At 36.1% G+C, this 61,638-nt stretch overlaps 2 protein-coding genes across 2 annotated transcripts; one reads left to right on the top strand and one right to left on the bottom strand.

Moving 5' to 3' along the window:
• Positions 1-16,792: 16,792 nt before the first annotated feature.
• On the bottom strand, positions 16,793-18,403 carry LOC128558022 (uncharacterized). Its single transcript, XM_053546770.1, has one exon. It carries the CDS (start codon positions 18,401-18,403, stop codon positions 16,793-16,795), a length of 1,611 nt encoding a protein of 536 aa, XP_053402745.1.
• A 5,931-nt stretch (positions 18,404-24,334) lies between these two features.
• LOC128558021 (putative tyrosinase-like protein tyr-3) lies at positions 24,335-45,734 on the top strand. The gene is made up of 6 exons (XM_053546769.1): positions 24,335-24,412; positions 28,458-28,656; positions 29,645-29,673; positions 36,796-36,896; positions 42,582-42,843; positions 45,093-45,734. Exons 1-6 carry the CDS (start codon positions 24,335-24,337, stop codon positions 45,732-45,734), a joined length of 1,311 nt encoding a protein of 436 aa, XP_053402744.1.
• Positions 45,735-61,638: the final 15,904 nt, after the last annotated feature.

The raw sequence follows: 61,638 nt of genomic DNA, 5'->3' as shown, positions 1-61,638 counted from the left end.
AGATGATTTGCCTCTAAATTTAATGACAACGTCCCATACTTCTTTTGATGTTGCTTTGTGATTTATTTGCGTTATGTACTTTTCAAGACTGGTGCGTTTTGCTTTTTTGATAATCTCTACAGCCTTATTGCGGAGTGACCTGTATTTTTGAAGATTTTCATCATTCTTATTTCTACTATAATTTTTCCTAGCATTCCCCCTTTGTTTAACTGCATTTGCGCATTCCTCAGTCCACCAGGGTATAACCTTTTTCCTGTTGTTGTTGCCTTTGACCATTGGTATACTCTTTTTACTAATACTATAGATATCATTTATAAATTGTGTGTGATTTTCATCCACTGTCTTGCCCTCCGTGTTATAATGAAAATGCCTGATTGCGAAGTCATGATATTGGTCCCAGTCTGCTTTACCTATCTTATATTTGCGGGTGGTATGAATCGCCTCTGTTTTTATTGAAAATTCTAATCCCAGCAATATTGGAAAATGGTCACTGCCAAAAGTATTATTGATAACTCCAAAGAATGCATATTGTGCCAAAGTATGAGAAACTATTGCCAAATCTATTGCTGAGTCTTTTTGATTTGGTAATCACTTAGCCTTGTTATTTTCCATCATTTAATACAACTAGATTTTTCTGTGATAATAGATTTAACATAGTCTCAGAGGCCGAGTCACACCTTGGATCGCCCGGGGGATTCCAGAGTGGGTTTTTAATGTTGAAATCTCCCAGAATTACTGAGTGGTTTCGTATGTTAGAGAACATTTTTTGATAGTGTTCTTCGGTGTTATGTTTTTCATATGCTACATAACAATTATGTTTTTGCTGTGACCATATATAGTTATGCCGTTAGTTTCATATTCATTGTGAATTATTGATCTTTCGACTGTGAATTTGATGCCCTGTTTCACATATATTATTGTACCGCCTCCTTCTTGATCTGTGCGTTTTTAATATGTGGCAATTTCATAGTCATAAAGCTTTGGTGGTGTTATTTTTTACCATATCTAAACGCTTCCTGAATACACACGGCATGTATTGTATCTGTGGATGACTTAAGGAAGCTATTTAATTCGGTGACCTTTGTATTTTTGTCCCCTGCAAACCCCCGGGCGTTCCAAACATAATATTAAAATTACGATTACCTGCCGTCTTGGAAACTACACCGGACATTATTAATTAGTTAGTTAAACGGGGATTATTGTTTAACATTTTATTTTTACTTAACTGTGATATCTTACTTTTACGTATTTTATATACTTTAAATTGTTATAACTTGTGTAATGTCAGCACGAAATGGTGTGAAAAAATAGGGGCTAATATCTGCATAAAGATACATGCCAATCTGGCAAAAACAACACGACCCTGTAAAGTGAGATAATTTGTAATGGTGTCAAAAAAAATTGGGGCCAACATCTGCAAAAAGATACATGCCAATTTGGCAAAAACAACATGACCCTGAAAAGTGCGAAAATGTTGTGTAATGTCAATTTTGACAGTAGATTTCTCATTTTGCATTAGCCTGTCTCCATTCTGTAGCATTCACTTGAATTAGAAACATTAATTATTATGGCTACTGAAAAGATTACCCTTGAGGTAAATGATGAGCAAAATCAGCAATCATGATATTTCTACAAATGAACAACTGGCAATTAAATATTTCCAGTGAAGATATTTCAATGTCATCAAATGGTAATATTTTTGATTGACTCATCTTTGTAGGACATTTTTCTAAAGTGATATATACTTATTATTTAATGTATTATTGAGAGAACAAAAACAAGCTAAATGTATTCCTTTTATTCCAAACACTGTGACTGCCACTTTGCCCCGTCATGAAGAAAATGCTTACGAATGCAGCCACTGTTTTTGTTCCCCATGCATTGTTTCGGAGGATAGACGTCAGCTGTGGTGGCCAGGGCACAACGTTGCTCCAGCTGTTCAAAATGCATCAGAAAGAAAACGGCTTTATCAGAGGTTTTGGGCTATGATGACTAACAACGGTGCATGGCTTGACCCGCGTTATATTACCAAAAAGACATTAGCCAGAAAATCGAACACAACATGGCACCGACGAGAACTGATGCCGGAATGTGTGTTGAAGCAGTGTAGACGATGGCTCCCAAACCCTGCAAATATTACTTACATGGGACATAAATGGAAGTGAAATTGTGTAGTATGACTGTGAAAAATTACCTCATACAAATAATCATGTCATTGTGATTGACTAGGTTTAAATACCTGTAATGCTGTTTTGATATTTATACTTTCTAAGTTAATAAAGTAAGATTATAGAAATTGGAAGGTAAAATGCACGATAAAATTTGAGTAAGTGTCTAAAAAAAAATTCTTATATCTTCAGTTATGCATGATTTTTTTTCTTTTTAGTATAAGTGTGTCAATTTGACAAAGGTATAAAAAGTGTGTAACATTTGTTAATATATATTTCATAATATATTTGTTAATAAAGTACACTTTGATTTTTCTTGTCACTTTTATAACACTTACTGACACAGTTACTTGGTTGAATGACTTTCCAATACATAATGACCCCAGCCTGTATATTGTATGACCCCTGTTTATTGGTATCATACTGTGAGAGTAATTAGCCTCCCACTGTTTCACTGAAGACAGAAATCCCTTGGCCCACTGCCAAAATCTAGGCCTTTAAGCGGAAGTCCATTACACGTATGTTAAATGAACTCCATGATCCCAAAAGACCAGAAAATATAACAACACTGAATCCAAGTACTGGGAGACTTTTTACAGCCGCCACACGGCACTTAAAGATTCCTGTCGTGATAGTTAATAAAATCTGTCAAAAGATCCTTTGGAAGCAAAGAGTGCAACCAAGAAGAATAATAGCAGATTCGGTTTGACTGAGTCTGTTCGTGAGAGGTAATGAAATGCGCAACACATCTCACGTCCCTAGCACCGGCTTAAGCGGAACTGTATTACAAATGTATTGAATGGATTCTATGATCCCAAAGGAGCAGAAAATATAACAACACTAAATCCAAGACATGAAAGTTTTTTTTTTATTTTAACACATACGGCTATTATCGAGGGATTAATCAGAGATGTTTATAGCATAATACAATCATCATCTGGATGGACCTTATCAAGTTTTATGTATATTGACAGAGGATGTGCCATAAAATAAACACTCCATAGTCCTCCTATAGGCGAATGATATGTTATGCAAAGATTGTTGGTATTCTTAAAGATTGCGCACTTAAAATAACCCATACTTCATAGAATATTTTGTAATACGTTTGTTTAATTGTAGTTGTTTGTAGTATAGAATCATAATGAGCGACGTAACTTTCCCATGCAATATCAGTGGTCGAACATACAGCTTGCAAAAGTGTTTTAGGGCCCATGAAAGAAAGCTAACGTGATCAGCACCTTATAGGTGCTATGGCAGAATGTTCAAGGATAAAACTATATTCATCCATTTCAGATACAATAAAACTTTTCTTTATAAATACACTATTACACTTTACTACACAAATAAAGTACGAGATTCACCATTCCGAATATTATGTGGCTTTATCCATTTGCCATGTAGCGCTGGTAAAGCATCAGGTTTGGGTTCCAGAAGTCATTGGTTCGCTTACCGGCAATGTCATATCAAAGACTTTACATAATCGTACCAATAGCGCCTTTGCTTGGCACTCAGTATTAATAGGAAAATGACTCCTCTTCTTTCAAAACCGTTATTACCACGACAAACCAGATGAGAAGAATAATTTATAGAAGTTGTAGAAGCAATGGACCTAGAATAAATGTGTGTAAACTTGTCATGCTTGTTGTCATTGAATAGGTATAGCTCTGGTTATTATACGTGCTTGATACCATAGTGTACAGCTTCGAATGAAAAACTACTCCTTCCCTCATGTTTGCAAAAGTTATTGTCACCCGCTTTCAATCCTATTCAAGCTTTATAACAGTGCTAATATCTGTCTCACTTTCCATTGGTATTTAATATAAATACACATGTAATGCATGCTTCGAAGCTGTATCGTCGCCAAACATGTATATTACAATAATAATGTTTTATGAGAAATAAAAGCCATTCAAAGATGTTTGCTTTTTAAATTATTTCTGTGCGTTGGTGAGGCGCAAAATATTTAAAACAGCTTTTGTAGGTAAACAAAGATCGTAAAATTGTCACATTTCTGAGCTGAAAGATTTTCTCGACCATCTGGTCAGTAAAATCCATCCTTCATGAATGATCTCATACCGAAGAAATTAGAATACCCAAATTAGATTTGCACCGAGAATTTAGTGACTTGTCATCAGATAAACAGATGCACAATTACATTCTATGCCCAAACGTTGTAAATTGTTGTGAATTAAGGACACATAACACGTAAACTGTTCATAGATGGATTGTCCGCACACAAAAAAAAACAGTTCTTGCCGGTTTATGCTTTGCGTAGTTATTTAGACAAATACAGATGTACATGTTTTGCCGTGTGTATGCATACACCGGCTCCATTTCTATTGGACAAATAATCAAGATTGACCATATTAGCGGTCATACGCCGAAACAGTGTGAATGAAACAAAACCAAGAAATGAAACATTCCGAACAATTTTAAATATTTCAAATTTACCTAGTAGTTATATTTCTACCTTGCCATTGAATCTTTGTCCATTTTATTTGATTCCATATGGATACCAAAAGTAAGATCTACTTAAGTTTTGCCTTTGTTGCAATGTTTTTTGGCATTTGTCCGATTTTTTGACTGGTTTGTACGCTAACGTTGATAATTTGCGTCCAGTTCATTTTGTCATCAGTTTTCGTGGCTGTAAACAAAAATTCCTTTCTAAATTTCTGTTTTGAATTCAAAATTTTTTAGAACAGTTCCGTGTATTGTAGAGACATGAGATATGGAATATACAGCTTCGAAACATACATAACATTTGTTTTATATAAAATCAATGAAAAGTAAGATTGATAGTATTATATTATACCGCTTGAATTATAAGTGTGAAAGGGGGAGAAATTGATTTTATTATTATTATTATACCACATTTATATAGCACTTTTTTCATGCACATGTACACGTTCAAAAGTGCTTTACAGAATAAATTGCAAACAATACAAACAAATACGCATTCAACACAAAAAATGCATTCCACATTATCAAAAATGAAGGTAAAACATATAGATAAAACAACGGTTTATACACTTCTATCATATCCCTAATATAGACAGGTGACTGACTGTGTAAAGCCTTAAAGGTGTGGGTCAGAACCTTGTACTGCACCCTGTATTTCATTGGCAACCAATGGAGCTCCTTCAGAACCGGTGTTATATGATTGCGACGGGGCGTTTTAGTGATGACGCGAGCTGCCGTGTCCTGGACATGTTGCAACTTGTTTAGTGTGCTGTTTGGAATACCACTTAAAAAGGCATTACAGTAGTCTAACCGTGAAGTAACCGGGCTATTGATACGGGTCTTTGTGGCATCACTGGTAATATACCGTCTGACGTGACCTATTCTGCGTAGTTGTGCATATCCAGCCCGGCACAGAGAATTGACTTGTTGTTCAATATCCATCTGTTGTCAAATATTGCACCAATATTCCTAACACATTTTGTGGATTTAATCACAGAGTCACCGACCTTCACCGAGATGTACTTGGAGTTATGCTTTGATGTGAATAAATCACCTCCGTTTTATCAGCATTGAGCTTCAGCATGTTGCAATGCATCCACGAGACAATTTCAGCCAGACAGCTCTCAATGCGGCGCAAAGCATCACTTCTAGCCACAGCATGTATCGGCTTAAAGAACAGGTACAATTGAGAGTCATCGGCGTAGAAATGATGAAGAAGTCCATGACGTCTGCATATGGCACCCACGGGTTTAGTGTACATGATATAGTTCTTTGGACCAAGAACTGATCTCTGGGGCACTCTGTATTTCATCAACATAGGTATCGACAACTAACCATCAACGCACACAGTTTGATAGCGGTCACAAAGACATGATGAAATCCATGCATTAAACAAGTGCTTTGTCTGTGACTCCAAAATGATGTTCGAGTCGGTATAACAAGTGTTTAGTGATCAGTCGTGTCGAAAGCTGCAGACAGATCGAGTAGCACGAGGACTGTTACAGAATTTTGGTCGAGAGATGTGAGGATGTCATTTTGTTACCTTTATCAAAGCCGACTCAGTTGAATGAACTTTCTGTAAGCAGACTGCATTCCCTCATGTAGCTTATTTTCACTCAGTGCCGCTCAAGACGCGCATCTTCTACCCTTTCTAAGATTTTTGAAATGAAAGGGAGGTTAGACACAGGCCTGTAGTTTTTGAGGTTTGGTTCAAGACCTGGTTTCTTAAGCAGGGGTATTATCCTAGCACTTTTAAACTCTTTTGGTACATAACCTAATTCCATTGATTATTTATGATGTTTGTTATCAACGGCAAGAGCTCATCAAGACATTCATTTAAAAGCCATGTTGGTAAAGGGTCAAGTTCACAGGATTTGTTTGGATATTTTTGAATTATTTGTTTTACCTTATCTGCCGTTGCAGGAGCCAAATCAATAAGACAGTTTGCTACTTCCTGGTGTTCTGAACAATGCAAATCTTCTGAATCAACAAGGGCTGAACAAAGCTGTAAACTATGGTACCAAACATGTATGATGAACGGCATCTATACCTTTTCGATGACAACAGGCATGGTTAGTTTACACCAATTAATTTTAGAATGTTGGTGAAACAAGTTGTAAGACTTAAATGATTATTCTCCACATTTCGAATCTGGTGATATCCATCTTCACAAGGATTTGAGAGACAATTGGACATTTTTCCTACAAATACTGAGTAAAAAGCACAGCTTTGGTATGATGCTGTCAGTAAGCGAACCCATGACCTCTGGCACCCACATCTGACGCTCTACCACTGATTTGCAATTTGCAAATACTCGAGGTTAAATTCCTGTTGGAAAGGCGAAATTCTGATTTGTAACAAACTTGTACGGGAAAGCGGTGGGTGGTTGTTTTTAACGTGGTAGGAGATACGGCAGACAAACCTTTTCTTAAATGGGCTTAGTTTCTAATTTTTTTTAATAATTGCTGTTTTCCAAAAGATCTGCTTGTGATCGGACACAGGGCTTCAATAACAAATGGCTAAGATGATCTTCAGAGGTCAGTACTCAATCGTATTTACAAAAGTCATTTTAATCTATCTGTCAGTGTAAATAATGAATCATTTTATAACTGTTCCCAGAAATAAATCCTTTATAAGACGCACCACATTTTTACGCATCAGTAACAAAACTAATTTGTTTCAATGTTAATTCTCGAATCGTTTATACACAGTTCTTCCTTTTAGCTAAGATATATTGAATTATTTTTATGACCTTCTGTTTACTTCTTACCTTAGATTTTATGTCATCCGCATATAAGTTCAAGAAAAAGTTACCTCTGATATCATAGAAATAAGTGAAAAACGTTTTATATCTAATGAGTGAAAGGGTGCTAAATGTTTATTTAGAAATATGTCTTTATAGGCTGAACTCAGCAAAACGTATGACGTGTTTTAGTCGTTTTTTGTTCTGAAGAGGACATATTGGATAAATCTAGTCATACGGTTACCGTTGTAGTTGCCATACAGTAATAGAATTTAGAAATGTTTCTTTTCTATCAAGAAAAGGAGAACGCAGAGAAAAGATCTTCACCGGTTTCCTGAACGGTCCAACGATACTTGAATGGTCAATACTCATTCTAATTATTGTACTGATATATGTAAGCAAACTAGAAATGACAATAGGAACAAGTAACAATGTAACTATAATTCTAACTAAAACAGAAATACAAATATGAATAAATTGAAACTTTATACAAAGCCTGGTTGTCAGCCATTACATGAAACTGTCACAAAGTGTATAAAATCGTGTCCCTCCACCAAAATTTATAATGATTTGAATATTTCTTTGTTTAATATACATAAATTTGCATCAGTATTTGTCTGCATCTACGAATTAAATCATGCCTAACATCAGTGAATTTAAGGACAAGCAGTTCAGTTTGGATGCGAATTCGCTTCTTTGGTGAGTTTTTAACTAATAAACGTGTAGCCACTGTCTGATAAAAAGTAACAGAATCACCAGACATTAGCTTGTTTTTACTTCATTATATATTTGTTTTGTAATCTAAATTATTTATTTGCAACTGGTAAAAGTCTGTGAACTAATCGTACATTTTTGACTTCCCGACATAAAAATCCGAAGAAAAAACATATTTCAATTTGTCAGTAAACTTAGAAACAGAGATTGAAAATAATCAAATTATGAAAATATTTCGAGTCACTCTGATTGAAACAACCTCTTAGAAACAGCAAATGCCACTGTCTGATAAAAAGTAACAGAATCACCAGACATTAGCTTGTTTTTACTTCATTATATATTTGTTTTGTAATCTAAATTATTTATTTGCAACTGGTAAAAGTCTGTGAACTAATCGTACATTTTTGACTTCCCGACATAAAAATCCGAAGAAAAAACATATTTCAATTTGTCAGTAAACTTAGAAACAGAGATTGAAAATAATCAAATTATGAAAATATTTCGAGTCACTCTGATTGAAACAACCTCTTAGAAACAGCAACAGTGGCATTTGTGAAAAAAATATATTATTTTCTGTTTACTGCGCGGTGAAAACAATCGCACATAATTGGAGATTATACGTGATACTGAACAAACAGGTAACATAAATTTTCACTATAAAAGGCCGAAGACTATACATTATCTGTAAGTGCCAGATGGCCGTAGACTGTAGAGGTGTCTGCAAGATGAAGACGGCCCTAGACTTTAAGAACCGAACGGCTGTGGAGGTATCAGTGTAGGAGCCAGATGGCCATAGACTGTAGTATATGTAAGAGCCAGGCGGCCGTAGATTGTAGTGGTATCTGTAAATGTCTGAGGGCCCTAGACTGTCAGAGTCAGACGGCTGCAGAGGTATCTGTATGGGCCAGATGGCCATAGATTGGAGATAATTCTGTAAGATTCAGACGGCCGTAGACTATACAGGTACATAAGCGAAAATTTGACCCATTGTGAAAATCACCACAAATGCCGATAAATTTGGCAAGGTAAATCGGCTGTCGGCACTGTTCGGCAGTTCTTGGTGTACTCCGCTATTACTGGCCGGTGTCAAACAGGCAATCCCTTCTCCGCCAGTGTACCGTTATATTTAAGGTCCATAATGCTTAATTTTTTTTATCTTAAAATCAGATGAAACCGCTTTCCAAATAGATGTCAGCATGCTTACATGAGTAGAAAAGCACTACTTTCAATACTGCATATGAACTGTTATAGTTAGAGCCATAAAGAGAGGTAATAAGAATAATAGATTCAATAAAACATTCTAGTATACAAATATATACAAAAATGTCAAAGAAAGTAATAATCAGAAATAGGATTTAACAAGAAATTAATGTATCTTATGTTCATAGCGGAAAATATGGCAGCCACATTTTAAACAATGTCATTATGTGCCTTTAATAGTTTTGATCATATGGATTAAACATATGTAATAAAGTCTAATTTACACTGCTTGCAACGATAAATGAGAACGATTATTAACAAAAATAAATTGGTCAGCCAATCGGAACCTACATATCATTTGGTGAGTTAATTAGAATACCTTTATAATGGTATTCTCAACAATTACATTACTACGAAAACGGAATAATCACTTTCTACCTTAGGATCAGATAGAAGTCGGGTTTTGTAATACTTTGTTTGATTAGCATAACAATGAAATAAAGGTTTTAAATACTTGTGTGTAATCAAATGACTGCGGTTGTAAATTTGTTATAAAATTGTTAGCCATGACACTGTCACCAATTTCTAACTAGCTTATAATCTTATGTCAGCTCGAAGATCGAAATTCAACTTCATTACTTGCCGAATTTCGATTCCACGCTAACCCTAAAGATCGAAATTCAAATTTTCAAAAAGTCTAATTTCAGACTATAGCCAGCTCAATGATCGAAATTTATAATGTTCCAGAAAACCGAATTCCCACCTGGTATTGAATTAACAGCCTCTTTCAGAGACAGATACATTTCGCCAGCTCGAAAATCGAACTTCATATTTTGAAAAGCTACATTTCACTATACACATGTAATACTAATACTGGGACCTGCTCAAGATCCTAATTTAAAGTTTAAAAAATCGTGCCAGATCGGATATATAGAAATTCAAGTTTTTAAGAATCTAAATATATTACTCCTGTTATTATACATTTTGTAATTCAAGTCTGCTCGAATTTTCAAAACAATCGAATTTAAAGCTAGAATTGAATGTGAAACAAACCTTTGAAACAGCTTGCATTGAAATTGATTTCGAGCCCGCCCGACGTTTCTAAAATCTAGCATTGCATGTCGAACCAGCTAGGACATCAAAATTAAAATTTTCAGCTTTAATATTGAGCAGGTATTGAGTTTAGAGCCAGTCTGAAAATCGGAATTTCGGTGTTTTCTTTTGCTTTTAATTTCGATCCCCGAGTTTGTTCGAAATTCAATATCAGCGAAATTCAACGTCATTTTGAATTTCGATCTTCTAACTTGCCCAAATATTTCGCTTCAAAATTTAACGTTTTGAAAGTTTTCATTTCTTCCATTTTACAGGCTCGATTAGTTTTCCAATTTCGACAGATTCGAAGTTCAATGCTTGCTCGAATTTAACGCTGAAAATTTCAGTTCCCAGCTTCGAGCTAGATCTAAATTCGATGCGAAATCCTCAAGCTGTTTAAAATTGGTTATTAACTATATGGTCCGTGGGCCAAGGCCAAAAAATTTGAAAGTCGTAACCCAGAAATTAGGCAAAGGTTGAGCTATACCATGATGTTATACTATCATTCAGGAAACTTTTAAGGGTGGATGTCGGTCTGAGCGACATGTCAGTAAAATTTAATGACGATTTTAAAAACGTTGGTGTCTAATAAATACGATTTAGCATTGCATAGGGATATCGCCGATTTGGATGGTAAAAGAGACATTTATGCGACATTTCTTATAACAAATCTTATCTTTTAATGTCTGAAATAATCAATAATTTACTTTTGTTGTCAAAGAATGCCACGATATGTATTATATACTGAATAAAATGTAAAAAGTAGGGGTTGATGTACCCCACCCACCACATTAGTACATATATTTATGCGGAAATCTTTAGAACTTTTAATCCTTTATAAAGGAACAGAATCCTAATGTTTACAGTAATGAAAACGAAATGAATGAATAATTAACTAAAATTTCAGACACCTTTATACTTTAATATCAGTTGGCTAAACCTATGGTTTATGTTTTATTTCTGGGCGAATTGCATACTAACAGACCTATTCTTTGCTAGTGCAGTAAAAATGATGAAAGTATTGCAAAAACTAAAACGACCGCAAACGTTTTATGGAAGTTCCCTATGGAGAACATCAAAATGGAAGCAGATCCAGCAATATAAGTCTTTATTCAAGATGACAGCTATTTCAAATTAATCCAAAATTATTATACATATGAGTTAATGCAACAAAAGTTTTTATATTTTGATGACTTTAGTTCTCTTCTAGCTTAGGTCTTCTTAGTAGTCATTTTGTACGTAGTTATTAAATCACCCAAAATTTATGTTTGTTAAACTACCAACAAATTAGGTTATTTAGTTACGCAGACTATACAAATTTAGACGGCCACCACTTTCCAAATTTCCAAATAACTGCTTTAAATTTGATCACACATGCACATATGAAAGAGGGCTGGCGTAGCTCTTTAAAAGTCAAAACTATAACACGAATCACTTGATATTGATTGAAACATGTTACAGAGGATTTTACCGCTCACAAAATGACCACCTGAAATCGGCTACATGTACAAATATTGATGAGCTACTACTGTTTAGATATTCAGTATTATAAAACAAACCAAATAAGTTTCCAAGGATTGAAGTTTGGTTATCCAGATCAATCTAATAAAGATACTGTCCTGTCATTTTCAAACTGGTCGCCAAAAGTAAGTTTGCAAACATACATATGGATAAGATTTAAGTAATCATTGCTGTAATAGAAGTTAAAATAATTTCAATTGAAAACTACGTTACCAATATGAACTACTTCTATTGTTTTAATCAAGATGGCGCCATTTTCAAAATGCGTACCGTAAAAGACATAACAGTAATATGATTTAAATACTGCTTTTATTTCTTTTAAATCTAAACATGTTACTCTCCAATTTTCATTCAAAGGATTTTGAATGTAGTTAAAATGTAATATTAATTTGTATCAGAATGGCTGCCTGATAGATGTTACATATACAGTGTATCCTAGTGGAATAATGAGAAATGGAGAATGGAACATATCATGAAATTGTCACTTTCTTCTGAGGTAGTGAAAAAGATCATTGTACAAACACTTATGTCTTTTTAAACATTTTAAAGGATTTATAATGTTCAATTGAAAACTGCGTTACCAATATGAACTACTTCTATTGTTTTAATCAAGATGGCGCCATTTTCAAAATGCGTACCATAAAAGACATAATAGTAATATGGTTTAAATACTGCTTTTATTTCTTTTAAAACTAAACATGTTACTCTCAATTTTCATTCAAAGGATTTTGAATGTAGCTAAAATGTAATATTAATTTGTATCAGAATGGCTGCCTGATAGATGTTACATATACAGTGTATCCTAGAAATGAGCATATACAGTTCTAAACCTATCAAAGCAATTTAAGATGCATATATATTGATGTACCTTTAGGTTGTGCCTGAAAGTTTTATCTGTTTTGTTTGAAATAGAAATAGTCAGATATATCATACATCATTCAACAAAATCCTTTCAATGCGTATTCCTCTGAAATAGTGCCAAACTGTTATGAATATATCTGTAGTCATGCATTTGCTTGACATAATGGACAGGTAGTACAGAGCTTCGCAGCTATAAACTGAGCAAGTCCTGGAATCAAAAAGTCGTGTATCGTATCTGTTTTTTTTATTTGGTTGTATGAGCAATAATTATTGGTATTGTTGTAATTAATATTTAAAGTAACGTATGTTTCAATCCCTTTTAGGATGTAGCTTAATGATTTTACTACGGAATAAAGCACTTAACTAAAAAGAGTTTTTACAGATATGTCATGAAGATATCAAATTACCACTGGCGTTTTCCAAGCAAATAGTACAGACTCTGTAAGTATGTACATATGCATTTATACGTGTATGATGAACTTATTCTGATACTGATACCCCGAAAAGTGACTTCCACGCAACCTCTCATATCAAAATTTAGAGTATATTTCTGTCATATGGTGTACATAGGTATTATAATGTGTCCTCTTGTGTAGTTCTGAAACATACGTTACCGAAATTAGATTAAGGTAGTTACTAGATTTAATGGTTGAAACACAGTTACATACCAAGGTAATCTAAATGTAACAGTTGAAATACACCAATTTTTGAATGAACTAGTTTCTTTGTATTTGTTAATAGTTTTGAAAATAGAATATTGAATTTTAGTAAGAACGCAGAACTGACAATAATGATACCACAATCAGGATATGAACAAGGAGTCTTATCTATGTTTCCGTTAAGGGAATGTAATATGAATTCGTAGTTCAGTAATTCCGTCCCACATTTTAAGTGATATTTGAAAATCATCATGGTCAGAAACAGAACTATTTTAAAAAGCATGTTTTACAAAAAGTGTCATTTGTTTCACTACATGTACCCATGTTGTACTGTATATGTATGATGCTCCATAAGTTCAAAATGTGCCGTGTTTATTTACTTCAGGAATTATATCAGCAACTTTGAACACATAATGCATATAAACCGATAATTTCAGTGATGAATACCATCTTAACTGCCGTGAATATCAAAACAACGCATTAAAATATAAAATCCTCTGTCTTGAAACCGCCTAAGTCCATCGAAACCCCAAAACTATAATAGCTTTAATGTTACTTAATGTAGCTTTAATATTACTTAATGTTCTGTGTAATCTTGGTAACGTATGTTTCATAATATATTATTCATTTCATCTTTGTAATGCTGTAAAAACTGACTGAGTTGGTGCTTTGCGATGCCAGTAAGCATGATTTATGTGTTAGCCTAGAATAATTATATACGAAATATAAAATTGAATAGGTGACCTTTAAAACCTAGGTAAGAGAGGTGGTCTTGTGGATAAGGTGCCGGCCGCTCAATCCAGTGGTTCTGGTTTCGAGCCTCACTAGGATCACGACCATGACATCTCATATGGCACCAGTATTGGTTTCTCAAGGAAGCGGACTCAAAGAGTGGTTTCAAAAGGCTTGAAGCTTTCATTATAATCGAGCTATAACAAATAAGTATAAACTAAAACCTAGGTAACGTACATTTGATTCTTAGATACCCTCACGTTCTGTATTTATTTTGAATGAAAGACAAAAATATTCAGACAGCGTACAAACTGTAACCAAGTCTATTGTTAATTATCAATATGCTATCTTTTGAAGCAGAATCCATAAAATGCCATTAAATCTATGCTATCTTTACAGTGATGCTAAAAGAGGCACCGTTGTTTTACTCTAGTTTGTCGACATCCTATAATTGAGAATAGTTACAGGGTTAAGTCCAACAAAATTATAATGGTCATGTGTGCATAGTTTATTTTAATTAAAAGCATACAAATGCAATTGCTGGAGTATTTTCAATGTTGCTAATTCTTCAAGGTGGAAAATTTGAGTGGCGGCTGTTACGTGTGTTACATTTTAAAGTATCTTTATCAAATAAAGGTTAAAATTACACATGTAAGCTTACTTTGACATCTAAAATAGAAGAAAATTATTGGTACCCAAAACCTTTCTGAATGAAACACAAATAGGCTTGATTTATTGAGAAACAGCATGTGATTTATATGTATTACATTTGCATGCACGTTGTCTATAACCTAAAGTGTTTGCAATATTTCATATTTTCTCATGAAAATATATAAAATTGTGAATCTTAACACAATTATTTGATGATGTCTTATTAAAAAATATAGTAATTTTCATAATTTTATGAGTTATTTAAAATGGCAAAAATGTAGCTCGGGTGGGTGGGGTATTTTGACCCCTAAATTTTGGTAGAAATCGTCAAAATTTGGAAAACTTTGTTACAGTGAAGCTTTAATTGATTTAGAACAGTTACATAAGCAAAACTCTAATATCTGAAAGTCAGTATTGAAACAATCCGTTAAGAATTCGTGTGTAGCCAACAATACTTTCAAAGAGAGAGAATTCCGCATTTTTCATACACAAGGTTTACTAAAATGTGTATAATTTTTATTTGACATACGGTAGAAAGCGACATCCGGTCTTAAACAATCCCGGAATGAATGTATTAATGGCTGAAGTGGATGAACCTTTGCCTAATTTCTGGGTTACGAAATCGAAAAACTAGAGGACTTTCAGAAACTGGCCCACAGACCAATAAATAAAATCAGATTATTGAGCGTCCACTAATTTCTAAATCCGTACCTTTGTGAAGTTTAGCGGGTGAGAAGAAATCAGCCTTACCGTTAGGGAAGAATTTTCGGAAAAATACGAGAATGTTCGAGTCTTGCCGATAATGAAAAAATACCTATACTCATCTGCAAAACGCTAAAAAAGACCAATTTCTTTTTTTCACATAGAAAACTGTAAGAGCAAAACGGCTGCAGACTGTACAGGTATATGTAAGAGAAGGATGGCCATAGACTGTACAAGTATCTGTAAGACCCAGATGGCCCTACACTAGAGGTGTCTGTAAAAGCCAGACGGCCGTGGACAGTAGAGGTTTTGTAAGAGTTAGATGGCCATAAACTAGATTTCAAAGGTGTCTGTTAGAGCCATAGGGCCATAGACTGTAGAGATATCTATAAGAGCTAATTGGTCGTAGACTGTAGAGGTATCTGTAAGAACCAGACGACCGTAGACTGTAGAGGTATCTGTAAGAGCCAGAGGACTGTGAACTGAAGAGATATCTGAAAGAGCTGAACGCCTTTAGAGTGTTAAGGTATCTGTAAGAGCAAGACGACCTTAGACTGTAAAGGTATTTGTTAGAACTAGACGGTTGTAGACTGTAGAGGTATCTGTAAAAGCCAGACGGTAGTAGACTGTAGAGGTATCTGTAAGAGCAAGACGACCTTAGACTGTAAAGGTATTTGTTAGAACTAGACGGTTGTAGACTGTAGAGGTATCTGTAAAAGCCAGACGGTTGTAGACTGTAGAGATATCTGTAAGAGCAAGACGACCTTAGACTGTAAAGGTATTTGTTAGAGCCAGACGGCTGTAGACTGTAGAGGTATATGTAAGAGCCAGACGACCGTAGACTGTAGAGGTATATGTTAGAGCCAGACGAAGGTAGACTGTAGAGGTATCTGTAAGAGCCAGACGGTTGTAGACTGTAGAGGTATCTGTTAGAGCCAAACGACCGTAGACTGTAAAGGTATCTGTAAGAGCCAGACGACCGTAGACTGTAAAGGTAATTGTAAGAGCCAGACGACCGTAGACTGTAGAGGTATCTGTAAGAGCCAGACGGTTGTAGACTGTAGAGGTATATGTAAAAGCCAGACGGTTGTAGACTGTAGAGGTATCTGTAAAAGCCAGACGGTTGTAGACTGTAGAGGTATCTGTAAGAGCCAGACGACCGTAGACTGTAAAGGTATTTGTAAGAGCCAGACGACCGTAGACTGTAGAGGTATCTGTAAGAGCCAGACGGTTGTAGACTGTAGAGGTATCTGTAAAAGTCAGACGGTTGTAGACTGTAGAGGTATCTGTTAGAGCCAGAAGACCGTAGACTGTAAAGGTATCGTAAGAGCCAGACGACCGTAGACTGTAAAGGTATTTGTAAGAGCCAGACGACCGTAGACTGTAGAGGTATCTGTAAGAGCCAGACGATCGTAGACTGTAGAAGTATCTGTAAGAGCCAGACGGTTGTAGACTGTAGAGGTATATGTATGAGCCAGACGACCGTAGACTGTAGAGGTATCTGTAAGAGCCAGACGACCGTAGACTGTAAAGGTATTTGTTAGAGCCAGACGGTTGTAGACTGTAGAGGTATCTGTAAAAGCCAGACAGTTGTAGACTGTAGAGATATCTGTTACAGGTAGACGACCGTAGACTGTAGAGCTATCTGTTAGAGCCAGACGACCGTAGACTGTAAAGGTATTTGTTTGAGCCAGACGGTTGTAGACTGTAGAGGTATATGTAAGAGCCAGACGACCGTAGACTGTAGAGGTATCTGTAAGGGCCAGACGACCGTAGACTGTAAAGGTATTTGTTAGAGCCAGACGGTTGTAGACTGTAGAGGTATCTGTAAAAGCCAGACGGTTGTAGACTGTAGAGGTATATGTAAGAGCCAGACGACCGTAGACTGTAAAGGTATCTGTAAGAGCCAGACGGTTGTAGACTGTAGAGGTATCTGTAAAAGCCAGACGGTTGTAGACTGTACAGGTATTTGTTAGAGCCAGACGGTTGTAGACTGTACAGGTGTATGTTAGAGCCGGAAGACCGTAGACTGTAGAGGTATCTGTAAGAGCCAGACGACCGTAGACTGTAGAGGTATCTGTAAGAGCCAGACGACCGTAGACTGTAGAGGTATCTGTAAAAGCCGGACGGTTGTAGACTGTAGAGGTATCTGTAAGGGCCAGACGACCGTATACTGTAGAGGTATATGTAAGAGCCAGACGACCGTAGACTGCAGAGGTATCTGTAAAAGCCAGACGGTTGTAGACTGTAGAGGTATCTGTAAGAGCCAGACGACCGTAGACTGTAGAGGTATCTGTAAAAGCCAGACGGTTGTAGACTGTAGAGGTATCTGTGAGAGCCAGACGACCGTAGACTGTAGAGGTATCTGTAAGAGCCAGACGACCATAGACTCTAAAGGTATTTGTTACAGCCAGACGATTGTAGACTGAAGAGGTATATGTAAGAGCCAGACGACCGTAGACTGTAGAGGTATATGTAAGAGCCAGACGACCGTAGACTGTAGAGGTATCTGTAAAAGCCAGACGGTTGTAGACTGTAGAGGTATCTGTAAGAGCCAGACGACCGTAGACTGTAGAGGTATCTGTAAAAGCCAGACGGTTGTAGACTGTAGAGGTATCTGTAAGAGCCAGACGACCGTAGACTGTAGAGGTATCTGTAAGACCCAGACGACCGTAGACTGTAAAGTTATTTGTTAGAGCCAGACGGTTGTAGACTGTAGAGGTATCTGTAAGAGCCAGACGGTTGTAGACTGTACAGGTATTTGTTAGAGCCGAACGACCGTAGACTGTAGAGTTCTGTAAGAGCCAGACGACCGTAGACTGTAAAGGTATTGTTAGAGCCAGACGGTTGTAGACTGTAGAGGTTTCTGTAAAGCCAGACGTTGTACTGTAGAGGTACATGTAAGTAGAGCCGACGGTTGTAGACTGTGAGTTCTGTTCAGCCAGACGACCGTTGAGACTGTAGAGGTACTGTAAGAGCCAGACGACCGTAGACTGTAGAGGTATCTGTAAGCCAGGACGGCCTGTAGACTGTAGAGGTATCTGTAAGGGCCAGACGACCGTATACTGTAGAGGTATTGTAAGAGCCGGACGTCGTAGACTGCAGAGGTATCTGTAAGGCCAGACGTTGTAACTGTAGAGGTATATGTAAGAGCCAGACGACCGTAGACTGAGAGGTATCTGTAAAAGCCAGACGGTTGTAGACTGTAGAGGTATCTGTAAGAGCCAGACGACCGTAGACTGTAGAGGTATCTGTAAAGCCAGCGACGCGTAGACTGTAAGGTATTGTAAGAGCCAGACGACGGTTGAGACTGAAGAGGTATATGTAAGAGCCAGACGACCGTAGACTGTAAAGGTATATGTAAGAGCCAGACGGACCTGTAGACTGTAGAGGTATCATGTAAAAGCCAGACGGACCTTGTAGACTGTAGAGGTATCATGTAAGAGCCAGACGACCGTAGACTGTAGAGGTATCTGTAAAAGCCAGACGGTTGTAGACTGTAGAGGTATCTGTAAGAGCCAGACGACCGTAGACTGTAGAGGTATCTGTAAAACCAGACGAGTGTAGACTGTAAGGTATTGTAGAGCCAGACGCGTTGTAGACTGTAGAGGTATCTGTAAGAACCAGACGACCGTAGACTGTAAAGGTATTTGTTAGAGCCAGACGGTTGTAGACTGTAGAGGTATCTGTAAGAGCCAGACGACCGTAGACTGTAGAGGTATCTGTAAAAGCCAGACGGTTGTAGACTGTAGAGGTATCTGTAAGAGCCAGACGACCGTAGACTGTAGAGGTATCTGTAAGAGCCAACGACCGTAGACTGTAAGGTATTTGTAGAGCTAGACGAGGTAGACTGTAGAGGTATCTGTAAGAGCAGACGACCGTAGACTGTAGAGGTATCTGTATAAGAGCTAGACGGTTGTAGACTGTAGAGGTATCTGTAAGAGCCAGACGATCGCGTAGACTGTAGAGGTATCTGTAAAAGCCAGACTGTTGTAGACTGTAGAGGTATCTGTAAGAGCCAGACTACCGTAGACTGTAGAGGTATCTGTAAGAGCCAGACGACCGTAGACTGTAAAGGTATTTGTTAGAGCCAGACGGTTGTAGACTGTAGCAGTATCTGTAAGAGCCAGACGACCGTAGACTGTAGAGGTATCTGTAAGAGCCAGACGACCGTAGACTGTAGAGGTATCTGTAAAAGCCAGACGGTTGTAGACTGTAGAGGTATCTGTAAGAGCCAGACGACCGTAGATTGTAGAGGTATCTGTAAAAGCCAGATGATTGTATACTGTAGAGATATCTGTTAGAGTCAGACGACCGTAGACTGTAGAGGTATATGTAAGAGCCAGACGACCGTAGACTGTAGAGGTATCTGTAAGAGCCAGACGACCGTAGACTGTAGAGGTATCTGTAAGAGCCAGACGACCGTAGACTGTACAGGTATTTGTTATTTGTTAGTTGTAGACTGTAGAGATATCTGTTAGAGCTAGACGACCGTAGACTGTAGAGGTATCTGTTAGAGCCAGACGACCGTAGACTGTACAGGTATTTGTTAGAGCTAGACGACCGTAGACTGTAGAGCTATATGTAAGAGCCAGACGGTTGTAAACTGTAGAGATATCTGTTAGAGTCAGACGACCGTAGACTGTAGAGGTATATGTTAGAGCCAGACGGTTGTAGACTGTAGAGATATCTGTTAGATATCTGTTAGAGCCAAACAACCGTAGACTGTAGAGATATCTGTAAGAGCCAGACGGTTGTAGACTGTCGAGATATCTGTAAGAGCCAGAGGACCGTAGACCGAAAAGGTATCTGTAAGGGCCATTGACCGTAGAGGAATCTGTAAGAGCTAATTGACCGTAGATTGTAAAGATATCTGTACGAGCTAGTTTGCTGAAGACTGTAGTGGTATCTGTAAGAGCTAAATGGCATTTGACTGTAGAAGTATATGTAAAGGCTAGATGGCTGCAGGTTGTAGAGATATCTGTCAGAGGCAGTTGACTGAAGACTGGTAAGATATCTTTAAGGCCAAGGGGGCCGTACACTGTAGGTTAGAGACCACAAATTGTTTTCCCATAGACATACATGTACATGATAACATTATGGCGTGTACGGCCTTTCATAATCGAATTACATGTTTTTCAAGAACTATCTTAGTTCTATCAAAATATCGGACGAAAATATATGTGAATAGTGATGAAACTGAAACTGAATAATTTGATTAAACGCCTATTTTTATACAATGATATATTCAATGGCGTTGTACATAATAATAATTATTATAACAATATTAATAATAACAGTAATAATAATAACAGCATTATTGTAACAAACAGTCATGACCGCACCCCTCCCCTTGAGGTAATTTTACCCCTATTGCGAATACCAGTGTCATCACATGGTACGCCCAGACGAGCTGCATATAGAGGTTCAAATCCCCCGGTTAATGGTGCCATCATATACTATTTAAGAAAGAAATACTACACACTACCCTATCGATAGAGCCTAACCAACAAGTGTGTTTAATTAAACAAACCTTGGAAATATAAATGTTGAAATGTAAAACCTTTTACAAAATTTTAAGAACTATCACCTGCTGTTTTTGCATAACAAACAGTTATCAAAAAATTTGTATTTGTCAAAATGTATATTAAAATACTGTAAATGCAGTGAAAAATATCAATTAAAAAAAATTACTTCTTGGGTTTGTTTACATGACTGACCAATCAGAACGCACAGACGTTACCTTATTCCCAGGTATACACTTACCTCATTCCATGTACTTTTTTGAATTGGTGGTTTCTGACCTGTAGGGCCATACATTGTACAGATATATGTAAGAGCTAAATGATCGTAGACTGTAGAGGAATTTGTCTGAGGAAGAGTGTGTATATATAGGAGTCAGATGGCCGTAGACTGAAAAATATCTGTAAGAGCTAGATGGCCGTAGACTGTAGAGTGTAGAGATATTTGTGTGAAGAAGAGTGTTGTAGACTGCAGATGTATATATAGAAGTCAGATGGCCGTAGACTGTAAAAATATCTGTAAGAGCTAGATGGCCGTAGACTGTAGAGGTATTTGTGTGAGAAAGAGTGCTGTAGACTGTAGATGTATATATAGGAGTCAGATGGCCGTAGACTGTAAAAATATCTGCAAGCATTAGATGACAGTAGACTGTAAAGGTATCTGCAAGAGCTAGATGGCTGTAGCTTGTAAAGATATCTGTAAGAGTTAGACGGCCGTAGGCTGTAGACATATCTGAAGAGACAGATGTTCAGTGACTATAGAGGTATAATTATTATGTAAGAGCTAGATGTCAGTAGACTTTAAAGTATCTGTAAGAGACAGACGGCCGCAGATATTTGTATGAGTCAGACGACCGTAGACTGTAGAGGTATCTGTAAGAGCCAGTTTTGAAATTTGAAAAAAAAAATGCAGGGATGTGTTATTGACATTTCGAAACAATAAAAACAACAGAAGAAGGGAGTAAACCTTCATGACATAAGAAGGCAATTTTGAAGAGTACAATATATCGGGGTGCTCTTTTCGAATAAAGTTCAGAAATGTTTTAGTTATGCCTGCTTTTAAAACTAATGATTGCTTGATTTGTTTTTCTCATATGGTAATTACACAAGTAAACTTTGTCACACTTGCCATCTGGCAATGAATACACAATCAGCAGTGTTCATATAACATTAAAATGCAGTTATGTGAAAACAACGGTATTACAATTTGTGACGTAAATGTCACTTTGCATGCATACATCGCCATAAATTAATCAACCTTTCAGGCTTTATTTTCTCCTTGATGGAAAACATTTTAAATGAAAAAAAATCAGACTGTCTAAAACAAATACAGCTTACATTACTGTTCATGACAAAGCACGGCTGACATTACTGTTTATGACAAAGCACGGCTGACATTACTGTTCATGACAAAGCACGGCTGACATTACTGTTTATGACAAAGCACGGCTGACATTACTGTTCATGACAAAGCACGGCTGACATTACTGTTGATGACAAAGCACGGCTGACATTACTGTTCATGACAAAGCACGGCTGGCATTACTGTTCATGACAAAGCACGGCTGACATTACTGTTTATGACAAAGCACGGCTGACATTACTGTTCATGAAAAAGCACGGCTGGCATTACTGTTTATGACAAAGCACGGCTGGCATTACTTTATAGCGATATTGTAAAGAACTGCCAGTAACTCAACTCATGCGTTACATTGGTGTCGTTGACTTAATTAGTATGTATTTAATAAATATCCATAGGGATTGTTTTTCATAGCTTTTATTATCACTCTTTGCAACAACATATTCTGCAATTCTTCTTACTTACAAATACATAAGATAAGTAACGTTATATGGAATCACGGAAATGACATTAACGGACGGACACCCGCCAATAATAAAGAGAGGTAATAAATCAATTATACGTATGAATTTTTTATTGAAACACTTTATTTATATAAGTAAGTCTTGGATTTCGAGTGAAATATAATTATAATATGACAATGGAAATATTTAGGAAAAAGATAAGAACAGGGAACCTGTGCAATTGTAATGGTAATCGGATATCAATATCAAATGTAAATTCTGCTACTTTCGAATAAAAATATCATAGACCACACTATCCGTATGACGGAATGGGTCGCAAGCTTGGCAGTTGAAATTATGTAACATTAAAATGTTAATATTAATGTTAACATTAAAATGTTAATATTAAATATATATCTACAGTCTGTGAACAATGTTTACTTGTATTCACGCCATAAGACACCTAAACTTGCATTTTTATTTATGCCCATTGGTGCTTCAGTCTCTAGCTTGTCTATCCATTCTAGTTCTTTAATCTGCCTGTAATATTTTGACTGGTCTTTTACAAGTTCTAGAAAGTTCACTCCCATGTTATCTTCCCTGTGATCTGTTGCATTGAAATGGAGTGCTACTGGCTTTTGTCTCTTCAGTCTTATGTCCGCCTCGTGTTCTTTCATCCTTTCCTTCAACGTTCTCGACGTGTCTCCCACGTAAACAACTTTTTCACAGAGTGTACAATATATCCTGTACACAAGGTTAGTTAACTGGCATTTGACTTTATTATTCTTTTTGTACCTATCCTGACCGTGTGCTAACATGTCACATATTATGCATCCTGGTCTACAACCCCGTTTGTTGGCGACCTTTCCTTCGTTCATAACTTTATTAAGCTTTCCATGTACGAGCATATCTCCCAAGTTTCTATCACGTCTGAATGCAACTATTGTATTGTATTGTAATTATGTGTCGAATATCTGTGAATGTTATGATGCAGATTCTTGCCATTATAGAAAAAAGAAAACTTTGTTATGACCGATGTAACTGGGCACCATTTTTATCGCGTTTTTAGTTACTGGAAGATTTTAATAAATTATTTTCTTTTGATTATAATGTAAAATTTCGCACATTTTTTCATAAAATTTGATTAAATTTTACTGGGGCATCTTGATGTGTGTCTCAAAATAATAACGACAAATTGTGTAATACAAAAGGTACAGGGAGGTATCGTAGAATAAGATGCATAAACAGACATAACATATCACTTTATGATTTTGAATTTAAATGTTGACGATATAAATTACGCATGTTTTTTCTTGGCGCATTATCCTGACATTGAATTAGACTTTTTTGACTCTTATAGTTCTTTCTTGCACATAAAACATTGCATAGAAAGTGATTAGTTTTATTGGTATATATAATTTACTGTTGCTTTGGTATGGTTGTTAAAAGCACCAGTAAACAAGGAGGAAATGACTACTGTAATAATATATTGTAGAAAAACTCGACATGGGAAAGTTTAGTTTGTGTAGTGTCTTTGTGTTTCTGATGGCGAAAGCAGTGGACACACAAACAACAAATCATCAGGTATGCATGCTAGTACCAGAGGCAACACACGCATGCTTCAAGAGCTTTGAAGGAAAACCAATTGGTCAACTCGCAGCTAGAATAAGTTGCTTACAGGTACTTTTCATTTTTTTCAAAAACGATTTGCATTTTCGCAACTGTCGAATTATAAACGAGCTGATTACGAATTGAATCAATATATCATAAATATTTCATTACATATAAAAAGGATCATATACGTGTGCACGTGTTTAGTAAGTCAAACGGTTGTGCTTCTCAGTTACGCTTGATCATTTGATTATTACACATTAAGTTTAACTGCCACCTTCAAAAATGGTATCTTTAGGACATGCATTTCTTTTTTAGATTTAATTTTCTCGTGCGCACGACATCTTATCTCATGCGCACGATATACTGTCCCGAGCGCACGACATCTTATCTCTAGCGCACGACATCTTATCTCTAGCGCACGACATCTTATCTCGTGTGCACGACATCTTATTTCGAACGTTTGACATCTTATTTCGATTTCTTGGCATCTTATCTCGAGCGCTTGACATCTTATCTCGTGCGCTTGACTTCTTATCTCGAGCGCTTGACATCTTATCTTGTTCGCACGACATATTATCTCGAAAGCTCGACATATCATTTCGTCCGCACGACATCTTATCTTGAGCGCACGACTTATTATTTTTAGCGCTCGACATCTTATCTATATATGTTAAGGCCTTTTGTGTGAATTTAGGTCATTAGTAAAAACATACTGAAATGTAGATAATTAGGGTCCCGTCTATTTAAATGTTATTTAAACTTCCCGCAAGGACAAGTTTATCTCATCATTTGGGAAAGGAGTGCACATAATTGGTCATCCTATCTTCAACATTTAAAGAACATAATTAATGATGCTACTGCATGTTAGAGTAGCTACTAATCGCAGTTGACTGACAACATCAAATGGCACATGGTCAGAAATGGCATGAATTAAGATGGCACGGGAAAATTCTTTAATATATGGGCGAAGCCTACATATTAAATCTTTATTTTGTCAAGGACTTATATATTCCTTTGCGTCATTACCAAAATTTTGCTGGCTTTTTTGTTCAGTTTGTGTATTTAAATTAATACCCTGCAAACAAAAGTATAAACGAAACAAAAGCAAAAATGGTGGCAGTCATACTGATGACCTGAATACCCACAAAGGGCCTTAATATATATAGATAAGATATAGAGCTCTAAATAAGATGTCGTGCGCTCGAGATAAAATGTCGTGCGCACGAGATAAGATGTCAAGCGCTCCAGATAAGATATCGAGTGCACGAGATAAGATGTCGAGAGCTCAAGATAAGATGTTGAGCATACGAGATAAGATGTCGTGCATACGAGATAAGATGTCGTGCGAACGAGATAAGATGTTGAGCGCTCGAGATAAGATGTCGTGCGCACCTGATAAGATGTCGAGCTCACGAGTTAAGATGTCGAGCGATCGAGATAAGATGTAGTGCGCACGAGAAAAGTTGTCGAGCGATCGACATAAGTTGTCATGCGCTCGAGATAAGATGTCGAGCGCTCGAGATTAGATGTCGTGCGCACGAGATAAGATATCGAGCGCTCGAGATAAGGTGTCATGTACTCGAGATAAAATGTCGTGCACACGACATCATTTATTCTGAAAAAGATATATTTGCATGTCCTAAACATACCACCGTATTACAGTAAAAACTTTTTGACGTGTTGATATTAATTTACATGTTGTAATTATTAGTTTAACATATTATATATTGTACATTTGTACACTTAGCTTGTAATAAGCTAAGAAGATTAATGCAACATGGCTATATTTATGAACAAGAGGGCCAAGATGGCCCTAGGTCGCTGACCTGAGAAACACACCATAACACACCATAACAGTGTAAACATGTTTGACCTAGTGATTTCATGGAAAAAAATATTCTGGCCAATTATCATTAAAATTAGAGCAAAAATCTTGAGTATAAATAAGCATTTTCTTTGATTTGACCGAGTGACCTTGTTTTTGAACCTAGATGATCCATATTCGAACTTGACTTAGATTTCATCAAGGCTATCATTCTGACCAAATTATATGAAGATCAATTGAAAAATACTGCCTCTATCGCATACACAAGGTTTTTCATTGATTTGACCTAGTTTTTGACCTCAGACTACCCATATTAGACCTTGACCTAAATTTAATCAAGGCAATCATTCTGACCAGATTTTATGAAAATCCAGTGTAAAATGCAGCCCCTATTGCATACACAAGGCTTTTCCTTGATTTGACCTAGTGACCTAGTTTTCAAACCTAGATAACCCATATTCGAAAATGACGTATATTTTATCAAGGCTATCATTCTGACAAAATTTCATGAAGATCAGTTGAAAAAATTTAGCCTCTATCGCATACACAAGGTTTTCCTTTGATTTAACCCAGTGACATACTTTTTGACCCAGATGACCCATATTCGAACTTGACCTAGATTTCACCAAGGCAATCATTCTGACCAAATTTCATGAAGATCACTTGAAAAATACAGCCTCTATTGCATACAGAAGGGTTTTCTTTGATTTGACCTAGTGACCTACTTTTTGACCCAAGATGACTCCTAATCCAATTTAACGTAGATTTTATCAAGGCAATCATTCTGACCAAATTTCATGAAGATCAATAGAAAAATACAGCCTCTATCGCATACACAATGTTTTTCTTTGATTTGACCTAGTGACCTATTTTTTGACCCAAGGTGACCCATATTCAAATTTGACCTAGATTTTATCAAAGCAATCACTCTGACTTACATTCAGGAAGATCAATTGAAAAACACAGCCTCTATCGCATACACAATGTCTTTCTTTGATTTGACCTAGTGATCTAATTTTTGACCCCAGATAACCTGTATTCTAATTTGGCCTAGATTTCATCAATGCAATCATTCTGACCATACTTTATGAAGATCAATTGAAAAATACAGCCTCTATCGCATACACAAAGTTTTTCTTTGATTTGACCTAGTGACCTATTTTTTGATCCCAGATGATCCATTTTCAAATTCGGCCTAGATTTCAACAAGATTATTATTTTGACTTATTTTCAGGAAGATCAATTGAAAAATACAGCCTCTATCGCATACACAAGCTTTTTCTTTGATTTGACCTAGTGACCTACTTTCTAATTCCAGAGAACCCATATTCAAACCTGACCTAGATTTCATCAAGGCAATCATTCTGACCAAAATTCATCAGATTAATTGAAAAATTCAGCCTCTGTCGCATACACAAGGTTTTTCTTTGATTTGACCTAGTGACCTAGTTTTTAAAGCCAGATAAACCATTTTCGACCTCGGCCTAGATTTCATCAAGGTAATCATTCTGACTAAAATTCATGAAGATTAATTAAAAAATACAGCCTCTATCGCATACACAAGGTGTTTCTTTGATTTGACCTAGTGACCTAGTTTTTGAACCCAGATGACCCATTTTCGAATCCGACCTAGATTTCATCAAAGTAATTATTCTGACCAAAATTAATTGAAAAATACAGCCTCTATCGCATACATACATTTTGATTTGACCTAGTGATCTAGTTTTTTACCCCAGATGACCCATTTTCGAACTCGGCCTAGATTTCATCAAGGTTACCATTCTGACCAAGATTAATTGAAAAATACAGCCTCTATCGCATACATACACTTTGATTTGACCTAGTGACCTAGTTTTTGACCCCAGATGACCCATTTTCGAACTCGGCCTAGACTTCATCAAGGTTACCATTCTGACCAAATTTCATGAAGATCAGTTGAAAAATACAGCCTTTTTCGCATACACAAGCTAAATGTTGACAGACAACAGACAGAAGACTCTGAAGACAGACAGACGACAGACGACGGACGCCGGACATCGAGCGATCACAAATGAGAATACTGTAATTATTTTATGGAAACTTGGAAAATATTCATATAATTCAATGTGTTTTAATAATTACACGAGAAAACAGTATATATAAATGGCATTTACCTGTTTGTTTTCTACTGACTAAAACTTTTTTTTACAGGATTTGATGTGGAACATCATCCCTGACATGTCATTAAACGAGAAAGATCGATCAGTCTTGAGAAATATATCGGCGTCTCTTGGTATGGAACCTATTCAAGAACCTTTTGCAATGCAATCGAATGCTTGTGGATTCGCAGGAAGTACTCAGGCGAGGACGTCTACACAACGTCCTAGGATAAGCCAATACCCGCCGTCTGGTAAATGAACGCGGAAAGAGTACCGGACGCTGTCTCCTAGAGAAAGGGAAAGGTTTCACAGAACTTTGAAAAGATTATATGTGGTACTGTACCTCCTTTCACTATTACTGCATTTTTAGATGGGAATCAAAGTTTTTTTTAGAGCTTTTATAATAAACTAGTCAATGTACAATATACCAATATACAATATACAATGTACCGCGTGTGCAATAGTACACGTACAGAACACATTGTCATGAAAATTCTTACATCCTATGAATATATTGAAAATATATTGCTTGTTCTTAACAACAGTTAAATGCATAAGCGTACAATAGGTAACGATGTTTTAAAGACAAACACGAAAAGGAAGACTTGTCAAATAAAGAGAAAACTAGATATATGTCCATAGTGCACTGATGCCTCTCTGTCTCTCCATGTGTACTTGTCGGCAATGCTATACTAAGTAAACTTTTATATTTCCTTCGACCGGGGTGCCTGGCGGTTGGGAGGTGGTTGAAGGGAGGTGGTTGAGTGTGTGTGTGTGTGTTGGGGGGGGGGGGGGGGGGGGGGGGGGGGGGGGGGGGGGGGGGGGGGGTGGGGGGGGGGGGGGGGGGGGGGGGGGGGGGGGGGGGGGGGGGGGGGGGGGGGCGGGAACCACTGAGAGTAAAATATTTAAATCCTGTAAAGCTTAATGACTCAAGGGCAAATATATTTTAAAATATGTACGGACTTTTAGGACCTTTATGCATATCTTTGACAGAATCAAGGGTCATAACTCTTGTCTTGCTAAGTTAAATCCCAAACAAAACACCAGGTGCATAACTTAAAATATGCTGAATTTTATTCCTACACGGTTTCATCACTATATTTGAAATGTTTTTTGAGATATCAAGGGTTCAACGCAATAAAGGGCTACCTAAATTTTTGAAAACTGTACAGAAGAAAAAAAAACTAGATTGTTTTCTTCTGTTTTCAGTTACATACAAATTTATATTGATTATTACAGGAAAATTTCTAGTTGTGTCACGTAACATGGTAGTATGTACACTAAAGTAAATACAAGTAAAGCATACTTACACTTTCATGCTCATTTTAAATGCAACATTTAAGAAAATAATTAAAATTGAAGATTGTAACAGTATCTTTTAAAGTATCAGACTTATTGCAAGATTTATTTCTTGTAAATCCGGAGATTTTGTTTGCAAAATAGACAATGTTCTGTTTAACCTTTGCAGTAAAATTTTCTATTAAAGTTTGTGATGAATTTTTCATTTTTTTAAGCTCGACTATCTAGCTTTTCTACTCACTCTGACGTCGGCATCGGCGTCGGCGTCACACCTTGGTTAAAGTTTTGCATGCAAGTACGTATTGCTATCATTTAAAGGCATATTGCTTTGAAACTTATTTTCTCTTTTTTCTAGGTCAATTACTAACCTCACTGGGTCAAATGTATTTTGGCCAAATTATGCCTCCTTTTTTTGGTAAGCAGGCATAAGTGTAGAAATCTTCAAATAAATGGTAATACATTAAATATGCTTTCAACAAAATCATTTTCTGAACTACTTTACAATTTTCAAGGGCATACAAATATTTTTAAACCATGATGCATCTTATAAAGTATGTAATGCTGTGGATAATAGTCTTGTTTCAACCATGATACACGTTTTTGAAAAATTCAAAGACATAGGAATATTTCCTATGACGATACACCTTAAAATGTCCCAAGAATAAGAATACACCTTAAAAATCTTTAAGAATACGGAATATAGACTTATTCCTTCAAAAGTCTTCAAGAATACAGAGTATAAGCTTTTCACAAAATACATGTATCAGCATAGCCCAGTTGACATTTTGAAACTGTTAATTCTGGATAAAATGTAATATTGATTTTTTATGCCCCCGAAGGGAGACATATTAGTTTCCAACTGTCCGTCCGTTCGTTAGTCTGTTAGTTCGTTAGTTAGTTCGTTCGTTCGTTCTTGGGGTTGCCAGGTCAAAGGTCAATGTCACCTGGTCGAACGTTAACTTTTTGCATGAAGGCACTTTACTCGCGAACCACTGACCCAGGACCTTCAAACTTCACATGCTGATAGTACTTATTGAGTACACGACCCTACTGACTTTGGGGTCACCAGATCAAAGGTCAAGATCACCAGGCCAAACGTTATCTTTTTGCTTGAAGGCACTTTACTCGCGAACCACTGCACCCAGGACCTTCAATCTTCACATGCTGATAGTACTTATTGAGTACACGACTCCTACTGACTTTGGGGTCACCAGGTCAAAGGTCAAGGTCACCAGGTCAAACGTTAACTTTTTGCATGAAAGCACTTTACTCGCGAACCACTTCACCCAGGACCTTCAAACTTCACATGCTGATAGTACTTATTGAGTTCACGACCCCTACTGACTTTGTGGTCACCAGGTCAAAGGTCAGGGTCACCATGTCAAAGGTCATGGCGCTGCGGGGGCATTTGTCACCATTAGTGACAGCTCTTGTTTATATAAATCTTTCTGTTTGACAATAATTAATATGGAGCTAACCAGGCTGCTGGGCTTTTAGTACAGTTAACTGCGATTTGATGAATGACAAGTCTATCATCTAATTGTAGCTTAACTTGAGGTAAACAGTCATCCGTACATACAGGGTGAATAGTACCCCTCTCATCAGCATAAAAAAGCTTTCCTTTGAAATATTTGGAAAAATGGAGACAACTCCGCAAAGACTTTATGATAGGCTTAGGTGACTATTGACCTAGAACCTCATGCAAACTATGCACCTTTTCGGCGAACGCCGTCTAAGAACGAATTCATTACCTATGCCACGTGACTTCAATTTGCAAATCAAACTACTTGATAACGCATTATAGATAATTTATCAAAATGGAAGATTTATGAAACACTCTGCCTGATTGGACGAGAGTGTCAATTTCTTTCACTCTGTCGATTGTGCTACGCTGAGTGAAATGTAGACAAAGCGTTTATCCTAAACGACGCTGTTCACAGTTTTAAAGCTAACTTTGGCTCAGTATATTTAGCAAAAATATTGATATATCTCAAAATGATAAGTAAGTTTAATAAATATGATAAAAACCTGTTCAAATACCAACATATATCAAATTAAAGAAAGAGCTGAATACGGTCTGCGTATCACATGAATAAGGGTGTGATAAGAGTCTTTTATGTAGAGAAGTGCTTTTTAAAAGATTTTCCTTGTTACAATTGTCGTTTGTATATGAAAAGGTTTCTTGCTTTTGTGACTTATTCAGACTGCATATTAAAATGAGTACTTGTTTGCTTTGATATATTTGTTATAAATTATTTAACTGATTTATTATATATGAATATTTTTCTTTAGTATGGTATGCAAATATTGAACTCAGTTGAAATCTGTTTTATTATGTATATGCTATATAATGACTGAATCTCATTACACTGAAATGAAGGTACGCTGCATACAGTTTATCTATGTGAAATGACTACGGTCAAACTTTACTTATGAAACAGAAATATTGAAATAATTACAATTGTATGTTTTGCTTGACCTTCACTTTTTTATAGGTGTGACGTCATTGTCCAAAGATTCATGAATAGCGAATATGCATTTGTTAAAGCGGGATCAGTTGGCCTATTTTAGAAATAAATAAAAATAATAAATAAAAAAATCCTTTAATTGATTTTTTCTCATGTATTCTAATCAAACTTGATTTGTAGCATCTTTATTAGGCCCGCAGCCAACTTTGTTCAGCTGGGACATTTGACCCCTTTTAGGGGCTGCTAGAGCTAAAACTAGAAATGCCTTTATACAGCGTCTCATGAACAGCTTGATGGATCTTTGTCATACTTGGTCTGGAGCATCATTATAAGGTCCTCTTCCAAATTTATTTATATAGGAAATTGGGTCCTATTAGGGACCACTATAGCTAAAAGTAGATATACCTTTCTTCGCATTAACCACTAAAATGTAATGGATTTTTATCAAACTCGATGTATAACAATATCGTAAGGTCTCCTGCTAGTTTGTTACAAATGGGGATAGGGACCAATTTAGCTAAAAATATAAACACGTTTTATGATCTCTTCTCATGAACCGCTTCATGAATCTTCATCAAACGACTGCTGTAATTATTCGTCTAAGGATAAACGAAACAAAATTGCAACCCTACGAAACCTTTGCGAAAAATTAAAAGAGAACCATTTAAATTGTTAAAGTGCGGTGTTTAGTTTTGCAATTTGAAAAATATTAGATGAAAGATGAATGTTAGATGAAAAATTCATAAACTTCTTTCCTTATTACAATTCGCCGACCATCATTTTTAAAGATATTTCTTGTTACCTCTAATCATAAAAAAGGATGCATACTTGCCACATGGATTAGCAACCTGAATACAAAACTATGTAAAGATCAAATAATTGATTGCCCTGGGGAAAGTAGGACATTTTTTTGTGGTGAAAATTGTCAACAAACAGACGATTTTTTTTTAAAAAGTCAAAACACACAGAATTTCACAAGGTGAAATATGTTGAAAAGGCTACTACTGGAAAGAGAACAATCTCAACTACCCATACATATGCGTCAAAATGTGGGAAAAATATCTAGAAATATGAGAAAATCGAAGAAATCAATTTCAAGACTGTTAGATGCATAACTGTGTAATCATACATGGCATTTATCATAGATAGGTTACTTTTCCTTTGCACTGATATAACATGGGCAGGATTAGGATTAAGAAACGGTGTTCACTCTACAATTTCACTATATAAAGGACGGGTTACACCAAACCGGAAGTGACTACTCAGTGTTACATGTGAAGTAGTCCAAAATGTAGTTCCATGCTATGGTTGAAATCTGGTATAATGAGTGACTTGAGGAGGTGACAGTTAAATTTTTGGCTTATGTTTATTGCTTATTGTATTGAGAATTGATCTAGACCATTTTCATTGTAAATTTCCTGGAATAAGTTTTATTCTTTGTGAAAAATGTCTACCTACGCGTAATTGCTAAACGGCTGTTTTCATGGGGGCATTTTTAGAGGGTGATGTTTCTCAGAACAGATTATTTTTCTTATATACAACATAACATGTCAATATTTTTCTATTTTTGATAAGAAGACATGTTATACTAAAGGACCATATATGGTTGTCATATCATTGAAATGCTCTACAGTGCTGAAAATGAGGTCTGAATGTTTTGTTATTAATATGAAATAAATAAGGAATTGAATTGGTAGAATGTAACCTATAAGTTGTGCAGGGGTAAAAATTGAAACTTGTTTAGATGTGGCTGTAAATAGGCTAGTTTGGCCAGATTATGATAGAAAATGACAATTTCAGTGCAATTTAGCAGAGAAAAAGAAGAAAAACTAAAAATAGTTCAATATCACTGTTTTGGGTGTATTTTTTTCAAAAAATGCATATTTATTGACTAAATATTGGTAAATTTTAGGTGTCAGGGGTGAGTTTGGGTATATTTTACAGTAACAGTGTGTGATTTGAGTGCAGTTTATGGTAAAACTTGATAAAATATGGCAAAAATAAGCCCAAGCAAGGAAAAGTGGTCAAAAATGATGTCGCAACAGCTTTTTTCCTGGAAATTTGGCGCGCTAGCATACTTTACTGAAAAAGCCATAAAACCTTGAAAATTGATTGTATCAAACTCAAACTGGTATTTTTTCCATGCATTTAGGTTACTGGTACAATTTAAGTGAAAATAACACATTTTGAGTATGAAAAATTTACCTTTAAGGACGGATTACACCAAACCGGAAGTGACTACTCAGTGTTTCATGTGAAGTAGTCCAAAATGTAGTTCCATGCTATGGATGAAATCTGGTATAATGAGTGACTTGAGGAGGTGACAGTTAAATTTTTGGCTTATGTTTATTGCTTATTGTATTGAGAATTGATCTAGACCATTTTCATTGTAAATTTCCTGGAATAAGTTTTATTCTTTGTGAAAAATGTCTACCTACGCGTAATTGCTAAACGGCTGTTTTCATGGGGGCATTTTTAGAGGGTGATGTTTCTCGGAACAGATTATTTTTCTTATATACAACATAACATGTCAATATTTTTCTATTTTTGATAAGAAGACATGTTATACTAAATGACCATATATGGTTTTCATATCATTGAAATGCTCTAAGTGCTGAAAATGAGGTCTGAATGTTTTGTTATTAATATGAAATAAATAAGGAATTGAATTGGTAGAATGTAACCTAAACGGATTATTTCCCTTTTGTAAAGAAGGCTTAGGGTAAGTCTCTACATGTAATGTTATAACATTTTTCAGATGGAGAAGTATGGGTTAAAGCTCATGTTTTCTAGTTAGCCCCTATTGCGTTGAACCCTCGTTAAGTACGACACAAACATTTAGGCCCTGTAAGCATATATTATGCCCCCCTTCGAAGAAGGAGGGGTATATTGTTTTGCAGATGTCTGTCTGTCTGTCTGTCTGTCGGTCGGTCGGCCGGTCGGTTGGTCGGCCGGATGATATCTCAAGAACGCTTGGGCCTAGGATCACGAAAGATGATAGGGAGGTTGGTCATGACCAGCAGATGACTCCTATTGATTTTAAGTTCAAAGGCCAATGTCACAATGACCAGGAACATCTAAACGGTTTCCGGATGATAGCTCAAGAACGCTTAGGCCTAAGATCATGAAAGATAACAGGAAGGTTGGTCATGGCCAGCAGATGACCCCTATTGATTTTGAGATTAGTAGGTCAAAGGTCAAGGACACGGTGACCCGGAACAGTTAAATGGTTTCCGGATGATAACTCAAGAACGCTTAGGCCTAGGATCATGGAAGTTGATAGGGAGGTTGATCATGACCAGCAAATGATCTCTATTGATATTGAGGTGAGTAGGTCAAAGGTTAAGGTCACAGTGACCCGGAACATTTAAACGGCTTCCGGATGATAACTCAAGAACGCTTGGGCCTAGGATCATGAAAGATAATATTGAGGTAGGTCATGACCAGCAGATAACCCTAAAGATTTTGACGTCAGTAAATCAAAGCTCAAGGTCACAGTGACCCGGAACAGTTAAACGGTTTCCGGATGATTACTCAAGAACGCTTGGACCTAGGATCGTGAAATTTGATAAGGAGGTTGGTCATGTCCGGCAGATGACTCCTATTGATTTTGAGGTCAGTAGGTCAAAGGTCAAGGTCAAAGTGACCTGGAACAATTAAACCGTTTCAGGACGATAACTTGAAAATGCTTGGGCCCAGGTTCACGAAACTTAAAGGGGGAGGTTGATCATGACCAGCAGATGACCCCTATTGATTTTGAGGTCAGTAGGTCAAAGATCAAGGTCAAAGTGACCCTGAAAATAACTTGAGAACTCTTAGGCCTGGAATCACGAAACTTGATAAGGAGGTTGATCATGACCAGCAGATGACCCCTATTGATTTTGAGGTCAGTGGGTCAAAGGTCAAGGTCAAAGTCACCCGGAACAGTTAAACCGTTTCAGGACGATAGCTTGAGAATGCATGGGCCTAGGATCACGAAACTTAAAAGGGAGGTTGATCATGACAGCAGATGACCCCTATTGATTTTGAGGTCAGTATGTCAAAGGTGAAGGTCACATTGATTTGAGGTCAGTACCAAGTAATTTCTGTTCCTTGTGCAGCTACTGAATGCATCAAGGGGGGCATTTCGTGTTATACGAGCTCTTGTTATATTCAAGTGTCATAAGGAAACTAGGTCAAATACATTTGGAGACGTTCGATGCAAAATTATAGGTCCTCTTTAAGCACTCTGATTGGTGCCGAAATATTGTTACCATAATTCTGGTCTTACTGGGTGTAATCTCAAACAACCCCCCCCCCCCCCCCCCCCCCCTCCACACCACCAAAAAAAAAAAAAGAAGAAGAAATTCACATGCTCAAAAATGTTATCGTTGTTCTTTTGAAAGTTAATTGAAAAATACAAGTAAGGATTTAAATTAGTTTTGTGACCTCTACAACGATATATACGAGAAGAAGTACTCACAAAATCATCTTATATGTTGAAAACATGTCCGATGACTACTGCAGAGGGGCTATATACATTATTTGTTAAACAATCCATGTACTGTTTAACTCTTTGTCAATTTTCGTTTAAAACATACGTTGTGGTATTTATCCGCTTGTTACATAAAACATCTGTTTCAGGATGGTTACATTGACCTATTTGCCAAGATTCACGCCGAAGCTTCAGATAAACACCACAGTGGCGCTTCCTTTCTACCATGGCATAGAGTTTATATAACCATGTAAGTGATTAAGTGCCACAAAAGATATTCTTTACAAAGCTAAATAATTTAACCCTTATCATGCTGGTCACGACTGGCACTGCCTTTGCGACCAGTGCAGATCATGATCAGCCTGCCCACCCGTGCAGTCTGATCATGATCTGCGCTGTTCTTCATTCAGTCAGTATCTTTTTGGTATGCACCCCTTTTAACAGCTAATGGTTCTGTCCAAATTGAAAGATCTGCTTGTAATTTTGCATAGATAGAATAATGATAAAAATAACAATAACTTTATTTCAAGAAGGTAATATACGACATTTTTAAACATATTACGTATCTTAAGTTTCCATCTGATCTTCTTTGAAATAGAAAATTAAAGAATATCTAATCATAATGAAAAAACACACAGAAGATCAGTTTACGTAATACACATTTTAACGTAAACATTCGATTTTGACAAACACTCCATTTAATTTGAATATATGTATATTAATTCACAAAAACGAGAAACAGTCACACAAAATAAGAAGACAAACACTAGTGCTGACAGAGAAAGTGCAGCTTATTAAAATCCTAATAGATTTGTATACTAGAAAGTGAATCCGTTTTAAAAATATTCCGAGAGATATATTCTTTATTTCCATATTCCATACTTCAGAACTAAGTGCAACTGTATAGCCAAAATGACTTTTTTACGGAATCCTGTTGGGGCCATTTATAATGTCGCCGTCGTGTTTGTGGGGTCGACACACGACAACGCGAAGTGACATAGCGACATTACGAAGTGACACCCGACAAACGCAAACGACGGCGACAATCCCAAACGACAATGTCGCGATGTCCACTTTGAAATGTCGCCTTTCAAAAGCACGATATATCGCGATGTCACTTCGCGTTGTCGAGCGTCGTATCGCATTGTCGCTATGTCACCTCGTATTGTCGCGATGTCACTTCGCGTTGTCGTGTGTCGACCCTGCAAACGCGACGGCGACATTTTCAAACGACATGCGATAATCTCAAACGACGCTCGACAACGCGAAGCGACATTTTCTTAATTTCAGAAAATGATTTAACTTGTTATATGCGACAGGGTGCTGGCCAAGACTAAGCTGACCCGACCCGGGGAGCCGTGAGAATTGTTTCAGTGGTGTCATTGGACTCAGTGAACGTAGTGCTTGGGTTTTCAGGACCGTCTTGACTGCTCTGACAAGTTCATATTTTGAGAATATTACCGGAATTTGACCTATGACCTTGACCCCTAGCCGACTGGGTTCGAACCTGATGTGGCCTCTTTTCTCTAGGTACTGACTTGTCCTTTGCAACAAGGTATCATTTATTAAAATCGGACATCAGGTTATGAAGATATGGCTTCTCAGACAAGGACCACCCCTCTATTTAATATATGAAGCAGTATGCATATTTTCACGAAAACTGATACATTTTGAGACGGTCCTCCGACGAAACAGTTGGCGGTAAAATTATACAAGTTACATATCCGTTTAGACAATGTTTAAATTTGATATATAAAAGTTATTACATTAAAATATCTTGTGTTTGGAACATTCTACAATTATCTGAAGTTAATGAAAAACACGGACATTTTCCGTACGGAAAAGTACGGAAATATTTTACCTTTTCACCGGTAGACGGGCGACATGCGATACGACATTATGAAAATGTCGCTTCGTATTGTCGAGTGTCACTTCGCGTGTCGTGTATCGTTTGGAATTGTCGCGCGTCGACCCTCGCCCAAACCCGCGACACGCGACATACGATACGACATTAACAAGTTAAATCATTTTCTGAAATTAAGAAAATGTCGCTTCGCGTTGTCGAGCGTCGTTTGAGATTATCGCATGTCGTTTGAAAATGTCGCCGTCGCGTTTGCAGGGTCGACACACGACAACACGAAGTGACATCGCGACAATACGAAGTGACATAGCGACAATGCGATACGACGCTCGACAACGCGAAGTGACATCGCGATATATCGTGCTTTTGAAAGGCGACATTTCAAAGTGGATATCGCGACATTGTCGTTTGGGATTGTCGCCGTCGTTTGCGATTGTCGGGTGTCACTTCGTAATGCCGCTATGTCACTTCGCGTTGTCGTGTGTCGACCCCATAAACGCGACGGCGACATTATAAATGGCCCCAACAGGATTCCGTACTTTTTCGTATAATTTGCGCGATATTTCGGTTTATAATATCATTATGTACAATTTTACTAAGGTCATAATTTTCTTCACAAAATAATCACTCTCAAACTAAGATTGTTTTACTTATAACAGTCATCGCTCATTCAAATAATCCGTAAAGCACGTGTCTATCGCAGTTTTCTTACAATTAGGTTGTCAATCAGCTATTCTTTTGAAATTATCTTCATTTTTATGTAAAATCAATTTAATATTGAGCTTGGTGTAAAGAGAAAACTGCTTGTGAAAATCAATGTTTTCCGATGTTTTTGAAAGTACATTATCAATTACTAAATTAGATAGCTTTGATTATGATTGGTTCAGCTGCCGAAACATCAATAAGTTTTTAATACAGGCCCGGCGCCAGGGCGAGACCCAAGAGGCCCGTCGCACACCTTCTCCCTATTGGCTTAGAAGTGACCTACACTCATCAAAGTTGTTCCCAACTATTTTAGTAAAGGAATAATATTTCTGAAACATTAGAATTAAAAATGCACTAGAGTAGACCCCCTGACCGCCCTCTCCACTTAACATGGGAGAAAGGCCCGCTCACCTACCTATACCTATGCGCCTCGTCGATGACGCCTCCGTTCCAAACTGGTGCCCCACCCCCTCCCCTCCCCACCCCACCACACACACACACTTCTACCCCACAATCAAATATATTGTAATGTATTAGCCTATAGATCTGAAAAGTACGGAAAAGGGAACTTCAAGGTTCTGTCATTTCGGCACCAATACGAGGTATTCGAATCAGCTTGATGGGGGGAAAGTCTATTTTCATTCAGTTTACTCTAATACAATAGGGTTATTATAACAGTAGCTCGACCTGGGATGCTGTATTCGACTCGAGTGGATTTTTGCCAGATCGGATCTCACGAGGCGCGCAAGTGTCACGGCCTGCTTCCAGCCGGTAGAGCTATTAACTATTAACCTCATTGATGGCTATGGCCTCAGTCTTATAACGTGGCAACTAATTTGTTATTGTTGGTATATGGACATGGGTCCTTTCGGACTGGCGGGACACTACAACTGTAAGACAATATCCAAGATATAATTTATTTATTTACTACAATATATGTAACAGATGTAAATAACGTAGCGATTACTACAGTATAACGAAGGTGAATGCAATTGTAAATAATCATGATAGAAGTACATGTATATGAGAATGAAACACTGATTCCTTTTAATAAAGTAATTACTGATAAACTATGAAAATATACAACAGTACATATTTAGAGTATAATGAATGAGTAAAATATCTAACTAACCTGTAAGACAATATCCAAGATATAATTTATTTATTTACTACAATATATGTAACAGATGTAAATAACGTAGCGATTACTACTAATCCCCAATGATAACGCGATTCCCGCCGAAACGCGAGGACGAGTCTATTTCATGATAACTGACGAAATAATAATTCATAATGGTTACCCATTTACTTGACAAGTAAATATTGGTATTTCTTTCATTTTAAATAGTTATTATGTATATGGCAACATAGCTCAGTTGGGTAAACTGCAGACAACAATTGGATATAAGCAAGTTGTTTTGTGGGTTCGGATCTTCATAAGAGTTTTTTTTTCAGATTTGTTTTTTTTCTATTCGTTTTCATTTTTATTTCATTACTTTTGTTTCTTACTTTGATGGTTTGAATTTGTATATATGTCTTTATATAACACAATAGCATGTTCATTATTTGCATGACTTGAGTGCATGCATTTAATCTATCATCTTTGATATATAATAAACTATTCTGATCTGCCATATCGGCTTTAGATACCTCTCTGTCGTATTGTCACAGAGCTCATGAAGGAAACCTAATTTTTATGCAAAAGTGAAATAAAAATTAATTCTCAATACTGAGTTTCGAACCCACACGGCAAAAGATCTGTTGACCATGGACATTATGCTTTACCACTGAGCTAATTTGTAATTTGAACAAAATCCGGAAATATTTAGATTGTAACATGCTAGAAAAATGCTGAATTCCCTATGTTCCATTTTAATCTATTTATAGTCATGTTTGTAAATATCAAGTTATCGTTGGGGCATAGTACAGTATAACGGAGGTTTATGCAATGAAACGTTGCATTCATCATCGGGTCACAGGTTAGTAAGATATTAGTGTACTATAACGGGACTTATTACATACACGTTTCTATTCCCCGTTAAGTTACACTGGTACCAGAAACGTCAATATTTTTCCATACACTGACGCCAGAATTTCATATCGGGTGCGTGACGTAATTCAGTGTTTGTTCTTGCACTATTTTTTCCATTTAGTTCAGTATTGTCAATCCTATTCAGGTTATTTAACAAATTTATGATATTTACATTATATTTACGTGTTGATGTGTATGTGATAAAAAGGTTATTATCTTTGCATCGGGAAATATGCACTCGTTCTTCAGCGGAAGAATATTGCGCTCCTAAAGTCGCGCAATATTTCAGCTGAGAACTCGTGCATATTTGCCGATACAAAGCTAATAACCTATAAATATAGATTATATTGGATACAGGTACGAATAGAGGGTTGTGGGCGGTTATGGGGAGGCCTGCATTTGATTATTTCCCCTGGACCAGTTATGTATTTAAATAAAACGGATAGTAATGGAATTAAAAACAACATGTCTGATTAATTAATTATGTTTTACCGTATACTTTATTCAAAATCACAAGTTAATATACAAATTAGCGTGAGATAATTTGCCTACGACACAAGCGCCGAGTGTGATCTGTCCTTCCAAATTCCACGAGAGCCGATTACAAAATCCCAGATCTAGCTACTGTTATAATGACCCTTTTATTATATACCTCTACCTTTTTGTTTGTTGTTTTGTTATTGAAAGAAATCTTCAATGTTTATCGATACTAAAATGGAACTTATTGAAGTTTTTATGTGCGCTATTTATAGAACTTTGTCTGGGCATGCATGCCGACATTTTTACAGAATTTTTATAGGTATATAATTAATGCCCATGTTGCAATGTAGAATGAAATTTGCTTAATGATAATAATAATGATAATAATAATGGTAATAATGATAATAATAATGTTATGTTATCATCTTTGGTATGTTATGCCTCGGTCACAAAATCGTACGAGTCCACCAATTTTAGAATCCTTACGGTCTTACGGTAAAATCGTAGCGTCTGGTCCTCTTTAGAGGATGCAATCGTAGGATATCCGTACGGACATCGCAGAAAAGTCACGCGGAGCTCGCTAGGAGCCCGGCCGGACCTCGAACGGTGCTCGTGGATTCTGATCATTCAAAATTAGAATAAAACGGTAGAGTAAAACAAGACTCATAACTGAATTTTCAAGTATCCCCCCACCCAATATATCAGGAACATCGCTCCAACCTTGTAAATAAATTTGAGATAGATTTTTCCTTCAAAACAAAAGTAATAAATTGATTATAGTAAAAAATAAAATGTTATGAATCACTATATTTCAGACAGTTTTAGAGAAAACTATACTCTCCTTTAACACTTTGAAGGTTTGAAGAAGTATTGCGAATGTACGACCGTTCAGTGTTCCTTCCGTACTGGGCAAGCACGTTCGATGACGCCATGAGCAATCCTGTTAATTCTATACTTTGGACTGATTCATACTTTGGTAACGGAGAAGGGATAGTAACAAGTGGTCCGGCAGCGTATTGGGTGACAGGACAAGGGGGGTTAGAGAGGAATTATGGCAGAGGCAGTACACTTTTCAAGAAGGATCAGATTCAGCAAGTCTTGTCTCAGTGCTATTTAGCTGTAAGTATCAGAATTTTACCAGTTTTCAGCTTACAGTCAGGACCACCCCCTCATCCACTCTCTGCCAATGGTTAGAAAACACCTTTTAACAATTAAAAGCGAACTGTATTTTCTACAAGTCATATTTCACTCGGTTAAATGCACAATGATAAAATGTTGTTTTTTTTTATCTTTAAATCTTTGATCTATTCCTTTAAACTGAATTATGTATATTATTAACGTTTGAATGACACACACGCTGATGGAAATAGTTATAGATTATAATAATAAGTTTAAATAAACCATGTTTTGCACTAGTTGATCAAGTTTTTTACTTGCCAGTAGAGAAAACACAAATATAGGCAATGTATAAATAAGAATGCCTTGGTAGTGAAATGACAAAATAGCAGCAGTTTGCGGTTTAATGTTATACAATGATAGTTCAGGTGAAGGCTTGTTCTGAAGATACTATTTTACCATAAAATCGTCTATTCCGTTTTTAATGAAATTTATTTCTGATTTTGAAATTCTACTAGGGGAGTAAAACCTTATTGTTTGATTTAAAAATTCTGTAACAGATTTTGTGTCTTATTTCTTTTTCAAGTACCAAATGAAAAATGTGCATTATTCCAAATGCCTCCATGGGTAAAAGTAGGAATAAACTTTTTGAATTTTGAAGACACTTTAATTATCAAATATTACAAGCAAGATTTAATATACTTTTACAAGGAAATAGAGTTTCTGTTTAACAGAAAATTTACAAACGTTTTACTTGTAAAAAACTGAAATGAAAATCAGAATTTCCTACACCGAACATAACAAAAAAGCAAAATTTATAAATGCATAGATTTTTATTAATATTACAAGAAAATTACCCATATGACGTAACTACATCTTTTCACGTTATGATGACTTAATATATCATTTTTACAAGAAAATATTGCGTTATTACAATATATAATATCGTTATTACAAGAAAGAAGTATCCTAATAGTGACGTCATTACGGCCAAACTTTCTTATAATACCATAAGACGTAAAGTCAATATTTAGGAAGGGGTTAAAATCATTTGTCCCTCAGCGATGTAGGCCAAGTTCGAGCCTCGCTTGTGGGCATTCTTTAAGTGGGAAAGCAATCCAGCTTGCTTACGGAAGATCAGCGGTGCTACACAGGTGCTCCAGCCCGTGATGAAATAATGCCCAGTGGGGCACCAGGGGTCTTCCTCCACCATCACAAGCTGGGATGTCGCCATATGACCATCTGTAGTCGTGTCGGCCCAACAAAGCAAAGAATTAGGTTTTCATATTCTTTGTCTTTGTAGTAAAAAGATGAAACTGCACACGTCTGCGGCTATAAATATCGGTAGGGTTTCAATACCGTAATGGGACTGGTGTATTGTGATGGTATTTTGTTCGTGTAAGCTCCCTCCCTCCCTCGCCTCTCTCTCTCTCTCTCTCTCCCTCTCCCCCCCCCCCCCCCCCCCCCCCCCCCCCCTCTCTCTCTCTCTCTCTCAAGAGATTGAACATTTCAGTCACTTTTCTGATATTTTCATTTTGCAGTTCAAGATTGAAGCGTTGTTATGGCCAAATCTTTTACCATTGTTATACGCACACTGCCTGATAGGCCTGTAGCATTTAAAAAAAAATGAAAGAAATTTATGCTTTAATACATCACGTTGCCTATTTTCATCTCTTTTTCTGCTGAAAATGTCATAGCAAGCGTATTTCTGCGGTACTTTTCTAGCGTGAGTTAAGGGTATACAAAGAGAATTATACTATATTATAACAATTGAAGATTTAACCTAACTTTCTGTAAACTGCTTTTGGCATATTTCGTCAACTTTCAGTTTTTTTTTGGATAATTTGGGGACAAATTGGGTCAAAAACATAATTACCCTTCAGAATTGCTTTGCAGAAGTCACAAATAATAAATTAAAAAAAAAAAAAAAAAAAAAATGACGCATCGTTACACATTAAAATGCTGTTATACCCGATACGAAATACAGACGTCAGTATCATTTATTTTCGATATACACTACACTACTCCCCACCATTTCCTTTACTTACAGAGTTATTTGCTTTAACTTAATTTATTATACCAGAATTACCATTGTTACTCTGGTAATGTTTTGATTACTCATTCATTATAGTTTATATTCACTTATGAAATGAATAAATTCTTATTGATGTATTAATCAATAAGGTCTTAATTTGATATGGTTAAATAGTAATACGTTGAAGAAACTCAACAGCAAAATCAATGCTTTTCAGAACATATCAAGACCTTCGGCTCCACCTGTCTATGACCTGGAGGGTTACCACGGCGGTCCACATGTTTGGGTGGGTGGAGATATGAGCGCTTTTATTACAACTGGCTATGACCCTGTATTTTATATGCATCATGCTTATGTTGACTATATTTGGGAACAATTTCGACGCAGACAAAGATATATATGCAGAGTAGAACCGACAAGAGATTATCCTGAAGTTCCTGTTGACAATAGCAATCACCCAGATGCTTCAATGACAGGCTTTGAATGGTACATCAATAGGGATGGAATCGGACCACAATGGATCAATAACTGGTTTAATTATGACCCAGAACCAAGTTGTCCTGACTGCTGTCCTAACTGCCCCTCTCCAGCGCCTCTTTACTGCGATAGTGTTAAAAACACGTGCGTATCTCGATCAAAAATACTAGACAGTAGTGGTCAATTAAGTGGGGGCTTTGCAGGTGCAATGGCGATAAGCTCAGCAAGAATGGGATCTGGACAGCAAGAGCGTCCTCCTAGGAACAGAGGTAGAGAATTTGACGCACCACCGAGTGATGGTAGAACTGCGGCAACAGCTTTACAGGACGCTATGGTCGCAGCTCCAGCAACGCTTCAACAACAATTTCGAACATTTCTGTAGTCATTTTAAAGATTTATCTGCAAAATGCAACGAATATATTTTCGCTTATATTATTTTGAAAATGAAAATATTATACTACTTAAATAGCTAAATAAATAGCAAATGTAAACGCAACAAATTGCAATTTTTATGCACTCACTTGCTGTATTGTGACTTTGTCCATACTTTGACATATCACGATGTGACGCCGATATTTGCACAACAATAGTTATAATACACAGACAGTCTTATTATCATGTTCATATTTGCTACATATAAAATGGTCTATGTTGTTGATCATGTGTTGTTCGGCGCTTTCTCATTATTACGTTCTTTCAGCGCTTTCTAACGATCATGCACATTCCTTGGCATTATGTCGACCCTTGACTTACGGATTTTGCTTTCTCTAGTTTACCACCGGCACAAATATTTTTGAGTGGAAAATTGCGCTGCTTTCTATGCGCCCGTCTGAAAGACGGGACGTATTAGTGGAACAATCTTGGCGGGCGGGCAGCATCCATAAACTTTGTCCAGAGCATCTCTTCTACATGCATGGAGGAATCTTGATGAAACTTGGCTCAAATATTTACCATCATGTGACGTAGTTTCATGCGCAAGAACCAATACCCTAGGTCTAAGGTCAAGGTCACATTTAGAGGTCAAAGGTCAGATACATGAATGACAACTTTGTCCGGAGCATTTCTTCTTCATGCATGGAGGGATTCAGATGTAACTTGGCACAAATGTTCACTAGTAAAAGACGGAGTGTTGCGCAAGAACCAGGTCCCTTGGTCTAAGGTCAAGGTCACACTTAGAGGCCAATGGTCAAATACAATATTGACTTTGTCCGGAGCATTTCTTCTTCATGTATGGATGGATTTTGATGTAACTTTGCACAAATGTTCACCGCCATGAAATGAGACTGAATGTCATGCACAAGAACCAGGTCCCTAGGTCTAATAAAATCTGTAAAAAGATCCTTTGGAAGCAAAGAATGCAACCATTAAGAAAAATAGCAGATTAGGTTTGATTGACTCTGTTCATGAGAGTTACACCTCTCACGCCTCACCCCCCGCCCCCACCCCCCACCCCCACACACCCCAGCACCGGCTTAAGCGGAACTCTATTACACATATGTTGAATGGACTCAATGATCCCAAAGGACCAGAAAATATAACAACACATAATCCAAGCACGTGGAGACTTTTTACAGCCGCCACACGGCTCTGAAAGATTGCTGTTGTGATAGTTAATAAAATCTGTAAAAAAAGATCCTTTGGAAGCAAAGATTGCAACCAAAAAGTATAATAGCAGACCAGGTTTGACTGTGTCTGTTCATGAGAGGTAATGAAAATTGCAACACCTCTCACGCCCCCACCCGCCTCCTAGCACCGGCTTAAGCGGAACACTATTACACATATGTTAAGTGGACTCAATGATCCTAAGGACCAGAAAATATAACAACACTGAATCCAAGTACGGGGAGAATTTTGACAGCCGCCACACGGCACTTAAAGATTGCTGTTGTGATAGTTAATAAAATCTGTAAAAAGATCCTTCGGAAGCAAAGAATTCAATCAAGAATAATAATAGCAGATTCGGTTTTGATTGAGTCTGTTCATGAGAGGTATTGAAAAGTGTAACGCCTCTCACGCCCCCCTAGAACCAGCTTAAGGAGAACTCTATTACACATATAATGAATGGACTCCATGATCCCAAAGGACCAGAAAATATAACAATACTGAATCCAAGTACGGGAAGACCTCATGCATGGAGAAATTTTGATGTAACTTGGCACAAATGTTCATCACCATAAGACAGAGTGTCATGTGCAAGAACTGAGTGGTCCCTAGATCTAAGGTCAAAGTCACACTTGGAGGTCAAAGGTCAAATATAAGAATGAAATTTTCTTGTATGGCCTTTAGTGGGTTGATGAATGCTTCTACCTATTGTCACTTAACTGTATATGCAGGTCCCCCATGACACCCATTTGGCAGTCAAGGTTAATAGGTAAAATGTCCAGGTCAATGTGACCTTTATTATAAAATTGCATATGAAAGGTGTATGTTTCTACATGTTGTCACCAAAATTTATATGTGGGTCACCCATAACACCCATTTTGAAGCTCTTTTTATAAACCTGTTACGGAAAGGACATTGTTAATAGTTCACATAATGACAGGAGACATTGGGAGGAAGTACAATGTACAAGAAACTTCGACTTGTTAATACTTTGAATTACCTCCCTTTATTCATACTTTGTTTTTGTATAGCTCTAATTTGTATGAAGGATTCTATTGCTATTTCATAAAATGAAAGAGAACATTAAGAGATAGTGCATTAAACAAAAACAATTTATTTAACAATTCTTTAAATGTGTCGTGCATAACAATTACGACCCAGGGCCTATTTGGGTGAAGGTCAAGGTCATAATTATTATAAAATGATTTTTCAACTTTTCCTTATAACTCGCCTATGCTTTGACCTACGATCTCAAGACTTGTTGTGTGGGTATCTAGACTACAGAACCTATTCAGAATAAATTTCTTAACTATACATCCACTGACAAATATGCAATTCGGGCAGGATCCATTTTTAACGATATCCCTTGTTTTCGTACATTTGAAGATACTGTCCTGATATTTGAATCATATGACTGTGCAGTTCTGTAACAAACACCTTTCTTCTAACAAGCTCTTGATGGGCGTACTTTGTGACTATGGCACCCTTATTCACATTGGTTGACTACTGAAGAGGGTGAGAAATTGCGATGATTTGATAAAACTACGCAACTGATTATCAACAAAATGCCCACGGCGAGTCGCGAAAAAAAGGTCTCAGTGGGTCGCGATGAAGTGCAATGGCTCGCGATGATTCACCGCGAAATCCATATTAATTATGCGGATTTAATAAATATACATACTGTATTGTCTACTTCAGTTATATTTGCGTCGATAACATTACAAGATTAAGGAATTTAAAGTCTCATAATGCTTTTATTTGAATGTGGCTGCCACATTTTCCGCCATGAATACAAAAACTATTAATATGTTGTTAAATCGAAAATTTGTTATCTATATTTTGTCGAAGTTTTGAATATTATGAATATAGTTGAAAGTTTATTCGAATTTATTGTTTTAGGTTACCTCCCTCTATGTCTCTAACTGTATACGTTCATGTACAGTATTAAAAGTAGTGCTTTTCTGACCATATAATTGTGCATATCATCTATTTCGACAGCTGTTTCATTTGTTCTTAACATAAAAGTTAAAGTCTTAAGGAACTTTAACTAGTTCAAAAAATTAGCGTTAAGAAGTAATTTTATTCGTTTAATTAGGTATTAAATTGAATAGCCTATCCTTCATATTAAATTTCCAATTGTACATGTATTGTTATGCATTTTTTTGTAGTTTCTGTAGCTTTTGCAAGGTTTATTTCAGTCAGAAATATATATGAATTATTTTTCATAGGATAAATATTATATTCATTTCCACAATCAAACAGAAATGTAAGATAAGCACAGCATTCCGCATAGAAAGTCGCACGTCGTTTGTAGAACTGAAGCTGGAGGAAGTGTGAAGTCAGAAGTTTGAAGTGTGAAGTCTGAAGTGTGAAGTATGAAGTGTGAAGTTTGAAGTGTGAAGTCACTACCGGTCTTTCGTAATTAACTTACCCGTTTTCACTTCCTAAAAGAGTAACATTTAATACCCTATATTGCCATTATGTTTTGACACTTGAGACTTTTCGATTTCTGTAATGACACAAATACACATTGTGATATATTTTACTTGTATAATAATTAATAATTTTTATTTTTTTCTACTCTTAAGCGTGACCTGTTAGATATAATGTATATGAGTATTTCCTTATAATAACAGGATCTGTAATTAACCAGAGTTATATTCGTTGTACTACAGTTGACTGAAAATGGCAAAATAACTCATGAAATCAAATGAGATATTATTGATTTATATAAGAAGTGGCTAAAGAAACTTGCAGCATGCGCTCTGTGAGTGCAAAAGGACATATTTCGTCGTGGCAAGAAATAAGTTTTTAGATATACTGGATGTTTTCAACCAAATGATTCTAAACCTAAAGTGAAACAGTTCAAAGTTGTTTCGAACCGTGATGTTTAAATAGTAAAGTAGTCGCTACACATCAATTAAAGACAGTCAAGTTAGCAGCTTCAGGTGGAACTTAAATGTGATGGAGCAGAACTTATTCGTTCAACGGGATTTAATTGTGAAAAACCCACAATTTTAGGCCTCTGCCATAACCATAAATTACTTCAACTATATTAACATTGTCACAATATCACTCAAAACCAAATCATTTGGTTTAAATAAATTAAGCAAGCAAATGGCAGAAAATTAATTACACATGTTAAATGACTTAATGATACTAAATTTTGTAATGCTGATATTTTAAAAACAAATCCTATCTTATCGTAAAGTGTTTAAAAGAAACACGTACAAAAGATATACCACATTAAATGTTTGACAAGTTAAAAAAATATGTTCACTGTATTCAATTTCCCTCTACAGCATAGTAAGAACTTTGTACGTGGACAGCTTATAACAGGCCGCTATATACACTTGTCAATCACGGCGATTAACGTACAAGCGGCACTTCATCGCGGTGCGCCTCTATCTGTCCCAGAGACACATCTCAATCGGTTTCGCGGTGAAATCTGTACCATGTAGTTCGGGAATGCCACGAAGAAAAAAGCGCTCATTGCCCGCGGTTCAGGAAATTGTTCGCGATATGGTTCAATCGTGGGGAAGCATCGAAATTTTATCCGGCAGTATTACAAACACTTTATTTCATCTACAGACAACAACTCTGACGCCACTTAAGACAACTTAGTCCGAGAGCCCACTGACATTTCTTGTAACAATTGAGGCCAAAAGAAGTTTATACATTTTTGGAAGCAATATTTCATATCCTCCATGAAAACCCATTTCTTAAGTGTCAAACCGTGCCTATCTATATTTTGTTCGCTAATGTTTGTGATAGAGGAGGTAAAATTTGCTTGTGAAAATATTTAGGGGTAGGGTAAAGTTTACATTTACCAGTTTTCTCACTGTTTGATTACAGTAACTATCTGATTGTCAGTCAATGTATATAGAACAGAACAGAACATATAGTTTTTTAAGACTTGAGCACAATACTCATCGTCATAACAACGTGTTTTATACATGTAAATAACAATGCATGCGTTGAGAGAGAGAGAGCGAATACATGATAATAATAATAAAAATAAAGAGACCCGAGCATGTCAGTAACACAATATAACAAAGTCATATAGCAATATAGAAACATTAACCTAATTCATTGTCTCTCTTTCAGATATCACGAAGTCGTAATCTAAACAGTGGAATGAACTGATTTATAATAACTTATTCTGTAAACAACCATACATGTAGGAAACCTGCATTTTGTAACATAACCCGAACTTTGGAAATCCATTTTACAACAGCTTGGTTACTAATGATATCATTTCTTTGACTTTGTACAATCGATGACAAAATACAATTTTGACTCTTATTTCCATGTAATTTTAACCAGTATTTAGCTAATTAAAAATATTTAAGTGACCCTAGGATAAAATACTGTTCTACACTGCTGTACAAAGAAGTGGGGTTTTGGCAGGTTTTTGAAAGCAGTTAGCGTGTGAGCTTCCCTGATCTTGACGGGAAGAAAGTTCCAATGCTTTGGAGTAGTGAACGAAAAGGTGCGATTGCTATACATCACGATTTTAGTTTTTGGCATAACCAGTGACAGCTTGAATTGTGAACATAGGTGTCTGACCGGTTTATACGTTCTGCCATATCCCTAATATAGGCAGGGGACTGACTGTGTAAAGCCTTAAATGTGTGGGTCAGAACCTTGTACTGCACCCTGTATTTCACTGGTAACCAATGGAGCTCCTTCAGAACCGGCGTTATATGATTGTGACGGGGCGTTTTAGTAATGACGTGAGCTACCGTGTTCTGGACATGTTGCAACTTGTTAAGTGTGCTGTTTGGAATACCACTTAAAAATGCATTACAACAGACTAACCGTGAAGTAAACGGGCTGCTGATACGGGTCTTTGTGGCATCACTGGTAATATACCGTCTGAGGTGACCTATTCTGCGTAGTTGTGCATATCCAGCCCGGCACACAGAGTTGACTTGTTGTTCCATATCCATACTGTTGTCAAATACTGCACCAAGATTCCTAACACATTTTGTGGATTTAATCACAGAGTCACCGACCTTCACCGAGACGTCGTCAATGTACTTGAAGTTATGCTTTGGTGTGAATAACATTACCTCCGTTTTATCAGCATTGAGCTTTAGTATGTTGCAATGCATCCACGAGATAGTTTCAGCCAGACAGCTCTCAATGCGGCGCAAAGCATCACTTCTAGCCACAGCATGTATCGGCTTAAAATACAGGTACGATTGAGAGTCGTCGGCGTAGACATGATAAAAGAAGTCCATGACGTCTGCATATGGCACCCACGGGTTTAGGTCTTAACATCACTCCGCACAAAAAACAAACACCAGTTTGCAGTGGTCAAGACTTGCGATAGAACTTTTTCCGGTCACATCATACATAAGAGTATTGCTCACATCCGGGAGCCTAGTTTTACGATTTTTATTATCTTTGTATGTACACATTTCCGTGTGTGTTTCGTTGTACTTACTCATCTCAATTTTGTTTTCAGTTCCATGAATATACACCTTCTCACCGTGGCTTACTTCCGGAAGCCTGTGTTCTTTACATGTTTCTTTTATTAAATAGCTCACTTCTGGGAGCTCTGTTGTTACATATCTATCAAATTCATATTTATCTCCATGCGCATGCATTTTTGATTTATAGCTCACTTTCGGGAGCTCCGTATTATCAGTTAACCAAACATCAGCATGAATTTGATCAAGATCTTGAAAATCATTATGAATTACCTCTGTAATACAAGAATCGCTTAACGTATGACAAAAATCACCTGCTATTTTTCAGTTTCTGACTTTTACTTCTGACGTTTCTGTCAGACATTTTCTCGCTTCCGGGAGAACATCCTTCACTTCATATTCTGACAAACTTTTTATATCTTGACTCACTTAAGAGTCAGTGCAATGTGATTCTATGCGCTTACCTTTCTCTGTTCGATCTGTGAATTCATTGTTTTCTAGGTAACTTCCGTAACAAAATGCTGAGGCCTCACTATACATGAAAATATAACAGTTTCTTTTTCATCTAAACACTTGCCTGCTGTATTCAACAACGTTGAGTTTTCTTTCCAAAAACATAAATCTTTGAAAGCTTCTGGGCTTACCTTTATTGGTGCATTCCAACTTGCTCTACGTATAATGCATTTATATAAGTATTTGATCATGCGACAGACGACTTTTCCGAGTAAGCTATGTAATGATATGATCAGCCCAACAACTGTCGCTAAACATTTAACATGAATACAATCACATTTATCTTTTTCTGCTTGAAAAAGAACCGATTTTTTGGAAGCAATAGCTCTCTGTAAACGTTCTAAGCGTTCTTCGACTATGAAAATTTTATTTCGTTCAAAATTTAAAACGTGACTTAACCAAATTGCAATTTTTGAAGGTATCCAGTTACATTTTTCGTATGCTAGCAAAAATCCAAATGCTATCAAACTTTTTCTTACCATTTTGCTACACCGCAGCGCATACGTATAATCTGTGTCGCCACCTATACCATCGTCAAGAAACATTATAACCCTGTGTCCCTGGCTTCTCCAATACTTAACTATAACTCTTAATACCTTTGTAAATATATGACCAGCAACAGCTACTCCAAATGGAAGCGAATTGTACACATAAAATTTTTCTTCCCCATTTTCAGTCCAGCTAAAACCTAAATATGTTTTGTGTTGTTCAAATATATCTATATGATGGTAAGCGCTTTTAAGATCAAATGTGAAAACGTAACTATCACAATAAAATAATCTTTCTGCCACTTTTATGTCTTCAAATTTTATTTTAAACAAATGTAGATTTGGATTTATATGTCTACAATCTAAAACTAATCTGGGTTTACCTGCTTTGTTATAAGCTACCGTTAATGGATTAATTACATGTGGTCTTTCTCTTACTTTTGTTACTATGCCTTTTTTAAGCAAATTTTGTATTTCGTCTTTTACAAATAAGTTATTTTCCCTTGGGACTTATTATTTTTCAGCTGCACTTTTGCCGGGATTGTTTTAAAAGGTAATCTATAACCCTCTTCTACAACATTAATAATGTATTCATTGTTTGTATGTTTTCTCTAGATTTCTGCATGATTTCTTAATCTGCCTACTGGTGATATAACCTCTTTTTCTTTCTCGTCCATTTTTTTTCGTTTAACTGCACTGTTTTATCATCCGATGTTAAGTTTAACTTTGAACGTACAATTACCTTTTCTGAATATTTTATTTCTGTTCTTGGTGTGCGTGCTTCCGGTACTGTATACTCTCTTTCATTTACAAAATTATCAAAATAAGAACTACTTATCTTATTATTTGTGTTTGACGTGTTTGATACACATTCAGCCTTCCAATGTCCTGCTTTTCCACACAGGAAACATAAACCTGGGCGTTGCCTTTGTGCGTACTGTCCGGTCTGTGAAACACGTGCAGAACTCTGAGCTGCTAGAGACTCCAACGGTCTTCTGAAGGGGTGATACCTGCCCTTAAGTAGTTATATAATTAAGGCTATTAACGCTATTTAACCTCATTTGACCCTTGCCCTTGGTTCTATAAGCGCAGTTTGACCTCATTTGACCCTTGCCCTGAACTAAAACTGACCACTGCTGACCCAGTACCCTTGGTACTGTGAAAACCTCTGGTTTAACCAAATAAAAATCTCTGGTTTAACCAATTAAAAAAACCCACAGGTTTTAACAAAGTGAAGAAAACATATATTTTATATAAAATATATTTCATTAAAAACCCGGAAGAAAACTTTAAACGCCACACTGAAAAACAATTTACAATAATTTTGTCCTTATTGATTGATTACGCACGGTGTTTATATATAGCTTTTACTACCTTATCGATAAGCGGATTGCACAATAGTGTAGTATTAAATATTTATGGAATTTTTTAATACTTTTTAGTAGGTCGCGACTGTTACATGCTATGTTCAGGAAGGTCTAGTATGACGTCTATCTTTGCCTGTTTAATGGAAGTCTGGTTGATTCAGAAGTCCGGTATGACGTCTGTTCCACCCGCTGATGGTAGCAGCTGTGGCTATTACAAATTGAAGGTTGCGCGCATAATAGATATCTTCCTATAATTTGTAATAGCCACCCGGCTTGCCTTACCTCGTTCTTGTCTCTGTTTCGAAGGTTCGGGAGGCAACGAACAATGGGGTTGAAGGTGATCTTGCTGTGAGCCTACAGGTGGGACGGCTATAGAGGGACCAAAGCTTCATTTCGGGTGAGCCAACAGGTGAGATGACTTAAGAACGGCTGAATGTTCACCCCGGCATCGGGTGCGCACATAATAGATATTGCCCGGTGTCGGGGTTAAAAGTAATGTGTAGCAGACGGGGCTTTTGCACTTTTTATTAATTTATAATTTTCTACTTTATAATACATTGATTTTACGAATGAAATATATTGTTCGAAAGCGATTCAACGGGTATTCTTATCGGCCAGGTACAATTACAAAAACAAACCAACGTCTTAAATTCTTAATATGTTAAAAAAAAAGAAAAAGAACATGAAAAAAAGATATTTACCCGTTCATATACTGACTCTATAACCTATAACTCCATTTTATCGTAAACATGTACACACTATAGACTGTTTAGCAGACGAAATTATAATTATTGGAAAAAACAAGGTTATTAATGTAATGGTATACGACATAACAAAGAGTTAGTTAAACCGTGTTAAGGTATTAGGCCCATAAAAAAGAGTATTCAATTTCTAACATTATCCTGTGTTAATTACAATTTTTAGTGGGGCGTAGGTTCGAGTCCCGCTGAAGCCAATTTTTTTTTGTTTTTTTTTTGGTAAAAGTGTTCTTTTAATAATTTTAAATACATATAATGTAAATGAATCAGAAACAAATATATTGTGTAAAAGAAAGGAAATTTACTGATAGTATGAATCCTCAATATGTTACAACAAAAAATGGTAGACTTATGTTAAGAGCTCAGTGTGCATCCTGCGGTAATATAAAAACACAGTTTGTGAAACGTTCTGGAGGTGCAGCGAAGCCGCGGCAAGCCGCCGGGGATCAAGATCCACTCGTCGGAGGAGAATTTGATATTCACAAAGCAATGTTACCTTTATTACCTAAGAAAGGTTTAACATGACCAGGTTTCCGCTATTGTGGCCCTGGAAATCCTTTAGATAACGGGCATCCTGTATATGAACTGGACGCAGTATGCATGAACCATGACTTTTGTCACGACAGTGGTGTAAAAATTGGTATATGTGATAAGCAAATGCTTTCCAACTTAAATAACACTCAATCAAAAACATCTGGAGAAAAGATTGCAAAACAACTAGTTGTAAAACCAGCAATTAATATGAAATATAAACTTGGACTTGAACAAAAACAAAAATCAAAAAACGGGAAAAGGGGGTAGAATATTTACTTGGACGTAAGTCCTTGGGAGCTAAAAGCTTACTCAAAAAGACCCCCGAAATAACATGGAGTGATGAATTAGCAGAAGAATTACATAAACCAATTAAACGAAAATTTACGAAACGACGAGTGATAGTTAATGATATTGATGATACTTGGTCTGCTGATTTAGTTGATATGCAAGCTTTTTCAAAATATAATAAAGGTACTTGTTAACCGTTATTGATATATTCAGCAAATATGCTTGGGTTATTCCATTAAAGAATAAAACTGGAGAATCTGTTACAGAAACATTTGATAAAATAGTTTTAGAAGGTAGAACACCTACAAATTTATGGGTAGATGAAGGAAAAGAATTTTATAATAAAAAGTTTGAATCATTTTTGAATAAAAATAAGATTAACATGTATCATACATTTAATGAAGGAAAAGCTGTAGTAATTGAAAGATTTAATAGAAGTTTAAAAAGAATAATATGGAAATATTTTATAGCAAATATAATACTTACACTTATTTAGATAATTTACAGGACATGGTTGATAAATGTAACAAAAGAAAACATTCTAGTATAAAAATGACACCAACTGAAGCCAGTAAAAACTTAAATAAAGGTACTGTTTACTTTAATTTATATGGTAATTTAAAGATACCAAAGAGTAAACCGAAGTTTAAAATTGGTGATCGAGTTCGCTTAAGCAAACTTAAACGACATTTTGAAAAAGGATATATACCAAACTGGACAGAGGAGATATTTATAGTTTATGGAATGAATAATACAAATCCCAGAACATACACTATAAAAGATTTAAATAATGAAATAATTCAAGGTTCATTTTATGAGCAAGAACTTTTACCTACTAAACAAGAGGTTTTTAGAATAGAAAAAGTTATTAGATCTAGACGAGACTATAAGAAAAAACAAGCTTTAGTAAAGTGGAAAGGTTATAGTGAAAAATTTAATAGTTGGATTCCGTTTAGTGAATTGGAAGAAATTTAAATTTAAAAAATGTATTATATAAATGAGTAATAAAAATCTAATTTCTAATAATGGAATAGAAACAATAGATCAATTAATTATTCACTTGACTAAACTTGCTGCTGCTTGTGGAAGAGTAAATACAGGATTACAAATTACAGCAGGTATTTTTGGTTGCTCGGCTGCATTAGCACTTGTTCCAGCTATTCCTATATTTAAAGCAGCTGCAGGCGCTGTTCCATCAGTAATTTCTATATTTATTAATAGACTAAAAGTTGAAGATAAGAAAAATATTTTAAAATTACGTCACCACAAAATAAAACAACAAATAACAAAAGCACGAATTGGAAAAGTAAATAAAGAAGAAGAGAAAAAGGTTATTGAAGATATTTTTACAATACTGTTAGAAATGCAGGAAGAAAAAAACTATTCAATGCCTCTTGAAATGTATATGAAGGAATATAAACTTAACGGATATAGAAATAAAAAAGAAGAAGAGTTGTATTAAATTTAGATTGCTGAATTTATTTTTTACGTGCGTTTTATAAAGATTTTTTTCTGTAAGTATATTACATAAATGGTAAATAGAAAGGTAGGTAGAATGAGTATGCCAAATTTATGTAGCACTTTAGGAGAAATAATGAATGAAGGTAGAAATTCATATAAAAAGTACTAAAAACAAGAAACTTTATTAAATCAAAACTTGATCAAATTTGAATGGGATTGTGGTTGTTTAATGTTAGAAGAGGAAAATAATGTAAGATTATGTGATTGTCCCAGACCAGATAATCATCGAAACAACCCTAAAAGAGTTATTGCAACCGACTGTGACACTAATGAAGAAAAAATATATAGAAACACTTACGCAGCATCTAAAGACCTTGATATTAATTCTGGATTAATGAAAATGTGCTGTGAAGGAAAAACCGAGTAAAAAGTGGAAAATCGAAAAGTAATGGATGAAAGTATAAATTTAAATATTTTATTTCTCCTTAAACTTTACTCCTGGCTGCTTCAAGTTATTTAGAATTACCAAAACCATTACAACATCCAATGAAAGGATTAATAGATATAAAGAATGATGATAATGAATGTTTTAGATGGTGTTATTTGGCTTACAAATTTCTGTTGGAAAAGACCCTCAAAGAGTTTCAAAATATAAAAATCATATAGAAATACTCAATTATAAAGGAATAAAATTTCCTGTTACATTAAATCAAATACCTAAAATAGAAACTCAAAATGATATTTCATTTAATATATTTGGTTATGAAGCTAATAATGTTTATCCATTGTACATTTCAAAATATCAATATGAAGAACACTGTGACATAGTTAATTAATAATGACAAAATAACATTATGTTTCGATTAAAGACTTTAATAGATTAATGTTTAAAAAAAAATGTAAAAATAAAAAACATTTTTGCAAATCATGTTTACAAAATTTTTCTCAAGAAAGAATATTAAATGAACATATTCCAAATTGTTTAGCTATTAATGGTGTTCAAGCTGTAAAAATGCCAAAAGAGGGAAGAAAATACATTTTAAAAATTATCATAAAGGCTTAGCCGTACCTTTTGTAATTTATGCTGATTTTGAATCAATAACTAGAAAAATATTTACTGTTTTACCATCACCTGAATTTTCATTTACTGAACAATATAAAAATCATATAGATTGTGGTTACGATTATAAAGTTGTTTGTTGTTATGACGATAAATATACTAAACCAACACAAGTTTACAGAGGTTCTAAAGCAGTTTTTAAGTTTATTGAAAAAATGCTTGAGGAAGAGGAATATTGTAAGGAAATATTTAATGAAAACTTTAACAAAGACTTGAGAATGTCTAAAAAAGATAAAGCTTTATTTAAAAAACAAAACTTTTGTCATATCTGTGAAAAAGAATATAAGAAAAATGAAACTAGAGTAAGAGATCACTGTCATATAACAGGAAAATTTAGAAGAAGTGCTCACTCAAAATTCCTGTTATTTTTCATAATCTAAGAGGTTATGATGGTCATTTGATTATGCAACAAATAGGAAAATTTAAACAAGAGGGTCATGATGACCCTGGATCGCTCACCAGAGTAATATAAGCTACATGTTTCAAATGTCAAACTGATGATTTTTAGAAATTTTTTGGAAGATTTTCTGATGTACAATCAAGTAACCTCTGGGGCGGGGCCAAAGTTTGAAGAAGTCTACTAGGCAATGTAACATATCAAATATCTAAGATCTAGGCCTTCTGGTTTATTTTTAGCAAATTTATGAAGATTTCCTTATATACAATCAAGTAACCCCTGGGGCTGGGTCAATTTGACCCTGGGGGGTCAAGATTTGAACAACTTTTGTAGAGGTCCACTAGGCAATGCTACGTGTCAAATATTTAAGCTCTAGGCCTCCTGGTTTATCTTTAGAAAATTTTGAAGATTTTTCTATGTACAGTCAAGTAACCCCATGGGGCAGGGTCAATTTGACCCCGTAGGTCATGATTTGAACAAATTTGTAGAAGTCTACTAGGCAATGCTACAAGTCAAATATCTAAGATATAGACCTTCTGGTTTATTTTTAGAATGTTTTTGAAGATTTTCCTATGTAAAATCAAGTGACCCCATGGAACGGGTCAATTTTGTTCCCGGGGGTCATAATTTGAATAAATTTTGTAAAAATCCACTAGGCAATGCTACACGTGAAATATCTAAGCTCTAGGCCTTCTGATTTATTTTTAGAAAATTTTTGAAGATTTTCCTATGTAAAATCAAATGACCCCTGGGGCGGGGTCAATTTTGATCCCGGGGGTCATAATTTGAACAAATTTTGTAGAGGTCCATTAGGCAATGCTACAGATCAAATATCTAAGCTCTAGGCCTTCTGGTTTATTTTTAGAAAATATTTGAAGATTATCCTATGTAAAATCAAGTGACCTCTGGGGCGGGGTCAATTCTGACCCCAGGGGTCAAGATTTGAACAGATTTTGTAGAGGTCCACTAGGCAATGCTACATGTCAAATATCTAAGCTCTAGGCCTTCTGGTTTATTTTTAGACAATTTTTGAAGATTTTCCTATGTAAAATCAAGTGAAACCCTGGGGCGGGGTCAATTTTGACCCCGGGATCATGATTTGAACAAACTTAGTAGAGGTCTTCTAGGCAATGCTACATGTCAAATATCTAAGCTCTTGGGCTTCTGGTTTTTGAGAAGAAGATTTTTTAATATTTTCCTATGTAAAATCAAGTGACCCCTGGGGCGGGGTCAATTTTGACCCCGGGGTCATGATTTGAATAAACTTGGTAGAGGTCCACTAGGCAATGCTTCACACCAAATATCTAAGCTCTAGGCTTCTTGTTTTTGAGAAGAAGATTTTTAAAATTTTTCCTTTTGGTTGCCATGGCAACCAGAATTCTGTATGGAATTCAATTCTTTGAATAATTCTTAAAGAAGACCATCCAAGGAACATCCCTGTGAAGTTTAATCAAAATTGGCCTCTTGGTTTAGGAGGAGATGTTGTTTAAAGGAAAGTGTGGACGGATGCCGGACGGAGGCCGGATGGTGAGCGATCACAATACCTCACCCTGAGCACTTTGTGCTCCTGTGAGCTAAAAAGAAATAGATGTTATTCCTTATAATATGGAAAGATATATGGCATTTATGGTAAGTGATTTGATTTTTATAGATTTGATTTTTCAATTTATGTCTCAATCATTGGATAACTTAGTAAAAGGTATTCCAGAATTTAAGTACACTTCTCAGGAATATGATAGTGATAACGTTGAATTATTAAAAACAAAGGGTATTTATCCATACGATTACATGGATTCATTTAATAAATTCGAGGAATCAGAATTACCTCCTAAAGAAGAGTTTTATTCAATTTTAAACGAAACCCATACATCTGACAATGAATATGAGCATGCTAAAAATGTTTGGAATAAATTTGAAATAAAAACAATTGGAGAATATCATAATCTATATTTAAAAACTGACGTTTTACTTTTAGCTGATGTTTTTGAAAATTTTAGAAAACTATGTTTGGAATATTATAAACTTGACCCTTGCCATTACTTTAGTAGTCCTGGTTTAGCTTGGGATGCAATGTTAAAAATGACTGGAATAAATCTGGGTTTAATAACTGATATTGATATGTATCTTTTATTGAAAAGGGACTGAGAGGAGGAATAAGTTAATCGTTACAGCAAAGCAAACAATAAATATATGAAAGATTATGATCCTGAATTAGAAACTAAATACATTATGTACCTCGACGCCAATAATCTTTACGGTTGGGCTATGTGCCGACCTTTACGCTCTGGAAATTTCAAATGGGTCACTTTAAAATAATATA

Source organism: Mercenaria mercenaria, chromosome 6 (genome assembly GCF_021730395.1).
Source record: "Mercenaria mercenaria strain notata chromosome 6, MADL_Memer_1, whole genome shotgun sequence".
NCBI lineage: Eukaryota > Metazoa > Mollusca > Bivalvia > Venerida > Veneridae > Mercenaria > Mercenaria mercenaria.
This window is presented reverse-complemented; position numbering and strand designations above follow the sequence as displayed.

What these genes read in the sequence shown, in the direction of transcription:
- LOC128558022 (XM_053546770.1), bottom strand. Translation starts at nt 18,403, where the DNA reads ATGTACCTCTACAGTACAACGTCTGGCTTTACAGAAACCTCTACAGTC.
- LOC128558021 (XM_053546769.1), top strand. Translation starts at nt 24,335, where the DNA reads ATGGGAAAGTTTAGTTTGTGTAGTGTCTTTGTGTTTCTGATGGCGAAA. An exon ending in CACAAACAACAAATCATCAG is followed by an intron (nt 24,413 to 28,457) that starts GTATGCATGCTA and finishes TTTTTTTTACAG; the next exon opens with GATTTGATGTGGAACATCAT. An exon ending in TGTCTCAGTGCTATTTAGCT is followed by an intron (nt 42,844 to 45,092) that starts GTAAGTATCAGA and finishes AATGCTTTTCAG; the next exon opens with AACATATCAAGACCTTCGGC.